The sequence below is a fragment of the Cornus florida genome, unplaced genomic scaffold (assembly GCF_030987335.1).
Source record: "Cornus florida cultivar Cherokee Brave unplaced genomic scaffold, ASM3098733v1 CherokeeBrave_3.0.0_Hap2_Chr05, whole genome shotgun sequence".
NCBI classification, from domain to species: domain Eukaryota; kingdom Viridiplantae; phylum Streptophyta; class Magnoliopsida; order Cornales; family Cornaceae; genus Cornus; species Cornus florida.
In genome coordinates, this window is record NW_026775575.1 from 77,993,834 (window position 1) to 78,065,922 (window position 72,089).

Consider the following 72,089-nt stretch of genomic DNA (forward strand, 5'->3'; position numbering starts at 1 on the left):
GGGAGCAGTAGAGGACTTGAGAACAGTCTCAGATTGCCGAAAAAATTAGGAAGACGACGTTAGGTTTCAAAACTGAAATCAGAGGGAAGTTCTATTTCTTGCTTTCTCTCTTTGACATGTGTTCTGTGTATACCTAGATAGTCTCCAGGAACTTAACGGACATTAAAAATTGATTATGTATGCATGTAATTCAGATGTTAAACTATATTTTATGTATTGATTAATTGAAATTTAATTCTTAAACAAATTGTTTCATATTCTGCTTTAAATCTTGTAACGATGCATACTTTGATTTTAAAGTTTCTGGGAGAGTTTTGGGACATAGAAGGACTTTCGGAAACCTAAATAAGACATTACAGAGTGTTTTTAGCATTGTCGGAGGCGAAGACGACGACATGAAGCAGGGACAGAGCCGGCTCCTAAGAGAATGAAACCGGTTCCCTAAGTTTTTTCGCCACGGCTCTTTGTGAGAGAGAGAGCCGGCTCCATGGGTTGAGGGAGTCAGCTCCCTAAGTCACAGAGCCAGCTCCCAAGGTAGGGGAGCCGGTTCCCATGGGTTGAGAGCTGGCTCTCAACTTTTGAAAGCAAGCTCTCATGCTTAAAGGTGTACTGGACGTGATTTTGGGTACGATTTTGATATTTTTGGAGTTTCTGGACTGTTTTGGGTTATTATTAAGGATTCTAAACTTCATTTTATGATATATTAAAACTCATATAGCATAATTAACATCTGTATGCTAGTGGATTTAACAATACGGAAGTTTAAACAATTTTACATGCTGTTAACGGATGTAAATGATTTAATTGTCTAGTCTCCTTTTAGTAGTTTAAATGATTGGAACATGATTTTTAAATTTGTATTGGATGCATAATAGGATCATATACTTAATAGATTTTATTATGTTTACGCTGGATTTTAATTGACGAACCATTAAATTATGTTCTATCAATTGCATGGATGTTATTTTGGATTTAAATTGATGAACCATTAAATTTTGTTCTGTTAATTACGTGGATGTTATTCTGTATTTTAATTGATGAACTATTTTATCAATTGTTGGATGTGTGGATTATATGCACCGGTATGGGATGGTGGCATATTATGTATGGATTAGATCACAACGCTAACTCCTACTTATTCTGGAATAAGGGAATGGATTATAAAATTAAATCCTACGTATATTTAAGTCAGATCAGCTGAACAAGTTGAATGACTAACTGAATTACTTGTTACTTATATTTAAATCAGATCAACTGAACAAGTTGAATGACCATCTGGATTACTTATGGATGGATAGGATAGAATTTACATATTTTTTATTATGGTACCACGATATGAGCTTGAGTCTCTGGATCGATGGTTAGGGAGCATATATGCATTGGGATGCATAACTGGTTATGATAGGTAGCGGTGTACCCTGTTAGGTCTAGGTACTCATGCCCACCTCTGTTGCATTTTGCATGTTGCCTTCTATTCAGGTTGAGACCCCATTTGTAGTCCAGTGAGAGTCTCTTAGTGTGGATATATATATATGCATGGACTATTTAGCTATTGTTGAGTTATATAGGATGTATCTGCGTATCATGTCTCTGCTTGGACTATAGTAGAGTAGAACTTGTTTGTGAGCCTGACTCACCTTCATTTTTTAGGTATTCGTCAGGAGTAAGGATCGTCCGTGCTAAGCAGGGATCGTCTACATCATTATTCTGGATTGTCTACATAGGAGTTCTTTTGTGATTTCTGTACCTAATTGTAGATTGTTGATCGTTTTGGTTAGTTTAGTTTTCTAGGAGTCCACATAGTATAGATTCTCGAGTTGTATAAGTTGGAGGATTATTTGTATCAGCAGAATTTATTAATGAAAATTGGTTCGAAGGTTTTATTAATGGATTATTGTTTTAGTTTCTTTTAGTCGTTTATTTTTTCCTGTTATCCATTTTGTACTCTGTGTTCGTTTATTACTATTTGTTTTGATATTCTCGGGTATTCGGGCGTGGGCCTGGCCAACCCGCATTCAGAAATCCGGGGGTATCACATTAATTGTCTATATGTCGGTGTTACTGTTATGCGTTAGAGTATTTGGTAAGATGAGAGTAAGACGTGTATTGCTTACATGTGTGCAAATATGTTGCAGTGAAAAAAAAAAAAAAATGTATGTTAGGTGGGATAATAAAGTGTATACTATATATGTAAGATGATAGGAGTTCCTCTTTGGAGTTAAAAAAAAACTAAAGGTTGTGATAGTAAATATGTCAATAGATCGAACTTTGGCCCAAAGTTGTCCCGAGTATGGTCCGATATAGATTAGAACACTCAATTTGTTAACGATTCGAATTCAATGATTCGTTAGCTATTCAAACCCGATAAGAATTATGACCAATCATGTCGGACCAGCTATAACTCTTATTGTATTCGGATTTGACACACATTTTAGGACTAATCCGACTCGGATTTGATTAATTTTACAAGCCTATGTGGTAGTAGTGGTGAAATTATCTCGAAAAAATGAGGAAAAAGGAAAAGAGTGTAAAGAAAATTAAGATGGTCATGGTGTTGGATGCCTCCCGAGACAAAGCCAGGAATTTGGTCCGGGAGCATATTAAATCTTTTTTAAAAATATTAACCCAACAAACACTAATAGTGCAACATGACAAAATTAGAGGGGAAAAAATAAGATTTGATGGTATAAAGAGAATATAAATTTATTTAAAGAGAATTAAAAAGAAAAATTAAAGAAGAATAAGAGGAGTAAGAAGGAAGGAAGGAAGAAAAGAAAAATATTATAAAGTTTTTTTTTTATTTTTAAAAAAATAAAATAAAATTAGGGGCCATTACTCTATAAATATATTCATAATATATAAAAGCAATGTGATGGCCCAGAGTGGGCCAGCGGGCAGGTGCCCGGTGGGCCTACGTAGGCTCAATCCTTTGAGCCCTCAATTGAAGTTTTGAGGTTTTCATTTTTTGCTTTCAAAAATTATGTAACAAAATTTACGTTATCAAATGTGCTTCCGATCACAATTGAGTATTTAAAATACTTTACAACAACATTATTCCTAGAAAATAGTTTTCAGATGGGTCTTTAGTTGAGCACTTTATGTTTTTATTACGTGAGTGCGCGTATATTATGACTTCAAAAAAAATGAAGGGTCTATTTGGTTTAAATTTCTAAAAATAATTCTTATGAACTCGAAAACATAAAAGTGTTTTTTGTGATGAATATATATGTATATCTATTGAGTAATCTGTAATATAGAAATGTAAATTAGCTTGCGCAGGGAGAGAGAGAAATAGAGAGATAGAACGAAAGAGAGAGATAAATAATTTCTTATTGCACCTTCAGTTCATACACATGATGCCTATTTATAGGCATTCAATTTATGGGTTAGCTTCCAGTATAAGCCAATGCAATAAACTCGTTCATTACTCCAAGAGATGATGTAAGCAATGATGCAATGTGTGGATCCCACATCCACAACACTCCCCCTTGGGATCCACTATACTACACTAAGAATTTGCCTCGTTAAAACCTTACTAAAGAAAACCCAGTGGAATAAAACCTTAGTGAAGGAAAAAAAGTACAGTATTCTTGTGTATCTGAAAATGGTATTGCACAGGTTAAAACTGCCTCATTAAAACCTTGTCAGGAAAACCCAGTGGGATAAAACCTGGACGAAAGAAAAAGAGTACAGTATGCCAACACCTCTGCGATCAATTGCTCCCCCTCATTAGTTCAACACTGAAAATCCTTTAGTTGACGCATTCCAATGTTGTCCACTAACTTCTTCAATGTTGTAGTTGGAAGCGCTTCAGTGAATAAATCTGCTAGATTATTACTAGAGCGTATCTGCTGAACATCGATATCACGGCTCTTCTGGAGCTCATGTGTGGAAAAGAATTTTGGTGAAATGTGCTTGGTTCTGTCACTTTTTATGTATCCTCCTCTTACCTGTGCAATACATGCTATATTATCTTCATATAATTTTGTTGGACTATATTTGATTGGGGAAAGTCCACATGATTCTCGAATATGTTGTATAACAGATCTCAACCAAACACACTCTCTACCTGCTTCATGAATTGCGAGTATCTCAGAATGATTTGAGAAAGTTACAGTCATGGTCTATTTCATAGATCGCCATGATATAGCAGTACTACCACAAGTAAACAAGTACCTTGTTTGTGATCAGGCTGTGTGAGGGTCAGAAAGATAACTTGCATCTGCATATCCGATCAAGTGGGGCTTTGATTGTCTTGAATAAAACAATCCCATATCAATCGTTCCCCGAAGGTAACACATAATGTGTTTGACCCCATTCCAATGTCTTCGAGTTGGTGCAGAACTATACCGTGCTAGTAAGTTGACTGCAAATGCTATATCAGGTCTGGTACAATTTGCAAGGTACATTAAAGCACCGATTGCACTAAGATATGGTACTTCAGGATCAAGAACTTCTTCGCCTTCTTCTAGAGGACGAAAAGGATCTTTCTTCACATCGAGTGATCGGACAATCATTAGAGAACTCAAGGGGTGAGCATTATCCATATAAAAGCGCTTCAGGACTTTTTTGGTGTATGTTGACTGATAGATAAGAATTCCACTTGGTAAATGTTCGATCTGCAGGGCGAGACAAAATTTTGTTCTAGCAAGATTTTTCATTTCAAATTATTTCTTTAAATAATTAGCAGTCGTGGTGAGCTCTTCAGGAGTTCCCACAAGATTTAGATCATCAATATATACAGCTATAATGGCAAATCCAGATTTTGATTTCTTGATGAAAATGCATAAACAAACTTGATCATTCACATATCTTTCTTTGAGTAAATACTTGCTGAGTCGATTGTACCACATGCGTCCGGATTGTTTCAATCCGTACAAGGATCGTTGTAACTTGATGGAATACATGGTACGTGGTTTCAAGCTACTTGCTTCAGGCATTTTAAATCCTTTAGGGATTTTCATATATATATATCACTATCTAGCGATCTATATAAATAAGTTGTAACCACGTCCATCAGACGCATATCCAGTGCTTCTGAAACTGTCAAACTGATCAAGAAGCGAAATGTGATTGCATCCATCACAGGAGAGTATGTCTCCTCATAATCAATACCAGGTCTCTGTGAGAAACCTTGGGTTACAAGTCGGGCTTTGTGTTATACCCCCGGATTTTCGGATGCGGGTTGGCCAGGCCCACGCCCGATTACCCCGAGGATATCAAATCAATTAGTAATAAACGAACACAGAATACAATTAAGAAAATAAGAATAAATAAATTGCTGAAACGAAACTAGAATGATAATACAAAAATACCCTCAGAATAAAATTTAATTAACAAAGAATTATTCTGATACATCCAAATTCTCCATTTCTAATACAACTCGGGAATCTATCTGGTGGACCCCTAAAAACTCCAACACCGAAGTCATCAACTGAAGAACTCCACTGCTAAATCATGAAAAAGCTCCTACTTCGTTGGAAGAATGAGAAGCCGTCTCTGCTCAGCATGAACAAGATCTAAGACCTGGAATCGTCCGTTACCTGAAAAAATAATAGTGGGCCAGGTCCACGAACAAGTTCTATCATAACTACAATCCAAGCAGATACTCGATACGCATATACATCCTAAGCAGTTCAACAATAGCTAATAGTCCTTACATAAGTATATTCACACTACAAGACTTTCACTAACTATGCTGAGGGTCTCAACCTGAATAGAAGGTAACATGCAATACGCACCTGAGTGGGCATGACTACCTAAGCCTAACAGGGTATACCTCAACCAACATAGCTAGCTACGCATCCTACTGCATATATGCACTCTAACCGTCGACTGTGAGACTCAAACTCAGATCGCGGTACCATAATTTATATATATATATATATATAAATTCTCATCCAAACCAATATAGTGCCGCTCAACTGTTCGTTGCTCAAGACACCACATTTAATCAGGATTTTAAACGTTTTAGTTAAAACCCTATCCTTCCTAATACAGAAATATAAATAACCATCCAATATGTCGTTCAACAATTTTAGTTGACAGGACATGAAACCATGTAGGATTTAACTGTTTTATTTAATCCATTCCATATGTATGAATGGGTAGGGATTAGCATTTTGATCTAATCCGTCCCTCCGTATCCCACCGTCCCATACCGGTGTATACCATGCAAATGATCCGTAATGATGCAACATTTTGAGCAGTTCATCAAAGAAAGTCCACATAATCCATATAGTTGATAATACAGAATTTAAACAGTTTATCAACTAACAATCCAGAATCCATTCATCTACCAATGAGACAAAGTTTACTAAATCATCAAGTTCAAATCCAGCATTCATCCCGTTAATTGACAGAAAATATATATGTATAATCCTTCAATTAATTCTAGTCTGACATCCAATTAAATTGACAACACAGGTAATAGATGCAATTATCAGCTATATAATCTATCCTGCAGTAATCCAACATTCACAGTTGACCATACAAATAATAAATGTAATTATCCACTCTATAGTATATCCAACAAGTCCACGGCCACTCAATAAATTGTAAAAATGAATTGCTTCACCTTATGCAAGACAAAAGCTTGTTAATTAACAAACTTATTTAGCCCTACCTCAACCAGTACCACAGTTTTTAATACATATCAAATATATATAGTCCTTAAATGAATCCAAATAAACATGATAGATTTGTTTTACAAACTTGCATACATATCCTATACTACTCCACCATTGTCCAAGTGTGAACAATACACTCAATGTAAATGCACACATTCCATCCCTTACAGGTATGTAATTCATTCTGTAGTCCTACATGCCTATAATCAATCACAGAAATATGAACAGAGCCTAACTCCATTCCCAAATAAACTGCTACAACTAAGGCTGTGTGGTTTAGATATCAAGTCCCAAAACAGTTTACTAGTTTGCTTAGAATTTCTATATTGTTCCAAACAACATTACTAGTTGGTTGAATATGAATTAATGAGCCCTCTAAAGACCTAAATTAATCCCACTCATCAACCCCAAATCCTATTTACAGCTCCCAAACACCTCTGCCATAACAAAACCAGCCCCAGAACTCTCAAAAACTCACAAAACTGGAAACACACGAGGAGAGTAGGCTCCCACAAGGTGGAGCCACCTCCACCAATGCTTGAGCCGGCTCCAGACCATGGTAGAGCCGGCTCCACACCATGTAGAGCCGGCTCCATGGTCTTTTAGAGCCGCCTCCAGTTCTCCCTCTCCTCTATTCGTTTGTTTCTTTTCCGTTTGCCTACACTACTTCCGTCCCTCTGTGTTACAGCTTTTAACACCCTTGTTTGTGTTCAAAACCACCCAGAGGAAACCCATCCAACCCCTTCTACCATTAATTAACAGTAATTTAAAAGAACAATTGCACAGTTAAATACAAAACAAAAAGTTCGTAACAAGTTCCAGCACATACTGTTATAAGGAGTTCTAAACATGCAGAGTCAGTTAATTTCATTTAATGATTTCCTGGAACTACTTAGGCATGCAAAAAACACGAGTAAAAGGGAAAAAGATGAGGTTATAACTTGCTTTTAGCCTTTCCCCATCTCAATTCTCCGGCGACACCTTTGTTTATCTCTCTGTTTCCTCCCAACTGCTCCAAAACTTCTCACCACCTTACTGTGTCGTAATGGTATTCTAAAACCCTAGGCAAACCCCTTAGATGAGTATTTATAGGCAAACTAACCCTAGGCTCAAATAAAACCCTAATATAACTCACTCGGCCTATAAACAATCCTAGGTTATAATCCACTGTCGGCAGAACTAAAAACTGTAAATCTAAACCTAATTAACTCTTTTAAATAAAATAACGCAGGATTTAATCAATTTTAAAACGAATTTAATTCAATTACAACAAAATAAAATACAATTAAATGAAATAGAATAATTAATCAAATATGGCAAATTCTTATACACAATTAACAATTAAATCAAATAGAAACAAAACAATTTAACACCTACACAAATAGGCACAAAATCAATTAAGCAAATAGACACAAAATCAATTTAAAATGCACAAAAATAAACTTTAAATTTCAATTTTATCCTCTTGGAAAGTAGGTGTATTACACTTTTTATCTTACAATTTCATTCTTCTCATTATATTTCCTTACAAATAACCATTTGTATCCTACAAGCATGACATCTTCAGATGTCTGGATTACAGGTCCAAATACTTCACGTTTTGCGAATGAGTTTAGCTCTGCCTGTATTGCTTCTTTCCATTTTGGCCAATCATTTCTATATCGATACTCTTCGATGTTTTGAGGTTCAGGGTCCTCATTAGCACCTGCAATATCAAGAGCAACTGCAAAGGAGAATATATCGTTAATAATAACTGTATTTCTATCCCACAATTCTCTATAGTTTATTGAGATCTCATTATTTTTAGGTACCAGTGTCTCTTTAGGGGCTTGTGCCACTTCCGGGGCATGCATATCTTATGGGGCTACTTGCTTATAAAATTTAGATTGATCAATCATTTTTGTTGTTCCTTTTGCAAGTGTGACCTCTTCAGGAGCGTCAATTCCTTTTGCAAGTGTGACCTCTCCATGAGCGCCAATTTCTTTATTTGATTTCTCTTGTACTTTCCTCTTCCGGGGAACAGTGTCTTTTGCACCGACTGGTCTACCACGCTTCTGGCGTGTCTCAAATGCATTTGCAACAACACTGACAGACTGTCCTACAAGGACATCAATTCTTGCTGGAATGTTTATAGCCGGTATATGTGATTTCATCACTTTCTTTGTGTCAGTGAATGCATCGGGTAATTGATTTGCAATACTTTGCAAATGAATGATCCTTTGAACTTCTAGTTCACATTGGTTTGTGCGAGAATCGAAATGAGATAAAGTCGAGACATTCCAAGTAATAAATCGATGTTCTTCTGGCTTTTTCTTTTGTCCCCCTAATGGAAGGAAAACAGCTTCATCGAAATGACAGTTAGCAAACCGTGCATTAAACACATCACCTGTCATAGGTTCAAGATATCTAATAATAGATGGAGAATCAAAACCTACATAAATACCAAGTCATCGTTGATGACCCATTTTGGTGCGTTGTAGGGGTGCAATGGGAACATATACAGCGCAACCAAAAACTCGTAAGTGAGAGATACTTGGTTGTTGACCCATCACAAGTTTTAGTGGTGAAAAACTATGATATGCAGTTGGTCTAATGCGAACAAGTGATGCTGCATGTAATATCACATGTCCTTAAGCAGAAACAGGTAGTTTAGTTCTCATGAGTAATGGTCTAGCTATTAACTGAAGACGTTTGATAAAAGGTTCTGCAAGACCATTTTGAGTGTGAGTGTTTGCAATAGGATGTTCAATAAGGATGCCAATTGACATGCAATAGTCATCAAATGATTAAGATGTGAATTCTCCGGCATTACGAATAGTCTTGATTGGATAATCCGGAAATTGTGCTCGTAATCGGATTATTTGAGCAAGGAGTCGAGCAAATGCAACATTACGATTAGAAAGTAAACTTACGTGTGACCACCGTGTTGATGCATCAATTAAGACCATATCTTGGAGTATAGTGTGTGTTGTTGCACTGTCTGCCAGACATATATCTTCACCATTTATTTTGGGTACAGTTAATGCCTTAGTCAGATCCATGTTTTTTCATACACACAAAATATATATTTCATTACTTCAAACTTGAAATACAAACTAGATTTATATGCAAGATAGCAAAAAAAAAAACATACTAGTACAACCTAGATAGAGACATATTGATACAGATAAGCTAAAACACACAAGGGACAACATGCTAGAGAAGGACACATTAATTGGTATGGACATTTCCATCACCAATCAAATGATCACTACTACCACTAGTATCAGCAAAGAAGTCAGAAACATCAAAGTGAGTAATATCAGTTGTTAAGTCGTCATCCACAAAATTCATTTCAATTTCTTTTCTTTTTCCCTTATCATTCATTGAGGCACGGTAAAGATCAACTAGATATTTGGGCGTACGACAGGTACGCGACCAATGACCTTTCATTCCACATCTATAGTAAGGCTTGTCATCATATATCTCAAGAGCTTTGTTCTGCAAAGCTTTTTCTTTTGCCTGCTTGGTCGCATTTGAATTCCACTTCTGGTGGGACGGTGTGGAGTTCCTTCTGGAAACCAATGAGGAATTATGATCACCACGATTATTATAATTATTTCTATTGTAACCACCACGACGTCCGCGTCCACGTCTACGTCTATGACCATGAAATGATGACACATTCGCTTCTGGGAATGGTACAGATCCAGTGGGACGAGACTGGTGGTTTTGCATCAAAAACTCATTATTCTGTTCAGCCACCAACAAACAAGAAATCAGCTCAGAATATTTGGTAAATTTGCGCTCTCTATATTGCTGCTGCAGGAGCACATTAGAGGCATGAAATGTGGAGTATGTTTTTTTCAACATATCATCATCAGTAATTTTTTCTCCACATAATTTCAATTGTGAGCTGATTTTAAACAAGGCTGAATTGTACTCACTTACATTTTTAAAATCCTGCAATCGCAGGTGGATCCAGTCATAGCGAGCTTTCGGAAGGATCACAGTTTTCTGATGCTCATATCATTCTTTCAGATTTTTCCACGGTGTAAGTGGATCCTTAACCGTGAGGTACTCTGTTTTTAGTTCGTCATGGAGGTGATGGCGAAGAAAGATCATAGATTTTGCGCGGTCCTGCAGGGACGCATTATTGTTTTCCTAATTGTTTCTCCGAGATTCATGGCCTCCAAGTGAATCTCGACATCAAGGGTCCATGACAAGTAGTTTTTGCCCGAGATGTCAAGTGCCACAAATTCAAGCTTGGTAAGATTTGACATTGTGAACTATAAATGATAAAATAACATAGTTAGAATTATTTCACAAAAAGAATAATCAATTTGAGATTATAAAAATACTGCAGTCACTATAGTATGATTTGTCAGTATATTATATAATGTCAACAAGTTAATTATGTGCTTTCAGTAAACAAAACAATAGCAAAAAGACAAAATATGTTTACACTAAAAGGCACGTAAAATTTATATTTCTACGTTATATAAAACTTCAGGTTTGTAAGGGTACTCCATGTAAATGACTTCAGGTCAAAGAATTTCAGATTCATTTGGACTTCAGGCCAACAAATTTTGCAAAACTTCAGGTTTGCAAAGAGTACCAAATATTTGTGAAACTTCAGGCTCACAAATTTTGCGGAACTTCGGGTTCGCAAAGACTATTTGTGAAACTTTAGGCTCACAAACAGTAGATTAATATATGCAAAACTTCGAGTTTGCAAATTAAATAATTTAGTATTTGCGAGACTTCGGGCTTAGCAATTTAATTTTCTATAAGGAATAGACAAAAATACTCTAACATAAATAAATAAATAACATAAATAATTGCGAGACTGCAGGCTCAACAATGTAAATTATATGTGAGACTTGAATAATAATAGTTTAATATAAATAATTATTTTTCTTACCCTTTGAAGTGAGAAAGAAAAATAGAATTTTCTTCTCAGTGGATAGAGCCTCGTGCTGATAACGTGTGATAAATATATATGTATATCTATTGAGTAATCTGTAATATAGAAATGTAAATTAGCTTGCGCAGGGAGAGATAGAGAGACAGAACGAAAGAGAGAGATAGATAATTTCTTATTGCACCTTCAGTGCATACACATGATGCCTATTTATAGGCATTCAATTTGTGGGTTAGCTTCCAGTATAAGCCAATGCAATAAACTTGCTCACTACTCCAAGAGATGATGTAAGCAATGATGCAAGGTGTGGATCCCACATCCACAACATTTTTGAAAATAAGTTATTTTAAACTAAGTTTTTAAAAATTGCCAACTAAACATATATATATTTTTTTGGTATAATTTTATATTTTTAATTATTAGAAAATAGAAAATTGTTATAAGAAAACGGAATAAAATATGCCCGTAACACATTTGGAATGATATTTGAGAAAAATAATATATTTGACATAATTACATGGACCTTCGCTATGATTTCAAATATTATCCTGACCTCCCTGAATAAATCTTGTAACACAAATCTCCCTTTTTAGCTATGGATGGTCAAGTAGACAAACAAAAAGTAGTTATTTTACTTAAATAACCTCAACTAAAGAGTTATAATGACTTTATTGCTCATTCAACTCACATTTGTTCGCATTTAGTTAGGGTTTTGCAAGTTTTCTACTCTCTATTTGTATATGTATTAGATATCTATATGTATGTGTGTGTATATATATATACACAGTAGTGTTCAATTGCTCCCTGGTAAAAAGGGAGTAGCATACTCACTTTTAATGATACTCGTACAATCTAATCCAACGGACATTATTTAATTAGATTTCTTATAATTATTTTTGGAAAGAAACTTATGTTTCCTATTAAAATTCAAAACAATTAAAATGAAATAACAAAATTAGACATTTAACAAAAATTTAACAATTGTATTACTCTTTTCATTGATTGAATTAGAATTTAAATTAGGGAAGTAAATACAAAATTCCTCTTCTTCTCACAAAGACAGACTAGATATTTTCTTGGGAGCGAATAACAAATTACAAGTCTCTTCTTCCAATAAGTAAAACTAGAGATTTAATGGTGTGTTATTTTATATCCAATGAGAAGAAAATAAATTTTTATCATAAAAAATTAGACGATTTCTCGATTCTCATATTTGAGAATCTCTGCAATTACCTTATCTCCTTTTCCTATTGCTTCGTAGAACTTGCATCAATTTGAATTGTTATTAATAAATTTATTGAAATAGTTTAGTAAATTACTATTTAAAAATCAGTATACTCTAAACCAAATTTGTGTCAACAATCAATAGCCTATTGCATCTTCTAGTTGCAAGTCTTAGCTTCCAATTGCCCATATCTCCATCTCTTCTTCGCAACAATCATTAACTATCATGAATCAATCATGAACTATCGCAACAATCATGAACTATCATAAATCAATAGCGTATTGGGAAGTAACGAAATTGTTAATTTTTATTTTTTGGAAAGTATATTGTTAAGTTTTTATTAAATATCTACTTTTGTCATTTCATTTTAATAGTATCGAATGGTAATAGAAAAATAAGTAAATTTTCTAAAATAATTAAATGAAAGTTAATTAAATAATATCTCTCAGATTAGATTATGCGATAAGGATTAAAAGTGAGTATGTTATTCCCTACTCACCACGAAGCAATTGAACACCACTATATAAAAGAGGAATTGAGCTTCCATATTTGTTAGTTCGTCATTTAACCCAGCCCTTATGTCCTTGTTTGGGATTTAATTTTAAAACAAACTATGAACCCATATCATAACTTCAGAAAATTTGCACCACAGTATCCTCAATTTTGAAATTGGGGTTTCTTCATGATTGTCCTGCATCCACAAAAATCCTTGTAGACTGGGATTTATCCCCCTCTTACTGTTGTTCCCCTCCAAGGCCACCGAATTAACTCTCATTGACGGCGATGCTGCCTGTTGGGTATTCACCGGAGTAGTACACTTACACCCTCCCATTAACGGTCTCCCATAATCGTTAATGTAGGTTGTTAGTTTTGTTCGGGCTTTTCTCTTGTAGGCTCTCTTTTGGGTTTGTTTGTTCATTCCAATGGACTGTTTTGGCCCAAGGGCCCTTCTTGTAATTAGTTTCATTTTTCGTGTATATATATATATAGTGGCTTTAAAAAAAAAAAAAAAAAAATGTATCTATCCTATGTGCTGAAGATTAGAAAGTGGGTCATGTGCTTTATCTCATTAAAGTTTCTTTTACTTGGAAAAAACGTGATTTTTTTTTTTTTTTTTTAAGTAAAGTAATCAATCTCCTTATTACTTGCAAAGGTAAAGTTCCTTTTACAGCATACTTTCAAGCCTTTAAAAGCCCTTTTTAGCAGACCCAAACACATCGCCTATGACGTTTGGGGGCATCAATGGGTTAATAAATACTCTATTTGTTTAAAAAAGAACACACATGACATGTTTTTTGGGGATGAAAGGAGTATCAAAATTGGCCGGAGAACAATCACCAACAACCCATGTGGGTTTTCACAGGCTTGAAAGTATGCTGGAACGAGCTTAAGTTCAGTACGTTCCTTTCAACAATTGTCCTTTCAATTTGTCACTTTCAACTCCTACACTTTTGGGGGCTAACCAATATCAAGGTTGGCCAGAGAACAATTACCAACAACTCATGGGTGTGACAACTTGTGGATTTTTTTTTCCACCGAGAGTTTGGCCTAATGAAGTAAGCACACCGAGTGAGCGGGTGTGGCAAACTTCCATTAAACTCGTCACGTGTCGTTTTTTCAATGGTTGAACATGGTTAAAATTGAGAGTGTAAATATGTACCAAATTGTTTGTAAATCAAAAAAAGAAAAAACAAATAAAATGAAAACTGAACCAATCCCCACTTGGTTAGGGGCTCTGATCAATGCCTACAACATAATGTAAATTATGTAATACAAATTTTTTTCCTGATTTTTTCCAAAATTTTTCTAGTTTCGTAATTTTTTTTTTTTTTTTTCTAACTCGATTAACTATTTGTTTGTTTTGTTTTCTCTTTACATTACAAGATACACACATGCCATAACAATGTAACTATTATGTAACATATTTATATTTTAAAAGTATTGTAAATGTTATGACACAACCGGAGAATTTAACATATTTACATATTTGTTGCGTTGTCTATTTAAAATTATTACATTAATGATTTAACATAAAAAAATAAAAATATTACATTTTAATGATTTAACATAATGAGAAAAAACTATTAATGGTCCCAAGACTCAAACTCGAGTCTGCCAACCAAAGTACCTGTGGTCAAAACAAGCACTACTAAGCAGAACCTATCATCAGTTTTCGAAAAGGAGGCAGTGATGCAAAGTTTGACACGCTTCTTTTTGTTTTTCACTTTCTCTGGACTTGTGGACTAGTTAAATCACTCATTGAACGGGAGAGTACCACTAGTATAGGCATTAGCAGGGTTGGCTAAGCGTGGGTCTCAGCTGCAATGGCCGTCGGAGTTCTTGCTTTACAGGGGTCTTTCAACGAACACATAGCAGGTTCCCCTCTATCTCTCTCCACACACACCCCCACATATATGTCTGGGTGTATCTATATATGTTGCGTTTTTTCGAATGTTATGCCCAAGGTTTTGAATCATATCTCTGTGTGTGGTCTGTTGGCAGCGCTTAGGAGACTGGGTGTGAAGGGCGTAGAGATTAGGAAGCCTGAACAACTGGACAGCGTGACCTCCCTTATCATCCCTGGAGGAGAGAGTACCACCATGGCTAAGCTCGCCGAGTACCACAACCTGGTTTGTTCTATCTCCCTCTATTTATAATGGTGTCTTCGTGTAATTTCTTAGTTGGATTAGACGTTTCAATGTGAAAGGTTATTTTCTTTGTCTTTTTCCCTCTACTATTATGTTAAAATTTGGCGTAACTGGTTGAATGTAAAGGGTTCTTTTTGGGTTGTTAAAATTTTGCAAAAATGGTGAAGCGACTTACCAAACCCGTTAATCTCTGTTGGGTCACTGAGAAAATGGAAGAGAAATGAATAGGACTTTAAGGGTCTTGGTTCAGTTTTCTGAGAAATGTTTTTTTTTTTGAGAATTGAAAACCAGAAAACTGTAGAAAAATCTGCTTGGTGGACAGTTTCTGATAACAGATTTCTGAAAACACAGTTAAAAATTTCTTGAGAAGTGTATTCTGAGTGACAAACCAAATAAGCCCTAAAGTCTTGATTTTTTTGTGAACTTCTATTTGATTTGGAAAAGATGAATAATTCAAATGAGCTTTAGCAAGTCTTTGTGTTAGTACCAGATGAGTGAATGGTTTGTTTTGTCAGGTCCCAAATAGTTTGAGACTTAAAATTTTAGTACCTTTTCTTTCATGCAGATTATCAGCAACCATACAGGGCATTTTTGATATTGTTTCTTTTTTTCTTTTTAATCATTTTTTTGTAGTTTCCTGCTTTGCGTGAATTTGTTAAAATGGGGAAGCCTGTTTGGGGGACCTGTGCAGGGCTTATCTTCTTGGCAGACAAAGCTATTGGTGGGTTTTCTCTCTGTTTTCTTCCTTCTCTTATAGTGTCTTGCAGGGGCTAGGATGTTAATAGCTTTTGCAAGCATGAGTTTTGCAGTCTTTAGACAGACGGCAAACAGTCGCGTCTTATGTTGGTTTGGTTTTGAAAGAAGTGTGCCTTATTTTCAGGACAGAAAACAGGAGGGCAGGAGCTTGTTGGGGGCTTAGATTGTACTGTTCATAGGAACTTTTTTGGCGGTCAGGTGATTCTGAGCACTCTTCATTTATGAAATCATTATATTGAGTGAGCTGGTTACTGGTTAGTTGGTGAAAACACCCAATAAATAGATTATGTAGAATTCTGCATTATGTTAATGAGCATATCTGTCTCTGAAGCTGGCTGGCATGAGTATAGAGTTTATGATGCGGCAAATTCAGAAACATTTTATTTTTCTCTGTTTTTTTTTTTTTAATCCAATTTCATTCAAAAACTTGCAAATAGACTTATTAAAAAAAAAAAAAAAAAAAAAAAAAACATATGCAAAGATAGTTTTATCTTAATCATTTCTTTTTTTAGTGGGAGTGTTATCTGAATTGTCTTGAAGTTATCAATAACAGATCCAAAATTATACATGCCCAAGAGGAATTTGTTGATATGCCCATTATGGTGATGATATGTAAAGTAACTTTTTTTCTTTTTCTTTTCTATTACATATAGTAAAATTTTAAACTGACAAACATTAATGCGTGGCTTCGATCATGAGAGCAGCCGCCCTGTGAAAACTAATGCTAAAGGCTAGGTCTATTTTCAACTTTTCCCCTCCTAGCACCTTGTGTAGGCGGACCGACACTTGTTAATGACTCATTTCATATTTTAGTCTCTAAATTGTGGCATTCATATGCAGATTCAGAGCTTTGAGGCAGAGATTTCAGTACCTAACATTGCAGCTACGGAAGGTGGTCCTCCGAGTTTTCGTGCAGTTTTTATCCGTGCTCCTGCAATCCTTGAAGTGGGACCAGAAGTTGAAGTGCTGGCCGATCTTCCTGTTCCATCTGACAAAACAGTTGATTCAAGTTTTGCTTTAGAAAGCCAAGAGGTTTGCTAATATATATATATATATATATATATATATATATATGTATATATATATATTTTCCTGTGAATTGTTCACCATCAATATTTAAATGTGAAATTCATTCCGAGAAGATTGCTTAGTTGCATGTTGAAATTGTAGCAAGGGGGTAGTTTTCCAAAAGAAGTTGTGGTTTTGTGGAGTCTGATTAGGTAATTATTTTTTAGGAAGATTTAATTATTTGGAAACTTCAAGAGTATTGAATTTTAGGAAAAATTCAGTTTCCTGATCTGGTTCAACTTATTGGTTTAGGGAAAATTCAGTTTTCTGATCTGATTTTACTTATTGGTTTAAGGAAAATTCAGTTTCCTGATCTGATTTAACTTCCTTATTGGTTTTGGATTCTACAAAGGGCAAGTTCTTGTAGGACAAGTTTGGGGACTCTATAAATATCAACTCTAATAAGATTTTAGAGGGGGTGAAAATTAGAAAGAAATTTGTGCCAATACAAGATAGAACAATTGAGAGAGATTGAGAGAGAATTCTCCTTGTAATTCTTCATCTTTTTCATAGTAAATTTGTTCGGTGTGCTCCATGGACGTAGCCCTAAGATTTGGGTGAACCATGTATATCTTGTGTTCTCGTGTGAATTTTTTTTCCTTTGTGATTGCTTGATTATTCCTCGAACAGCGTATGTTGTTATTTTGCGTTTCCGCCACAACAACTAGAATTAAATTCGGTTGATTGTGCAGTGCAACTCTAGCAACTGGTATTAGAGCCTTTGGTTGAGAACCTAGGCCACAGAAGGTGTTTGACGAAATTCCGAAAGTCTTTCGATCAGATCTGTTCGTTCGAGTGGGAGTAATGGCATTAGAAGATAAGACATCCACATCCATGATCGAGAAGTTCGATGGCATAAATTTCGGTTTCTGGTAGATGCAAATTGAAGACCTCTTATTTCAGAAAAATCTGTATCAACCTTTGGGAGAGAAGCCAGAGGATACAAAGGATGCAGAATGGGAATTACTTGATAGGAAGGCTCTTGGCACCGTCAGATTGACATTGTCAAAGTTAGTTGCCTTCAACATCAAGAATGAGAAGACGACAAAGTCTCTTATGGCAGCCCTTTCTAGTATGTATGAACAGCCTTCTACAGCGAACAAGTTGCACTTGATCAAGAAGTTGTTCAACATGAAGATGGTCAAAGGTCGTAAGTTCAACGAACATCTAAATGCGTTCAACGAGATAGTTGGGCAATTAGATTCTGTTGATATCGACTTCAAAGAAGAGGTCCGAGTACTGCTAATTCTAGGGCAGTTACCCGAGAGTTGGAGTGGCACAGTTACAGCGATCAGTAGCTCTGTAGGGAAGACCAAGTTGAAGTTTGATGAAGTTGTGAGCATGATTCTGACTGAAGAAATCAGAAAGTAAACATCAGGGGTTTCTACCAGTGGTTCGGCATTGAATGTTGAAAGCAGAGGTAACGGTTCAAACAAGAAGAAGGGTAACGGTAATAGAAAAAGAGGTAGATCCAAGTCAAGGAATGAAAGGACACAGTCTCAAAATTTCAGGAATTCCATAGATCTCGGTAATGTTGAGTGTTGGAATTGTGGAAAGAATGGACATTACCGTGTTGATTGCAGACTTCCAAAGAAGGGAACCGAAAGAAAAATTGAAGCAAATGTCGTCTCAGAAGAATCAGATGATGCATTGATATGCTATTTGGAGAGCAAGGCGGAGTCCTGAGTTTTAGATTCCGGCGCATCGTTTCATGGCACCTCAAGCAAAGAGCTATTTAATAGCTATAAACCGGGTAACCTTGGCAAGGTGTATCTTGGTGATGATCAGCCTTGCATCGTCGTTGGCAAAGGTGAAGTGCAAAACAAGTTGAATGGGTCAGCTTGGAAGTTAAAGGATGTGAGACACATCCCTGACTTGGGGAAGAATCTGATTTTGGTGGGGCAATTGTCAGATGAAGGTTTCGTTGCAACTTTCAATGGAGACTTGTGGAAAGTTTCCAGAGGCGCTATGACTATTGCACGTGGTAAGAAATCTGGCACCCTTTACACAACTACCAGTGCTTGTGGGTCTATATCAGTTACAGAAAACAGAGAAGATCACAACGTTTGGCACCAGAGACTAGGTCACATAAGTGAGAGGGGGATCAAGATTATGCACTCAAAGGTGAAACTACCAGGCGTACGGGTAATTGATATTGACTTCTGTGAGAGTTGCGTGATGGGCAAGCAGAAGAGGGTCAGTTTCAAGAAGAGTGGCAGAGATCTCAGAAAGGAGAAACTTGAGCTAGTTCACATAGACGTTGGGGCCAGCCACTGTCTCATCCATTAGCTGAAAATCCTACTTCGTGACTTTCATTGATGATCACACGAGGAAGGTATGGGTTTATTTTTTGAAGCACAAATCTGAGGTATTTGATGTGTTCAATAAGTGGAAGGCCATGGTGGAGAATGAGACAGGTTTGAAGATCAAGAGGTTGAGGTCAGACGATGGTGGTGAGTATGAAGACACTAGGTTCAAGAATTTCTGTTTTGATAATGTGATCAGACTAGAGAGGACTGTGCAAGGAACCCCACAGCAGAATGGGGTGGCAGAACGGATGAACCGAACATTGACAGAAAGAGCCAGAAGCATGCGCATACATTCGGGTCTACCCAAACAGTTTTGGGCAGAAGCGGTTATATACAGCATCCTACCTAATAAATCGTGGACCATCGGTACCTTTGGAGCATCAAATACCAAAAGAGGTATGGAGTGGCAAAGAGGTAAATCTTTTATGGTTGAAAGTTTTTGGTTGTATTGCATATGCTCATATTAGTGACCATGCTAGGGGAAAGTTCGACCCCAAGTCACTAAAATGCATCTTCGTTGGGTATGGCGGAGATGAGTTTGGTTATCGACTCTGGGATAATTAGAACAAGAAAATCATTAGAAGTAGAGATGTGATTTTCAACGAGAAGGTGATGTACAAGGATAGAGATGCAGCACAGTTAACTAGTCCTGTACAAAGTAAGCCTGAGTTTGTTGAGTTGGATGATGATCCAGAGAGCATTGACGCTGAACAGACAGATGAGGGTTCTTGGCCAGAACTCATAGAGCATAGTTCACCGCAGATTCCAACTCCTATGCCTGCACCTAAAAGGTCTACGCGACCTCATATACCGAATCGGAAATATTTGGATTATATGTTGCTTACAGATGATGGTGAGCCTGAATGCTATGATGAAGCATGTCAAGTTGAAGATGCTAGCAAGTGGGAGCTTGCAATGGAAGATGAGATGAAGTCCCTTATCTCTAACAAAACATGGGAACTATCCAAGTTGCCCATGCGGAAGAAAGCGCTTCACAACAAATGGGTGTACAGGGTGAAAGAAGAACATGATGGTTTCAAGAGATACAAGGCGAGAATAGTGGTCAAAGGCTTTCAGCAAAAGTAAGGCATTGACTACACATACATTTTTTCCCCGGTTGTGAAACTAAGTACCATTCACTCAGTTCTTAGCATTGTTGCAGCAGAGGGGTTGCACCTTGAGCAGTTAGATGTCAAATCTGCTTTCTACCATGGTGACCTTGAGGAGGAGATTTACATGCAACAACCGGAGGGTTTCTCAGTTAAAGGGAAAGAGAAACTAGTGTGCAAGTTAAAGAAAAGTTTATATGGTTTGAAACAAGCCCCAAGGCAGTGGTACAAGAAGTTTGATGGTTTTATGAAGCGACATGGCTACAACAAGTGCAATGCTGACCATTGCTGCTACTTTAAGAGGTTCAAGTCAAGTTTCATTATCCTTCTACTTTATGTTGATGACATGTTAGTGGCAAGTTCTGATTTTGAAGAAATCAGCAAATTGAAGAAGCAGTTGTCTAGTGAATTCGAGATGAAGGATCTTCTTGGTGCAGCGAAGCAGATTCTTGGGATGAGGATTAGCAGAGACAAACAGAAAGGTACTTTGCAGTTGTCTCAGGCTGAGTACGTTGAACGGGTTCTGAAGAGGTTCAACATGAATAATGCTAAGGCGGTGAGTACTCCCTTAGCTAATCAATTCCGCTTATGTCAAGATCAGTGTCCGAAGGCAGAAGATGAGAAAAACTTTATGGCTAAAATTCCATATGCCTCCGCCATTGGAAGTTTGATGTATGCCATAGTGTACACAAGACTAGACATTGCATATGCAGTGGGAGCAGTAAGCAGGTTCATGAAGGATCCGGGCAAGCTACACTAGGAATCAGTAAATGGATATTGAGATATCTACGGGGTACCACAGACAGATGCTTATATTTCAGAAGGGGTGAAGTGAAGCTACATGGTTATGTAGATTCAGACTTTGGTGGTGAGGTGGACCACAGAAGAAGTGCTACCGGGTATGTGTTCGTGGTGGGTACAACTGCAGTTACTTGGGTTTCGCAAATACAGAGGATTGTAGAGTTATCTACTATAGAGGCAGAATATGTGGCGGCGATGATATAGGCCACCAAGGAGATGATTTGGTTACAAGGTTTGTTAATAGAGTTGGGATTTGAACAGGTGAAGAATGTTTTGCACAGTGATAGTCAAAGTGCGATACATCTGGCAAAGAATTCAACATTTCATTCAAGGACCAAGCATATAGGACTTCGATATCACTTTATCAGATCTTTGTTAGAAAATGGGGTGTTGACACTTGATAAAATACTTGGCACCAACAATCCGGCTGATATGTTGACCAAGACAGTGACCATGGAGAAACTGAAGTTGTGCGCAACTTCAGTCAGTCTTCTAGCTTGAAGACAGAGAGAAGCGCACCGACATGCATGGGACATGCATGAGAAGAAGATGGAATTGGTTTACAAGTGCTCCAGCCTCCAAGTGGGAGATTGTTGTGGTTTTGTGGAGTTTGATTAGGTAATTATTTTTTAGGAAAATTTAATTATTTGGAAACTTCAAGAGTATTGAATTTTAGGGAAAATTCAGTTTTCTGATTTGGTTCAACTTCCTTATTGGTTTAGGGAAAATTCAGTTTCCTGATTTGATTTAACTTCCTTATTGGTTTTGGATTCTACAAAAGGTAAGTTCTTGTAGGACAAGTTTTGGGACACTATAAATATCAACTCTAATAAGATTTTAGAGGGGGTGAAACTTGGAGAGAAATTTGTGCCAATACAAGAGAGAAGGGGGTGAAAATTGGAGAGAAATTTGTGCCAATACAAGAGAGAACAATTGAGAGAGATTGAAAGAGAATTCTCCTTGTAATTCTTCATCTTTTTCATAGTAAATTTGTTCGGTGTGCTCCATGGACGTAGCCCTGAGATTTGGGTGAACCATGTATATCTTGTGTTCTCGTGTGTGATTTTTTGTTTTCTTTTGTGATTGCTTGATTATTCCTTGAACAGCGTGCGTTGTTATTTTGCGTTTCCGCCACAACAACTGGAATCAAATTCGGTTGATTGTGCAGTGCAACTCTAAAAAAAGTTATCTACATTATCTCTCTCTGACTTCTCTTTGCACCTCTTTTATGTTTTCGGTATTCTAAAATTCATAAACATTCAGTTTTGGCTTCTTTAATCGCCTATTGTTCTTTTACTTCTTTCCAACAGACATGTAGAAACTTCAAAACAGTATCATGTGGTATTTACATTTGTGAAATCTTTAAAAATGAAATTAAATCATGCGAAAACCGGGTGAGTTGTTTCCTCCCGATATTTGACCATTTGGTGAAGCCTCATGTTTCCCCCAAAACTTTTTTCATATTAGGTTTTGATTAATTATTTGATACTTCAGTGTGATGAAAAAGGAAATAGGGGTGACCAAAGGTGCACGCTTACCCAAGCACCTGCCTCAGAATAGAGAGAGTTTGTAATAAGGTAGGTTTTGAGTCCCCTTGAACATTATTGGAATAAAGGTGGAGCTGTTGATGACCTGTAACAGTGGATAATAACACTTACTTTTACCAGAATTTTCTTCTGTATTTAAGAATAGTCTTTGGTAAGTATGACACACTTGGGATCGAAGTTGATGTTAAATTTGTTTGTCTTTTAAGGCTCAAGGCGCACCAAGGCGCCAAAGATCTTCTAGAGCCTAAGAGCAAGGCACGACATAAGGTGTGAGCCTGATCAAAGTAAGGCACGTGGGTGATTATCATACATATTAGTTATGAATATAAAGAATACTTAAACTACGCAACATTGTCATTATCAAAATAATGAATTTTTTCAACGTATCAATTCAATAAATTAGTTCAATCAACATACACGTATCTTTTCTATTTGCATATTGTTCAGATTCATGAGAGATAGAGAGAGAGAGAGAGAGAGAGAGAGAGAGAGAAATGTATATTCTGTGTATTGTATTCAGCCTTCTCTTTTGAGGCTTATATAAAGAACAAGGGTTATACATCCTAATTACACAATATTGCTTAATTACACAATAAGCCTAACTACTATGGGTAATTACATAAGGACCCAATATTATGGAGGATATAAACATTCTAACACTCCCCCTCAAGCTGGAGAATATATATCAAATAATCCCAGCTTGGAATAGATAGTCCTTAACCGGTTATGACCCAGTGCTTTGGTAAACATATCAGCTAGTTGATCTTCAGACTTCACAAATGGAGTAGAGATGCTCTCACTTAATAGTTTTTCCCGAACAAAGTGACAATCAAATTCAATATGTTTGGTCCTCTCATGAAACACAGGATTCGATGCAATGTGATCAGCTGCTTGGTTATCATAGAACAATGGAGTAGGAGCTTCAACCGCCAACCCAAGTTCTTTTAGAAAATGTTGTATCCATGTCGACTCACTAGTGGTATGAGCCATTGCCCTGTACTCAGCTTCAGCACTAGATTGAGCTACCATCGTTTGCTTTTTACTTTTCCACGTAACAAGATTTCCTCCTACAAATGTACAGTAGTCTGTAGTAGATCTCCTATCTGAAGGAGAACCAGCCCAGTCAGCATCTGTAAAACCTTCCACCCTGAGATGACCATTTGATTTGTCTAGTAACCCAAAACCTGGAGCTTGCTTGAGATATCGGATAATCCGAAGAATAGCAATCCAATGTGGCATTCTAGGAGCTCCCATGAATTGACTTACAACACTAACTGCATATGAAATATCAGGTCGAGCGATAGTGAGATAAATTAATTTCCTAACAAGGCGACGAAATCTGCCCGGGTCATTAAATAGATCACCCTCATCAGATACAAGTTTTGTATTTGAATCCATAGGAGCATCAACTGGACGATCACCTAACATACCCGTTTCTTCTAGCAAGTCTAACACATATTTTCGTTGAGATAAACTTATACCTTCCTTGGATCTAGCAACTTCAATACCTAAGAAGTACCTAAGTTTACTCAAGTCTTTAGTGTGGAATCGATTTTGCAGAAACAATTTCAACTTAGCAATGCTTGCAGAATCATCACCTGTGATCACAATATCATCTACATACACCACAAGAAAAATGAAGCCAGCTTTAGTGCGTAGGTGAAATACCGATTGATCTGTCTGGCATCTGTTAAGACCAAATTATAATGCCGCCTCAGAGAATTATCCAAACCAAGCCTGTGGAGATTGTTTCAATCTATACAGGGCCTTTTTAAGGCGACAAACAGTGTGACGATACTCCCCTTGAGCAACAAACCCAGGTGGTTGCTCCATATAAACCTCTTCAACCAGGTCACCATGTAAGAAGACATTTTTGACATTTAATTGAAACAACGGCCAGTTACAATTGGCAGCAATGGAAATAAGAACCTGAATAGAAGAAATCTTAGCAACAGGGAAAAAAGTCTCATCATAATCAACACCATTAGTCTGAGTGTACCCCTTTGCCACTAGACGAGTCTTCAACCGCTCAATAGACCCATCGTGAAGGTATTTAACTATGTAGACCCACTTACAACCAACCGTTTTGGAGTCCGGAGGTAAGGGAACAAGATTCCATGTTCCATTACGGTGAAGGGTATCCATTTCATCCACCATGGCTTGTCGCCAACCTAAATCAGAGAGAGCATCCTGCAAAGTCTTGGGAACAAAAGTAGCAGATACTTTGGATAAAAAACAAGATAAAGATGATGAAATATGACGGTAGGAGACAAAGTTAGAAATGGGATGTTCAGTAACACATAACCAAATACCTTTACGGAGAGCAACAGGCAAATCATCAGGTAAAGGCGTCGGATCCGAAGGAGATGGAGGGAGCGAAGTAGGCGGTCGAGGTCATCGAGTATAAACCTGCAAAGGGACAACAGAGCAAGGAGGTGCGGAAGTAGGAAATTGAGATGGAACCGTTTGCATAGGTGGCTCAGAAGTAATATCGAGAGGAGTAGTAGAATCAGAAAAATATCGGAGAGACTCAGAAAATGTTACATCAGCACTAGTGAAATAGCGTTGAAAATGAGGACTGTAACAGCGATAGCCCTTTTGAGTGTGAGAATACCCAAGAAAAACACACTTAGTAGCACGAGGGTCGAGTTTATCAAGACCGAGTCCAAGGTTATGGACATAACACACACAGCCAAAGACTCGCAGAGTCAAATTAAACGATACGGAGTTGGGAAATAGAACAGATTGAGGAGATTTACCGTTTAACACGGATGAGAGCATTCGATTAATAAGATGACATGCCGTAAGAACGGTATCACTCCAAAATCGTTTGGGAACATGCATATGAAATAAAAGGGCACGACAAACTTCCAGAAGATGACGATTTTTACGTTTAGCTACTCCATTTTGTTGCGGAGTATAAGTACAAGAGGATTGATGAATGATGCCTTTAGCATGAAAATAAGTCTCGAATGGGTCCGAGAAATATTCTTTGGCATTGTCAGAACGTAAAACTTTAATGAAACACCCAAATTGAGTTTTTGCTTCTTTGCGAAATATTTTGAAAATAGAACAACTCAAAACGATTTTTCATTAAAAACAACCAAGTCATCCGAGAATGATCATCTACAAAGGTCACAAAATAACGAAATCCATTGATAGAAATATGTTTTATTGGTCCCCATACATCTGAATGAACTAATTGAAAAGGACTAGCAACATGATTATTAGCCCTTGGTTTGAAAGATACACGACAATGCTAACTAAGCTAACATGTTTCACAAGACATGGACTCAACACGACTACGACCGGGGACTTGACGCTGCAGAACTGATAGTGATGGGTGGCTGAGACGACAGTGCCACTGGAAAGAAGACAAGGATGATTGAAGAGCCGTGGGAGATGGTGCAAGATCGAAGTAATACAAGCCACCTACTTCATGTCCCATACCAATCCTCTTCTTCGTCTTGAGATCCTGAAAAGGACTACATGTGGGATAAAATGTAACAGAACAGTGAAGAGATTTAGTAATTTTGCTAATGGACAACAAATTAAAAGGGAATTGAGGAACATATAACACAGTGGAAAGGGACATAGAAGAGGTAAGATGAATAGTTCCCAAACCCAAAACTTTAGTTGATGATCCATTAGCAAGAGTAACATTTTGAGAGGAAGGAACAGATTGAAAATCAGTTAAAAGATGAGAACTACCAGTCATGTGATCGGATGCGCCAGAGTCAAGAATCCAGGGACTCTGACTAGTCGACAAAAGACATGCAGGGGCATTACCTGATTGGGCCAAGGACCCCATGGAAGATGAGGTGGAAGGCCGTTGTTGAGACAGAAACTGAGCATACTCATCGCGGGGAATCGTGACCATAGCAGTCTCAATAGCCACATGTGGAGCAGTGGGTGTGGCATAGAGAGAAGAATCCCCATCATTAGAAGTCACTTGATGTGCATAGGAAGAAGGTGGTGGTTTCCCATGAAGATCCCAACAGTAATTGACAGTGTGATTAGTAAGACCACAGTGAGTGCAAAGTTTTGAGTCTCGGCCTCTACCTCGACCACGAGTAAAACGACCACCACCACCACGAGAAGACCGAAAGCCACCCTGGTTCACAACTAAGGCAGAACGTTCACTGCTAGGAGGAGCAGTGACACCACTGGAAGCACCTCCTGAAGCGCCACTAGATAAAGTGGCACGCTGGAGTCTAGATAACATATCAGGTAGAGAGGGAAGTGCAGGGCTCCCCAAAATTTGTGCACGAACAGGTTCATACTCTTGTGACAATCCTGGGAGAACCCGAACAACATTAAAATCCTCACGTTGCTACTGCATGCTTTTCACATCAGAGGTGATGGGTTGATACAAATTCATTTCTTCACAAAGTCCCATTGCCCGTGAGAGGTATTCCTCTAAACTGTGAGTCCCTTGCTAGAGATCAAAAAATTGTCTACACACCTCATAAATTCTGGTTATATTACTAGCACCGGAATATAACTGTTGGAGTCGAGTCCATATCTCCTTGGCAGTGTCCAGATATAACAAGTTGTAGCTAATATGAGCATCCCTTTGTTCCCATGAACTGAAATCAGCATCACTGCTTTTGGGTTTATCCTGAACCAAATGAGGACCAAAGCCTTTGGCTTTCAGGAAAATGGCCACCGACTTGGCCCATAAGATGTAATTTTTTCCATTAAGCTTGATTGAAGTCATGGGAGGACTGAAGGAACTAGAATATAACAGGTCTGAACTTGAAGCCATGGAGAAGGTAAAAAAACAGATGAACCTGGGAAAAAAAAATGCGGATTCGGCAACCGGGTCGGATCTGGCAGTCGGGGGTCGGATATGGAAATTGGGTCGGATATGGAAGCCGGGTCGGATTTGGAAACCGGGTTGGATCTGAACCAGGTCTCTGCTATCCCGGTTTTAGTAAACCAGGGTTGGAATAGCATAGCCGCGTAGCCAAACAAGGCTGTTCTTCTTCACAACCACCAACAGACTCCGGCAAGCACACAGCGGCGACACCACACCGAATCAGAACCTCCGCAACTTCCGACCAAGAAAAAAGGACGAATCGATGAAGCCTCACCTCTGCAAACACCGACGGTGGATGTCGGCGAGCTTGTTGACGATCAACACGGCAACAACACAAGCGGCCAAGGGGCTTCAGATTTGACGGCGTTGAAGGAGGCTGCAGATCTGACGACGACGACTACGGGCTTCAGATCTGACGGCGACGAAGGACGATGTCGACTACGAGTGATCTTCTCAGCGTACTGGTGACAAGAACTTCCGGCAAAGACACCAACAACACACTCGCGATTCCAATCGCGAGTCCAATCTCATACAAGGGCAAGACACTTGTCGTTTCCCACACCCATGAATCTATATTGCTCTGATACCATGTTCAGATTCATGAGAGATAGAGAGAGAGAGAGAAATGCATGTTCTGTGTATTGTATTTAGCCTTCTCTTGTGAGGCTTATATAAAGAACAAGGGTTATACGCCCTAATTACACAATAAGCCTAACTACTATGGGTAATTACATAAGGACCCAATATTATGGAGGATATAAACATTCTAACACATATTAATGCAATAAAATCAATGTACAATAAGAAGAATTTGAAATAGGCAACACGAATAATACAAAATTCTTTAAAATGAGATTTTTGACATATCAAGTAAGAAAATCAGGTTAATTAATGCTCATAAATCATTTCATATGTATAATTATTAACCAAATTAAATGTGATTATAAACTGGAACAATTATAGTTTTTAATTATGCAAAACTTTAAACACATATCATAAATATTCACAATCAAGCACTAAATGCCATTAATGCAAGTAGTGAACCATAAATTTATGGATTTTGTCAAATATTTAACAACGTTGAAAAATATATGATCATTATATGATACAGAACATTCTAATTTAGTAGTCATTTGATAAAAAAGAAAAAGATATGAATAAATCATTGAAAAATAAAAGGCGTGCATTTTTGAGCCTGAAACCTACTATGAAGCGTGAACTTGACAGAAGGGGACTAGCCTGAGCTAGGTTGAGGCACTCTAATTGAGCCTTGATGAGCCTGGGGTTTTTCTGGAGCCTAGGCACGCCTTTAACAATGTGAGAATTTTATTGTAGCTATCCTACCATCTGAAACAGTCAATATGCTTCTTGGAGGAATTGGTTTTTTAGCATACCAATTAGTAATGGATGTATGAAACTACACATATAATTGGTATCTGTTTGGAGCTTTAGAGCTCCATGGCCATGGGTGACATGATTCCACACGAGAACATAAATCTTCCCCACTCTTAAACTCAAACATCATATGGCTGAAATATGAATCCCCACACTTGATCTTGAGGTCCTTAAAGAGTTCTATGCAAACTTGTATCCATAAATGCAAGTTCTGGTAGCAAGTACATCAACCTCTTTCCTTTAGGGTTGCAAGTGAACCAAGCTGAGCCGAGCTTTGGGTTGTTCGGCTCGCCAGGGTAGCAAGTGTGTTCGGGCTCGGGCGAGCTTGGCCTAGCCAAGTTCAAGGTCGGCTCGTTAGTATTTTGGCAAGATCGAACTCGGCTTGGCTCAAGTTCGTATACGTACACAACAAATCAAATCAGACCGTTTCCGCTGACACTTGCATGGTTGTCTCCATCGTTGGTGTAACGGTGTTGGTGTTTAGGTTTTTTCTCATCCTTTGAGAAACCCAACGGCTAACACGAAAGTTATGGCTGATGGGCTGATTGCTACTAAGTCCTTGCACTATTTGGGCCTTAGACATGAAATACTTGTGTTTGGGCTACCTTAAATCATGTGGGCTTAATGTTTTGAATATAAGATTTTGAAATGTAACTAGTCCTTATATAAATGAGCTTGTTCATGAGCCTAATGAGCTTAGCTCAACATTGTTCAAGCTCGGCTCGTTTATTAAACGAGCTCGAAAAATGAGCTTGAGCTTGGCTTGCTTACTTAATGAACGAGCTCTAGCCTAGCCCAATCTGTTTATGAACATCATATGCAGCCCTGCTTTCCTTTAGCCGTGAAAGATTTCATAACAGATGAATGGTGAACTTATGATTGACATTCCTTGGCTGATCATGAAGTTATGCAGAAGAGTTGACATGAGCTGCCAATGATGTTTTGGGCTTTGATAATGTTCCATGTAATGTGAGGGGTCTCTAGGTTTTATAGGAAGCTTTTCTTTTTCTTCTCAATTTGATGTTCGACATTTTAATTGTATGGATATTGGTTGATTAGATTGAGTTTTAGATTGTTCCTGGCTTTTACTGACATATTCTGATTCTTTGTTGTCAGAATTTTTCCAGTGAGGTCTGCTTCTGTCCTCTCATTTGATTTATCCAAATCTAATTATAGACCATTTTCTTCTCGTATGGCAATTTCACCAGAATATTCAGATTTCTGCGTCATTTCTTTCTTTTTTCACTTTATCCTATGACCCAAATGAGGAACTTGCTATACTTACGGTTCTTTTCCTTTTTCTTCTATATTTTCTTTTGTCTCCCTCACCTTTCTTGGAACCAAACTTAGTGTTAATAATATAGATAAATCCTCATTAAGCACATGCAGGTATGACTTCATTTTATTCACTTTATGGTTCATTATTAAGTTGATTTCCATTGAAGATTGGTCTGTGCCTTGATTGGAGGAGATGATGTAATGGAAGCGAAATTACTTATGAAAAAAAAAAAAAAAAAAAACTGTAGTGGAAGAGAAATTAACTTCTGAAGTTGCTCAAAATATACTTTTAGAGTGCTTTTGTTAACTGAATATACAGGAAGATAAACTCAATGCGGTAATAAGCCTCCAAAGTTAGTGATATAGATAATAGTCTAAAAGAACTTTTTGCTTAATGTGTTTCCTTAGATATTTGTTTTCCAAAATACAAGAAGAATTTTGAGTATATTTTTACACATAAGATTGGATTAATTGAAGAAGAATCTGCATATAGAATATTTGAGGTATGGATCAATTGCTGAGTGCCTTTGGATTCCATGTGATCTAGACTACATATTGATATCATTAATGCTGTATGCCTATCAAGTTTAAAGGTAATATTTTTTGAAACAACCTAAGGCTTGCTATGATTTATAATATAGAATGTTGGGTTACCATGTACCAAAGTTGAGTGCTACTGTGAGGATATTGAGATGATTGAATAGCAAGACAAGAAATGATTAATAAGTAAATGCATTTGAGAGAAATCAAAGATGGAACTATTTGAGGAGTATAAAATTGAGGACTCTAAGTTGGCATCGCTTGGTAAAGAGGAGTTTTATTTTAGATTGAAGGCCGTACGAGAACAAGAGAAAGACCACAAAGAACATGGGGCGAGGCATGAAAAATGATACTCCCTCCATCCCAAAATTGTTGTCCCTCTTTGAAATTCTAACTTTTTAAGGGGACAAGCATTTTATGCATTGTCCCCTTTTAAAATTTAAAAACTACCCATAGTAAGTGTTAGTCGGGGTAAGTTTTCAAAAAGTTTAAGGATATTCTGGGAAGTAAATGATCTTTTTATTTAACTATTCAATTTGGGACAAGAATTTTGGGACGGAGGCGGTATCATGATTCTCTTTAGGATATGGCCCTAGGTGAAGCTGAACGGCAGAAAATAGTACTCCTTCTGTCCCAAAAAGAAAGTCACTTTTTGGGAACTGTGACTTTCTTTTTGGGACAGAGGAAGTTCTATTTTCTGGCATTTAGCTCCACGGTCCACCTAGGGCTGAGTCACAGTTCCCAAAAAGAGACTTTCTTTTTGGGACAGAGGGAGTATTAATTAACTTTAAGAAGTTTGGATTCAAGGCTTTGTTGTCGAATAGGTGGCAAGAATAGGAGGAAGAACATTGTGCAGACTAAAATTTAGAATCCATTATATATGTTGATGTTTTGGCACTTGCAGAAGTTGAAATCTTGTTCTGATAATGAATCCAATTTATGAAAAATGATGTTGCTGATAGGACATGATTTGAACTTAAGTTACAGGGTTGGTTAGGGGTGCATTCTTTAAATCTGACCTGAACTTAACCCAATGAAAGTAATAGCTTTCATTCTTAGACTAAAAAGGCTAGCCCAGTGCACAAGGCTCCTGCCATTAGGTGTGCAAATGAACTGGGCTGTTCATAAACAGTTCGGGCTCGGCTTGTTGAAAGCTCAATTCGAGCTCATTCACTAAGATGTGATAGAGAGAGTTAGTGCAAGGTCCGTGATCTAGACCTAGAGGTTGTGAACAGGTCTTGCTAGTGGCTTTCACTAATTTTAACAACTTTTTGAATTTTTAGTTAGATAACTGAAATGTCAAATTATAAATATTTAACACCAATCAGCCCATCATGTCTTATATGGGAACTAGTTATGGAGTTTTGCAACTGAGAGGAGCCTTTTCATAAACTTAGAAAAGGCATAAGGTACCAACAACAACCAAGCCTTTTCCTAATTATCTGGGGTTGGCTACATTAATCCTATGTTTCCATTCCAATCTATTTAAGGCCATAGCCTCAGTTTAACCACATGCTATCATGTCTTTCCTTACTAACTACACCCACATTAACTTTGATCTTCCTCTTCCCCTAGATTACCCTCAATGTGGACTATGCCACTTTTCCTAACCAGTGTACTTAAAGGTCTTCTATGCACATGTCCAAACCATCTTAGTTGATTTTCTCACTAGTGGTGTTTTATTCTAAACGGATATCAAATAAGTTAAAAGAAATATTCTATAAGACGACGATAATACCAACTTTCTTATACATGGCAGTATGCTGGGCATTAAAAAAGAAACAAGAATCATGTAGCTGAAATGAGAATGTTGAGATGGATGATATGAGTAGGTAGAAAAGATAGAGTTAATGACAAATGTGTTAGAAAAATTATGAGTGATTCATATTAGTGATAAAATAAGAGAAAACGGGCTTAGGTGGTAAGGAATATACAACGCAGACCCATTGATGCACCAGTAACAAAAAGAAGATTAATTTGTATAGAAGGAAAGAGACAGATGCAGATCAAAACTAACATGAAATCCAGGTTTAAAAATGACTTAAAAAAATTAAATATTGTAGGGGACATGACTTATAATAGGAAAGAATGGGAAAAGAGAATTCACGTGGCCAGTCCCATTTGTATGGATGAAAGACAAGGATGATCATGATGATGGTGGTTTATGGAGAAGGGTGATTGCGGATGTATGGCGAGGCCTGAGGACGATGGATTTTAAAAGGGGCGAGAGGATATTATAGGGTCAGTTTATTGAAGGGCATATTGAAGTGCTGATAAGTTCTCCAAACATATTTTTCTTGGGAGTATAGAATGGTTAGATGGTTTGATTCTGGGATGATGTGTGGTGTGGAGACTCGGTGTTGAAAGGGAGGTTTGAGATTTGTATAGGATTGCAGTGGTAGAGGGGCTTCAGTGGCAGGTTGTGTGGGTGTGTGTGACTGATAGGTGAGTTGTGTGGACTCCCAGATTTCAAAGAGTTTTACAGGATTTGGGGGTGAAACCAGCAGTCTCTTTTGGAGGCTGCTTTATGCCATGGTTATTAGGACATGTTCGAAGGATGTGATGAGGGAAAAGTGGTTAAAGAGTGGGAATTTTTTGCTGAAATAGTTTTATTTGGTTTTATGTGGAAGCGGATTCATTCCTTCACTTAGAAGGGCATTTGGAAAACGAAGGCATCTGTGAAGTGGGATTTCTATGTTGGGCTGCAGTTTGAAAGCTGTCTTGACTATCAGTAATTTAAGGAATAGGGGTAAGATCTTTACCAGTTGGTGTTGCATGTGTAAAGCAGCAAGAGGGTGTTAATCATCTTAACCTTCATTGCTCAGTGGTTTAGGAGCTGTAGAGTCTTTTGTGTCCTTGTCTGGGGTTTATCGATTTATGCCAAGGGCGGTAGTGTGTTTTTAATGTTTTTCGAGTAGAAACTGCTTTGGATAATGGATAGGAAATCATGGTTAATAACTATCCCCTTTTTGATGTGTTTTTCTTGGAGGAAGAAAATTACATGACTTATGAAGGAGAGGAGCTTGCCTTTCTTAGGTCGAAAGGGGTGTAGCTGAGCACTTTGTTCTCTTGGCTGCCAGGTTTTTTTCCATTTTCCTCAGATTCTTTCACTTGGTTTGTGGGTGCATTACTTATAATTATTTATCAGCGCTGTTCTCTTGTATACCTCTACTGGGTTGCACCTTATAGTGCATTTTCTTTAATCATCTTAAACACATTTAAGACAAGACCAAATAACTTACAGAACTTTTAGTAAATTAATCTCAATAATATACTTCTTTGATATGTTTCTGTAATGTGTGTCCTACATGTGGCATAGGGATACCAAGATGTGCCATGATCAATATGTATATATTACACATTTTGAAGCGTTTGTGGAAATATGTTGACGGGCCTCTGGTGGATATCACTAAGTTATTATTGGGTATGATTGCCTAGAAGTGCTAAATTTCTAGTGGTGTAAGAATCAATAGGTCTGTAGGAATCTACCAGTGTCTTGCAACAAAGTTCAGTTAATCAGATCTTTGATTTAACCCTCTTCTGCCAGCAAAAATAAATTTGGTTCTGAATGAAGCAACTAAAGCATCTCTTGACAACCATAAAATAACCAAAGGGCCATTTACTAACGCTTTCACTTTCTTACTTTTACTTTCTTCAAAAGTAAGATCATAATTTTCATTTCTAAAGTTGAAATATGAAGTAGAATCATGTTCACTAATTTTTCATGCTTTCAATATTTTCAAAGCAAGAAGTTAGAAAGCAAGTTGATTAATTATAATTTTGATTTTGCATGTACAAAATTTCTTCAATCCTTCTCTCTCATTTCTGTGACTCACCAGAATTGAACCCAAATTCACTATCAGTATAGCCCCTGCCCACCACCACCCAAAACCTCCATTACCAACACCTAAACCAATTTGCACCAAACAGAACACAGAGACACTGCAACCCTAAAAAAAAAACAAAAAAATTCAGTAGCAAAGAGCTACCGTCGCTGACCGCCAAGTGCAAACACCACCACCTCTACCCAAAACCTCCATCACCACCACCCATCACCGCTTACTGCAAAACTCAAACCATCGACACCCTAGCTGCCACTGCAACCTAATCACAAAGAACCCAATTCCCAATCCAAGGAAAAAAAACCAAACCCACCACCGGAATTACATAGTCACAACATCTCCGTCCTCGAAATTGTTGGTTGTTGTCACCGGAATTGTGAATCTTTCGTTGCCGGAATCTGTATAACCGTGGTCATCGGAGCCTAAAATCACCATCTTCATAAATTAAACCAATGAAGAATAGGTCTTTGTGTTGATTTTAAACAGAGAGAAAAGAGGGGTGGGTGATGGGGTAGAGAGGGATAGGAGGAGGGGTGAAAATTGATGGTTGTGGCAGTGGTTGCAGTCGGCTAGGGCTTGAGGATGAGGAGCAGAATAGGGAAGGAGCAGAAGAGGGGTTTTGATGGGCTGCGACGAGTTTTTTTTTGGTGATAAATGATGCTATAGTAGAGAAAGTAATTTCAGCAAACAGTGTAGAAAATAGAGAAAGTAAGGATTTCTCACTCTCTTCTCTTCACAAAACTAGAAAATATTTTCTTAAAGTTAAAAAGTAAAAGTATTTTATTAAACATAATTTTTACTTTTGATTCTCAATTTTAGGAATTGACAGTAGAAATCAAGGATTATTCTTGTTACTAAACAGACCCCAAACGAGTGATTTCAATGACTAGTAGTAAATGTTGGTATATTTTTGATACCTTAACAGATTGATTTAATATTTTTGTACATATAATTTTTGCTTCAGGAGAGTTCCGGATCTGAGAAGAAAGTGATTGTGGCGGTAAAGCAAAATAATTTGTTAGGGACTGCCTTCCATCCTGAATTAACTGCAGACACCCGATGGTATTCTTTTTTCCATTGGTAAACTAAAATTTCATTTTTAAGGAAAGATTCTAAACGTTTTCTTGTGCAGGCACAGTTACTTCTTGAAGATGGTGAATGGGGTCGGAGAAGGGTCTTCAAATAGCATTTTGACAGCGGGGGAGGATCTAAGCCTCTACCAACTACCCAAGATTGATCTTCCTATATTTCAATAGCACCAATAAAATCACAAAAAGATTTTATGATAAAAGAATTGGTTATATTTTACCCTCCCTTATTTCTTTTCTTTTTCTTATTTTCTAGAAATCCTACGTGTTTTACTAGCCTTCAATCTTTGAAGATGTTCAACCTGTCCATATTTAACAGGAATTAAAAGTTTGCTTAAGGTGATTGAATCCCATTATAGGATTGTTTTTAAATGGCAATTTGATGCATGAATGAAAGAATTGTAATATGGCATTTGTCATGCCATCTGATATCTCTCACAGCGTGCTCTTTCAGAACAAGAGATTGTATCACTGGTACAATCATCCGATCTCTGGTTGAATGTAATGCTCAAATGCTAGTTTTCTCTCCTCGGAGAGCTGTGTTTTTTGCTCAAATGTGTGTTATGTCTGCGGGCGTGGCCCCTAAAGAATTGTTTATACTTGGAAAGAATCGATCCTGATTTGTTGTTGACTTGTCGGTTGTAAAAAAATCGAAGTCTTCGAACAGTGCATTGGTTGGTCTTGTGCAATACGGGTGTAAACGATAATGCAACACATTTATTTTGAGAATGGTACGCTCTGCTGCTTCTGTAACGATAATGCAACACAACGAGATGTTGTATTCTAGGTTTAATGGTGTTGCGTCATCCGTTTTATTGTACAACAAAGTAGAGTATACGAAATGTGTAATGGACAGAAGAAACGCAATGCAATCAACTGTAGTGGGTGGCGTTGCCAGCAGTACGGGCGGTGGTAACCGTGAGGTGGACGTAAATTTATTAAATCTTGATATGGGTGTGTGTGGTTTTTGTATATAAATGGTTTGGGAATCTAACTAGCCACAAAATTTGATCCAAGGACATGAAATCCAAGGCATAATAAAGTTCATAATCACTTAATTAGAGGCTGCGTAACACAAACGATTGCGAGTATTGATGGAGCTTATACACATATATTATAACATGGAATCAATGTATCGTCAATGGTTGCTAAAATCCATGATTGTAGGGCCCGTAAGCTTCATAGCCAATTGTCCATGTGGCTCCATTTCTGGCTTTTGTATTGCAAGTTGAGCCTACCACTTTTATTAAAATGCTGGTGACTTGCTTATCAAAACAATGCACTTTTATATTTGTCCATTTTGATACGTTAAACTTTGAGTCTATCTAGCTAAGTATAATCTTACTTAACAAAGAAGCAGTTTACTTAACTTTTTGATCAAACCCCATTTCAGTTACTAATTCAAAATAAAATTTCTATAATTTATTGGGTAAATTACACCGACCTCTCCTGAAGTTTGGACAAATTACAAATGGGTAGATCGTTTAATGTTTATTACCTTGACCATCCTTAAGATTTGGTGCTTGTGCTCAATGATAACCCTAGTGTTTTCTTTCCGACAGACTTATGGACCAAATTTTATAGAGTAGTGATTTAGGGACCGAATTCGACAGTTACCCCTTTTACCTTATTTTCTGGGTCTGTCCCTGCATGACGTTATGGTGATATCATATGGTGGGACCTACCACTACACTCACATAAATCAATTAAATTAGCTAACTACCAAATTCGCGGTCCTTAAATAATTATTCAATTTTATAAAGTGACAATTTTGCCATTCCCTTGTATAAAAATCTTGCTCCTCTTCTATGAAAAGAGGGGCATTTTACACTCATCAAGTCATTAAAATAATAAACGTTGAACGATCTATTTATGTGTAATTTATCCAAACTTTTAAAAAAGGTTAGTGTAATTAATTTAATTAGACATAATATACTCTATGCAAAGACCATGATCTACATAATTTGAAGAACCATTTTGCAATTGCAAGCTAGCTAGTAAAAAAAAAACACGTTGAGTATAACAAAAGAAATCAAATCAGTAAGAAGTAAAAAGAAAACTAGTCTGTTTCTCCATTCCATTTAAAATTCTAATGAAAAAAAAAAAAAAAAATCAACCCATTTAATATTCATGCTAGCTAGTCCTTTCCAGCTTTAAATTTTAAATAGTCACAAGTTGTATGATGAAAGACTTTGTTTGACACATTTCCACGAATTGTACATTATGGAATTCAAAACCTTATTTGCAAATTTAATCTCTATTCTCTAAGTTGCTTAAAGATCAGAAAAGCATATTAAAGAATTTATATATTTATAGACCTACTGTTAGTCAAACTCACTGCCCAAAGACACACACACACACACACACACGCAAAAACCTAGCCCTTAATACTCTTATATAAAGGCACTCTTTCAACCCCCATTGTATCCATATGTTTCCTTCATACTTCTACTAGCAAATCAAGAAAAGGAGAAAGAAATCATAGAGAGTTGCATAGAGATGGAGAGGATCAGAAAGTCATGCATTGTGCTGGCTTTCCTTCTTATATTCATCTCCATGGAAGTTGCCATTGTTCGAGGCCAAGGCAACAACAATGGCAACAACAACAACGGCAACAACAATGGCAACAACAACGGTGGCAACAACAATGGCAACAACAACCATGGAAACAACAATGGCAACAACAACAACCCCAACGGAAACAACAACAACAATGGAGGCAACAATAATGGCAACAACAACAACGGAAACAACAACGGCAACAACAATGGTAACGGCAGCAATGGCGGCGCTGTCAAACAGGAAGAAGCTCCCTGCAAAAACAAAGGGGTATGTGAGAAGACTCTCACTTGTCCGGCTGAATGCCCCCAAAGGAAGCCCAAGAAGAACAAGAAAAAGAAGGGATGTTTCGTTGATTGTAGTAGCAGATGTGAAACCACCTGCAAGTGTAAGTCCATATGCTAACCCACTACTATTTTTCTAAACAACAAATGATCTTCTAGAAGACACCATATATATATATATATATAATCCCACTGCAAGTGAAAGATGTCATGTTTATTTATCTCCAAACAATTTTTAAGAACTTTAAATTCATGTTTGCTTTGGAGAACAATTTCCTATTTTTTAAGAACTAAGATTTAGAAAACTGTTGTCTGCTTGATTTGTCATTTAAAAACCCCTTATAATAGAATTATAATGAAAAGACAATTTTCTGAGAACAGAAGAGTTTTAGAAAGCACTAATCAGAAACCATCAACCAACATATTTTTGAATAGTTTTCTATTTTTCAATTTTTAGAATAAAAAAAGGTTGTCCAAAAATTGAACCAAACATCAAAATTATGAATACTCAGTTAAAAAATCCGACTATTTTCATAAAACTGTCTTTTATAATTATTTGAAAACAGATTTTTACTGAATTCTTGAAAATTATTTTCTGAAAAACAGGTATAATATATTATCTAGATGTTCTCTCTATTCCCAACTCCAACTTCTAAGTGGATGTATGTAATTTATTTTACAGGGAGAAAACCCAACTGTAATGGCTATGGATCTCTATGTTACGATCCTCGGTTTGTTGGCGGTGACGGTGTAATGTTCTACTTCCATGGAGCAAAGGGAGCTGACTTTGCCATTGTCTCAGATGACAACCTTCAGATCAACGCCCACTTCATCGGAACCCGGCCAAACGGAAGGACTAGAGACTACACATGGGTGCAAGCCCTCTCAGTCATGTTTGAAACACACACCCTAGTCCTTGCAGCCAACAGAGTCTCTCATTGGGACAACAATGTCGATGCTCTCATCGTGAAGTGGGACGGCGAGGCCATCACCATACCCACCGAAGGAGAGGCTGAATGGAGGCTTAACAGTGGAGAGAGAGAGGTGGTTGTGGAGAGAACTGAAGATGCCAACAGTGTGAGGGTGACAGTGAGTGGTTTGGTGGAAATGTATGTGAAGGTGAGGCCAATAGGAGCAGAAGAGAATAGGGTTCACAACTATCAGTTGCCAAGCGATGATGCTTTTGCTCACTTGGAGACACAGTTTAAGTTCTCAAATCTGTCTGATCTTGTGGAGGGAGTTCTGGGGAAGACTTACAGGCCTGGCTATGTTAGCCCTGTCAAAGTCGGCGTGCCGATGCCGATGATGGGTGGGGAGGACAAGTACCAAACTCAATCACTCTATTCAACACTCTGCAACGTTTGCAGGTTCAAGAGACAATCAGGGTTTGATACGGTTCAAGGACTATCTGAATTTTAATACTTGTCCACCAAAAAACAAATAAATATTGTTTCTAAGTGTATTTTTAAGACAAATTGTTTTGGGTCTTTAGCTTTGTGTTTTAATCAATTATATGTATATTAATAAGGGCTCCAAAATTTGGCCACTAAAATTAATCTGTCATTATCTTTTATGGTTTCTTAGCATTGAATCCGAGCTTTGCAGCCCTTCCTTTCCTCCCACATTCCTCCCCTAAAAAAACAAAAATACGCATTGAGCAAAACAAATTACTTCATTACATGTATTAGGATGGTTTGGGCATCTGATGATGATTTAGACTTTAATCCATCCAAGAGAGAAGGGTAGCAACTTGCAAAAATGTTCATTTAAAGGAGAGTGCATCTCGCTCATTTGAGTCGAAGTTATAAAAACGTTTATTCAAAGGACAGTGCATCGGACTTATTTGAGTCGTATGTGTTATACACGTATATGCATATATTGTACACATATAACTCATTGTGCAACCGACACAACCGATATCTATTCCATTCAAAGGGTGATCACATGATGATATTATTGTGTTCTATCTTTCTTTTAATTTGTTATATTGGGCTTTTGGCCCTTTCTCTACCTTTCTTTTAGGCTTTTGGCCATTTTGCATTTACATTATTGTACACAAATTTTTTTTTTTTTTCTTCCTTCATTTGGAAGTTAAGCTATCTCCACAGGCGCAAAGTGAAAACTATACCTATTAATTTACAATGGAAACTGCTAATAACCTATTAAAGTATTTGCTTATGGAAACTGCTTAAGAAGTTAGCTTTACCCAATTTTAACTCAAAGACAAAAGCAAAAAGCAATTACGTACAGAAATTTCATTGCTTTAATTTACGTACTCACAACCACTTCAATAAGATCTCTTCTGATTTTCCTTCCTTCCAAAGCAAAACTATTAGTTATAAATCTCTCTCATTCTTTCTAATTGATTCTATTTTTAATAAGTCTCTCTCAAATAAATCAAAAAGAAAAGATGCTAATTAGTTCTCATTACAAAAAACCAAACCTTTGCACCAACCTTCATTTGAAATTAGATGCTAATTGAATTTCTAAGTAAAATGACTACTCATGACCTAACAAGGCTAACATCATTTTCACCTCCATAAAACTCCTCTCTCACTCCCCTCAAACACAACATACACACACACACACACACACACACACACACACTTCACAAGCCCCTCCATTTTCTCTCTTTCCAAACACCCCAATTTCCACCACCACCATACTCAAATTTTAAAAATACTAGAAATTAACCAAAATGAATAACCACCTTCTCTTCACTCTCTCTCTCGTGCTCCTCCTCTACTTCCACTCCACCACAACCCTAGCTCAGCTTCCGGCCTCCCCGGCTTTGCCCCCCACACCACCTGGTCCTACCAATATCACCAAAGTACTCGAAAAAGCGGGGCGGTTTTCCATCCTGATCAGGCTTCTAAAAACTACCCAATTGGGTGATCGAATCAATAACCAGATTAGGAAGTCAGACCAAGGCCTAACTATCCTTGCACCCACCGATAACGCGTTTTCTAGCCTAAAATCCGGTACCATAAATTCCCTGACTGATCAACAGCAAGTCCAGTTGGTGCAGTTTCATATCATACCTTCATTTTTCAACACTACATTGGAATTCCAAACTGCGAGCAACCCAATGAGGACAGAAGCTGGAAACAGTAGCTTCAGTGAGTTCCCGCTTAACGTGACGAGCTCCGGCACCCAAGTCAACGTGTCTACCGGCATTGTGAATGCCACTCTGGGCAAAAGAGTCTTTACAGACAACATGCAGCTTGCTGTTTATCAGGTGGACAAGGTGCTTCTTCCCATGAGCATATTTGCTACTGCGGCTACAGCTCCGGCACCGGCATTGGCACCTGGAGCTTCAAAGAATAAGGAGTCATCGGCCGGTAACACTCCGGGATCGGACGATGATTCACCGGCGGCTGACTCTGGTGCAGTCGGTCTCACCATGCATGGAATGTTGGTGTCTATTGGAGTTGGAGTTGCTGTGTTTTTTTAGTGGGAGAAAATAGAGGGTGGAGATTGCACTATCTAGTGGGGTCTGGTGTCTATCTGATTTTGTTGAGTCAGATTGGACGGTGGTGATTGATAACAAAAGTGGGCTTTGAATAATTTGACCGAGTACAAGTGTCGGTTATATATATATATATATATCTGGAAGAGCATTTTGAGTAAATTTGGGCCAAGTAATGTCAAGATTGAATTTCAAGGCCCATTATGTTTTTTCTTTTCCATTTATTAATATGATTGTTTTATATTCCAGCTTCGTGTAATTTGAGATTTTTTAGTATTCTGCCAACTGCCAAGAATGCTATGCATCAGTGAAATTCAATGAATTTTTATGAGATTCCTGATGTTCTAAATCATAGGGCTCAACATTTAGAAATTTATGAATGACATTTTTGAGGAAATATACACTGATTAGAAAGAGTAAGGCCGATTTTACTTGGCTTGTAATACTAAAAATAGTTGTAAAGAATTCAAAAAATAGAAAACTATTTTTAGATCAGAAATATAAGAAAATATGTCTTTTTATAATTGAGTTTTTCTGAAAATTGACCTAAGCAGAGTATTTGTATAATTTTTTAATTTTCAAATTTATTCAAAATAAAAAATGATTAATAAATATATTTATGAGAATCTTACATGATATTCGCACCCAAATTTGGTTATTAATTAATGCGAAATATTTAAGGGATCCGACCTCTCAATATTTAACGTCTGAGGTGAAAGCTTTGCTATTAGACTATTATTCTCTGAGAGTTCTTGATTGATAGGAAGTTCTAAGCTCACAAAATCAAAACCTATCATTGAAAAATATTAAATTGAAGAGAAAACGCCAATCTTGAATCAAAATATTTATAGCTTCTTGTGGTTATGTCTATGAATTACATGCAAAGTATTGGATTGAAGTCGTGGACATATTTATAACATTGAGTTTGTCAAAAATTATTTGACGAATCATGAAATCAAAATGTAAATATATAAATAAATTTTATTTTTTGGAAATAATAGGCCTTAGTTCTCTAAGTCACATAAAACGGGAGTAAGAACGAATTTGACAGTAGGAGCTCAAAATTAATAAAATTAAATTACAAAGAGTGAGATTTGGGGCAAGAACGCGTACCTAGTGTGAGAGTTAAACACGTGAAAGCGAGAATGCTCGAAACATGAGAGCAGTTGTTGAAAAGAATTGTGTGACTTAACAATTACTTTATGATGAAAAATAATATATGTGAAAGAATTTTGACTATTTTACCAACCACAAGAGTTTCTTTATTTTCCTGGAAAGATAAACACATCATTGTAAGAAGGACCAAGACACATTATTGTAAGGAGAACCACAAGAGTGATGTACCGAAAATAAAACCACAAGAGTAGTAGTAGTTAAAATGATAAAAATTGCGGTTCTAGAGTCGGATAATCCGACAACTATGCCAAAATTAAATATTTCTTGCATCCCAACTCCCACACAAATGACAAGAATCATAGGTTGATTGACTGCAGTCATGTAAATCCGAGAATCAAATTTGATTGACAGATTTACTGACGCAAACAGTATGTGTTTTTGTGTGTGTGTATATGTATATATATCGGAAAATGAGACTTTATTCAGCAAAAGAAAGGATACAGTCTATACAGGACCTTATCCCCCCAAAACAAAACCTTATCAGGAGCAGTAATGGAAAAAAAACTCAGTGGAATATTTTCACTCAAGGCTGTAACGGTGCACCTTCCATTAATGAATCAAGTTCAGATAAGAGTAGCCTGTAATTATAATATATTTCGGATCCCACTGCCTCAAATATTTCACAAATTTGTAAGCTACCCAATCCAGTACAACGCACCGCATTCCTATAAACTTAGAGAATAATATCGTAAAGGACCACATACGTTTAGAGTGCTCTTGATAGTATTTTTTTGAACTTAATATACTTTTGGAATCCAATCAGTGCAATGAAAGCAAAGAGTTGATCTAATACAACACATCATTCTTGTCTCCAAAAGATATTTTATGTGCTTGATACACCGAGCACATCACAGTCATGGGCATCGTGCATGTGCGAATTCGTGCACAACACCTGTGAATATAAATGATCAGTACAAGCTCCTTGCCACACATTGTAACGATGCGTTACAGCATGTCTGTGATTAAGACTTGGAGAGGGAAAATAATAATATTAATAATAATAAAAGAAAAAAAATTAAATAAAAGAAGAAGAAGACTGGCAGAGGTTGAAGTCCACATCACACCATACCTTATTCAAAATCCAATGAGCTCATGCCTTTTAGCTTCAGAAATTTGTCACATGCAGTGGTCCTGTTACAGTACGGTTATCAGTCAACTCTTTTCTTTCCTCAAATTTTTAATCCAGCTGCCGGGGTGGTACTATTGTGTTTCACATAATTAAAAGTGATTGGTCGAACAAATTATTTTAATTGATCGGACTAAAAATAATTTTCCTTAATTATTCTTAACCTGAAAATATAGGATAAGCAAAAGAGAGTACCTTAACACGGACATAATGGATGCATATTACTAAAGGAACGCGTACCAAGTCGCTTTTTACTATGTCTCTTACAACATGCAGCTCTCCTCTCCTCCCATTGAACCATCTATTATAAGCTAATGTTCAAGGGATTAACAAACTAAAACTCTAAACCATCTCCGAGAATATCATTTATTAATTTTACCAACAGGTCACTGACCTAGTGGTACCGAGCTTCTACTTTTCAAGGAGAAGTAAGGAGTTCGAGTTTCGATGGAAGCATGTGTATGAGTATCAACTAAAAAAAATATCATTGATTAATTTCCATTGTAGTATTGGCTTAAGTCCATGGTGGAACCCATCGACGCAAACTTGGCTAACTCTTGCTGCAACAAGGGCCTTCCTGGTTGACCGCCACCACCTCCCACGCCAAGAAAATCTCTGGTCATGCTTGTTTCAGCTTCATCACGACTCGGTTCGATTCGCTGTCCATTGCTTCTCATCATCATCACCATATGGTCCAAATTCCTCGCATTGTCACCCACTAATGATGTTGAGTACTTCATGTGATCACCCAACACAAGCCCATTTTCATTAATACTAGCGTCTGGTATTGAAGCAGACATAGAATTCATTAATTCATTCAAGTTCTCGGGCTGGCTCGAGAGAGACGAGCTCATGAGACCAAACTTGGTGCCCAAGAGTGCTGAATTGCTCCTTGTACATCCAATTTGGGATGCTTTCTGTAACAATGCAGTCGCGGACATGTGAGCCAGGGCTTCTTGCTGATTCTGGTTATTGTAATACAACGTATCCATGGTCTCTGAAAAATTACTTCTGTCCTCTTCTTCCAGTTTCAAACCCCCAGACAACGCCGATAAGGAGAGATTGTTGGCATTGTTGTATGATGCTACTTCTTGGCCTCTATTTAGCCGTTGTGACGATAATCCAAACATGTTTGTAGTTGCCATTTGCACCAATTCAGGCAAACTAGATGTTTGGTAATTATTCGGATTACTTGCCATCCCAATATTGTCGAGATGAGAATTGGTGTGGTCCAACCACAGTGGTAACCTAGGCTTGTGCCCATCCACATTCTGCTGCCCAAACACTGCTGAAAATTGGGGATTTCTTGCTGCAGCTTGAGGATCAGTGTTAGTACTAATTGTACTCCCACTAATCAAGTGATCATTTCTGAAGTTCAAGCTTGTTGGAAATGAAGTGAACCTTGCATTTTCTTCAGCTAAAGCATCACAAAAGGCCCTGTGGGTGATGAAGCTATCCTTCCTGTTTGATTTACAGTAATCCCAACTCAACTATATTAATTTAAAAATGAGAAAATGATTCTGAAAAATGAAAAATTATACCCCACATATATATATATATATATATATATATATATATATTAAAAAAAAAAATTCGAATACCATCCGGTAGATATTGATAAGATGAAATCACATGTGAAATCTACATTGAGTAATGTGAAAGAAAAATGATATTTTATGAGACATTTTTAGGTGATTAAGACAAAATTGGAAATGTGACATCATGTGTATCCTACATGAATTCATCCGATAAATGTGTTCTACTATACTCCTCTATATATAGTGGGCCTCTATTACTTATATATACTGTAATTTTTTTTTTCCTACCATTAATTTTACTTTTATTGCAATAGCATTAAATTCAAATGCAAACACTTGAAGCTTATACATGGGTATATATTCCTTCAACAAACTAATCATATAAACCAAAGAATGTCAAACAAAACAGACCAAAATTGAGAGATATATGGATAGTGTTTAAGGTTTAAGGTACAGAGATCGAACCTGGAGAAGATTGTTCCACATTCACATTTGTACTCTCTAGTCCCACAAATCTTGCTATGGGCCTTCCAGTCTGACTGAACTGCATAGAGTTTCGAACATTTCTCGCACTTCCACTTCTTCTCACCGTGTTTTCTGCTGAAATGCTTCTTTATTCCGGTGAGGTCACCGAGGGCTCTGGAAGGGTCGTGGTGCACGCAGCTCTTCTCCGGGCAGATGTACACCTTCTTTCTCACCTCTTTGTTGGTTCTTTGCTTCAGCTTCCATGGCAGATTGTGACCTCGTCGATGTAGCTGCAAGTTCTGGTCTCTCTGGAAACCCTTGTTGCAAATTTCGCACAGGAATCGATTCGTCGCCATGAGAGACTTTGGTGAAAGAGCTATCACTTCTGCATCTGGATCTGTTCAAAACAAAAAAACCCATTACTAAAAAATGTAAATAATAGTGAAAACTTAAAATTAAAATGGTATGAAGTATACTTGCCTGGTGTTCCTGGTAGGTTTCTCTTCCTCTTTATTGGATTAGGGTTAGGGTTAGGGTTAGGGTTTGGATTGGGTTGCTGAATGAACCCTCTGATTGTGGAGGGGATTGAAGAAAGGCCATCATCAGACATCATTAAGAAAGTGATTGAATTGGAAGTAACTTGGCCGGTGTGTTTGTGTGTGTGTGTCCTGAACTAGCTAGCTTAGCTCAACCAAAAGAATAAAAACTGAGAAGACGAGACAGTACCAACCAAAACAAAGTAAAAAACAAAAGCTTAAATGGATGATAACATACAAAACTCCTAGATTACCCTACACTTCCCCAGAAAACAAAGAAACCCCAGAAATTAAAGCTTGTTTCCAAGTCCCTAAAATCTCACCCTTCTTCCTGCTTTGTTTGAATCTTGAAGGAAAACACCAAGAAACTACAAAAGAATATTTCCTCTCTCTCTCTCTCTCTCTCTTTCTCTCTCTCTCTCTCTCTCTCTCTCTCTCTTCCTATGCTCATCTGTTTGTAAGTCATGTAGATATTCTACTCCTTATCTTACACGGCTTCTCTCAAAAAGTCTGCCAGCCATAAGACTCAGGTGGACCACTCTCTCTCTCTCTTGCTGGCTAGCTATGTAATATGTATGTATATCTATTCTTTCTCTCTCTAATTAATAGTAAAACTGTAACTTACCATAATTAAGCTGCTATATGCTCAGAATGCAGTGGGTGAGTAATCCGTGGTTAATGCAACATTCTCTCCGCGTGAAAAGGTTATTTCCGATTTTAAATCCGTAACCTCCAATTAGAAGTCACAGTAAAACAATTTTACCGTAAACTGTGAAGTCATATGCATGGTGTATATATATAATTTATATATATATGAATAAATTAATTTAAGAAAAGTCAAATAATTAAAAACAGTGAAAATGAAAAGTTGAAAGATAGGATCTAAATCTAATCAAAAAAGGGTGAGAGAGATAAAAGTGCATGGCCTTTACAGCCATTCATCAGGTAAAAATGATTGTGCTATAATTATATAATTATATAGATATATATATTTGGAGCGTGCATGTAGAGAGAGAAAGAGTGAGAGAGGGACATAGAAAGAGAAAGGTATACGGACTCGGTCCGTGAAGTCCTGACTGGGGATTAGGTGAGTGTGGTGGGACTCATCTCATCAGACTGATCTGACTATCTATGTGTGTTTTGCAGTGCGATGAAATTTGATAGAATACAAATTTAACGAAGACAAGAGATGACTGGTACCGCTTGATATGTCGCAACCATGCACCTCACGAGACACATATATACACACACATATTATATTATTTTCTCCCTCTCTCTATATATGTATACATGTATAGATAGATGTTTTCTCTCTCTAACTCGTTTATCTAGAAATTCCCTACACAGATGGTGGTGGGTGAGAGTTCGGAGAATCTATTCCGAGTTCATGACTCAGTATCTTATGTCAATCTGGAGTGGAGTACTCAGCACAGCACAGTGAGCTGGTAATTGTTGCCATTTTAAATGACAGTGCAGTACTGTAACGTCACATTCTTCATTTCTTTCTGTTCCTTTACCTAGTAGAGTAAGTTGTCTTTTTACTCCAAAATAGGTATACATGTATCCACTATCTCTCTCACGGGTTCATGGACGGTTGAATCCTCAGCTGTTACAGCATGCGTAATGTAATAATCTGACGGTCTGGTTCATTCATAAGTGCAAGTGATTCGAGCCATCTACCATAACTACATCAAAAAATTCAGACTGCGTGGTAAAAAAATTAAGGTCATTGGTAATGATCGAGCATATATTTATTTAATGACAAAGACAACAATGAGTCTCAACGAGGAAAATATTGACAAAGAAAAACATTAATTAAACAGAATTTTATCAAGACTTACTCTTTTTGTGCCAGATTAGGTCGAATTTAATGTGTTTTGATAATTTGCATTTCACCAAAAATATCTTCAAACCATCATTTTATTTTTTATTTTAGAGTAATGATACTCTTGCTAAAGGGTTGCTACCGACTGAACCATTCATTTTTTTAACACGGCCGGAATTGGTTATTCACCATGAATCTCTCTCTTCCTACAAGGAATGTTTTTTTTTTTTTTTCCTCTATAAGAGAGAGCCTTTGACTCTTTGAGTTTCTCCAAATTTACCATTGATACAATCAATCTTACAAAGGAATGTTAAGTTTGCACTTCAACTTTGTTAATTAATTGGATTTAATACTTTCAAAATTAATAAAATAAAATTTTAAATTTTAAAAAGATTACAAATAATAAAATTTTCTAAAAGAAAATAATAATTAAATAATAAACTAAAACATGAAGGAAAAGGAAAATAAAGGATTAACGTACTAATGAGATCTATCAATATCTTTGAAATTTTTTCTACCAATATAAAATGAAATGGCAGGATACAAGTTATAATTTAAGCAAAAACTTATAAATAAGACAATTATAATAATAAAAAAATTAATTTTTTTTTTTTTAAAAAAATGGGGAGATGACACGATTATATCACAATAGCTTTTCAAAATTTAAGTACTTTAAAATTATATATTGTGATTAATTTTTGAAAATTGGTAGTTAAATAATAAAATAAAAATGAAGAATATGAACTACTAAAGAATTAGCTAATGAGATTTACCAATATCAAACGATATGGCTTGATACAAATTATAATTGAAGCAAAAGCTTATATTATGAGACATCTATAATAAATATTTTTTGAAAAAATAAAAATATATGTGTCAAAAGTGTGGAGTTTAAAAGTTTTACTAGAGACAATCATTATTTTATAAATTTGTAATTTTTATAAGATTTATAAACTATCATTATATTTTATAAATTTTGAAAGTAATTAAATCCAATCAACAAAGTTCATGTGCAAACAAAAAATAAAATAAAAATCCAACACTCATTTGTATGGTTGATGGTATCAATGGTAAATTTGGGAAAACTCGAAGGCTTCCTTCTTTTTAACAGCAAAAGTTGTGCATTTATTGTGAAATGAGGGATCTTTTTGAGTAACTAATCCGCACAAGCTTTCCTCAATAGTATTATTATTCCTTATATATATATATATATATATATATATATTTGTGAGGTTTAAAAAACTAAGGTAAATTGCAATGATACCCTCTGAAATTTTGATTAACACCACGGTCAATATCTTTTTTTACATTAACACCTTCCGAGATTTCAAAAATATACATTAACACTCCCTCCAGACCTTTGAAATCATATGAAATTACCTTTTAACCTTTTGACTCATCAACAACTACATTTAAATCATAAAATTACAAATTTAACCTCCTAACTAATTTTAATGGACCAAACTAACCTCTTCATCTCTTATATACATATAAATATAGTTTATATATAACAATAATTATACCACCATAAGCACCACCACACCAAGAAGCCACCATCACCACCAACACAACATAAAAATAAAAATAAAAAATAAATTTGTTTGAAATAGCCCACTATACACTACCATAACCACACCCAAACATTACCACATGCAACCACCACCACCACAGTAAAAAAATTATTAAAAATAGTCGTGGTCAACCCATACTTATACGTCTCAAGCGTCACCAGAACCACCACCACGCCATGACAACACTACCATTGCCATTATACCAAGACAACACCACCAACACACCAGACGTTACCAGAACTACCACCACCACAATAGAAAAAATAAAAATAAAAATTTTGAAACACCCCTGATAATTGATCTAGACACCACAACAACCACTACTAGAGTAGGAAAAAAAAAATAATAATAACCACGACTAGCCCAGACCAACCACAACGGGAAGAAAAAAAAAAAAAAATAGTAATGTCCAACTCAGACACCACCACCAGGCACCACCACAATAGAACGAAAAAAAAAGTTAAAAAGAGCGATAGCTGTTTTTATCTCACCATTCCCACCAATTCTCTTCTGTCTTCTCACACCCACTTTCCTACCCATACTCGTCTCAATCACAAATCCAACACTACCATAACCACCACATCGCAACATTTTCCTCCCAAATTATGGCAATTAACTTGCTTTAGTCGCCATCTCCTCCACCGCCAATTACATTTCTTTATCGGCCTCCACCGCCACTGGTGAGAAGAATAACGAGGGGTGTAATTTACCTCCCCCCCCAAAAAAAAGTAAGAAAGAGCAGAATGAGAGAGATCGGGAAGAGAGAGGGAATGTCGGCGGCTATGTGCTAAAATGAAAAGATTAAAAAAAAATAAAAAAATAAAAATTAAAGATTAGGGCAGAGAAAGAGATTTAATGATGAAGGCAGTTTTGTCAATTAAAAAGGTTGATATTTTGTAAATTAATTGAATTAAATAATCAGGGACAAATGTGACATTTGAAACCATATGTGTGTCATTGTTAAAAGCATCTAAGTGACATTGACTGAAATCTCAAGAGGTGTCAATGCAATTTACCCAAAAATTAAAGTAGAAATCTATTGTTTTTGGTAGGTTTGCAATAAAAAATATTTAAATTCTCCTCACCCAAATTTATCAAATTTAGCATTTTTCAACCCTACACTCCAAAATCTTAACCCCTCATCCTATTTTAATTTATTAATTTTTTTATTTTATTTTTTATAATCCTGTATCATAGCAATTTTCAACTTACCTATCAAAAATTTGTATGAAAAATTTTAATTCTTAAACTCAAATGGCCCCGGTTTAATTGAAGGTATGGATTTAAAAATATGGGTAGTGTTGTTTGATAACTCAATTCAGTGCTTAATTCTGAACGAATTAGGCGCTTATTCAATTAAGTGTGTTTGATAACATAATTTGAATATAGACAATAAGCGTCATTTAGAATGGAGTAAAATTTCAAATACATGGATATCACTTGTCACTCAATGCTAAAAATTCAAAAAGATATAAAAAAAAATATTTATTTTTTAACTACAACTTAAAGTTTTCAACATTATCAGCGGGCCAATGGTCTAGCGGTATCAGCCTCTTACCTCTCAAAGGGGGTCAGGGATTGAAATCTCAGAAAAGACGTGTGTGTAATTACCAACTAGGAAGGAAAAAAAAAAAAATCAACATTTAAAATTCAGTTTTTAAAAATTCTAATACTTAATTTCCAATTTTATCAAATAACACTAATAAACAATATGAATATAAGTGCAAATAATGGGAATTTAAGATGCAAATAACTTGTCCAAATAATTTATTAGCATAAAACCCATGCATTTAATGATGTTTAACAGCAGGAATAAAAGTGCAAAAATGGAATTTATGATGTCTATATATATATATATATGTATAATCTGTCAAACAAATTCGTACAATTATGTTTATATTAAGAAAAATAATTCTTATATCGAATAATTGCGTGACCTGCCGATCAAAACTAATACCAGTGGGACTAGTCTAGTATTATATCAAGTACCTCAAAATATAAAAGGTCAGTGGACCTCCGTGGATCCTCAATTTAGATTTTTTTGTTTTTTTTCCTTATTTTGGAAGCTCCCATTTGAAGAAGAACTCAATATATATAATACACACATAATTAGTACTTATATTTTCTAAGAAGTGCTGAAATATTACAGTTTTTATATATTATTTTTTATATTTATTTTTTATTATACAATTTCAAATTTTATTTTCACATTACTAAATGGGCCCCTCCAAATTAATGTTTCTTGGTCCACCTGATTAAATTGCATGCATATAAAAAGCCAACAAAGTTTCAAGACTCCACCACCCCATTACCGCGAACACAAGTCTGCAGTTGTGACACAATCAAAATGGGCAAACTCTTTTTACCTGAAAAAAAAAAAATGGGCAAACTCTCTCTTTCATTGCTTCTGGTTTTGCTTGTTTGTATCTCAGGTATGTTTCATGTATATATCTCTTGAGCTTGAGCACCTGTCAAATGTAGATTTTGTAGTCATCTTTTGTTAAATTAAAATTAAAATTTAGAAATTTAGAATTATTAATTAATTAATTAGTTATTCAATGCATTATATAATTGTTCTCAGCAAGTATAGTCTTATACTTTAGAGTTCTGAATAATAATGCTATTAAATATATCTTTCTCAACATGCATAAGTAAAAAAATCATTCATTCATTGTTCTAAATCATTCATTCATTGTTCTAAATCATTCATTCAGTTGTGCAACTATGAGCATTTTTTTTTTTTTTTAAGAACTAATTGGAATTAGGCTCCGTTTTTTAGAAAATATTTTTTTATTTTTTCGAATTTGGTTATCGTAAAATATTTACAAAGAAAAAAATATTAAAATTTAACAAAAATAACTTATACATTAATTTTCGACAAGTTATTTTATATGTCCCGTCTGATGAACTCGACTTTAACATCGACTAGAATTTTGCCAAGCACTAATAAAATAAAAATAGAAAATATTTTACCTAAAAACTAAAAATATTTAAAAATATTTTACGTCAAAAACAAGTGGAACCCAAATGAAAGAAGAGCTTTTACAATTTTGAATGAAAAATTGTGAATCTTTTAAAATTGGAATTCTTAAACCACGATGAGTACAAAAAAGTGTGAATAATTACTAAAATGCCCACAATGAAGTACACGTGACTTCACCACCATGAGTATAGATTAATCTTTTATCTACCTATTGTTTGCCACAACTGTACATGTCACATTGATTGAGATAGGGGAGTACGTTGGGTCCAGCACTCTAGACCCTCCCTCCTATAGTACTGCAGTTGAAGTCGCAATGTTGTCGATTATATTAATTTTTTTAGAAGATGATCCTTTGACAGATTTTTCTATATGTTATATACTTAGTGTTGCATATCTGAGTCCTTTATATTCATCAACATGTATGAGTTGAGGCGCCGACCTTTTTAAGGACTACCGAGGGCAGATACTCCCAAAGATTTTTTTTCTATTTGTATTATTATTTATAATTTTTGTTAAAATTTTGAAAATTTCCTCTTTTAATTTGTAATTTTTAAAAAAATACTCTTTATTAATTGATAAAAATATCACACTTCACATCCTTGCCGCCACTGATGTTTTAAATCTAAAAGATAATCATTTCTTTTTCACTCTTTACCACGCGTCCGTTGCATTCATGATTCAATTTTTTATTTTTCAACATCACTCCTAAAAAAATTCCTGGATTTGTAAATGCATAAGATATATATATATATATATATATATATATATATATATGTACACACTACAATTTCTTACATGAAAATGATGAATTAATTAATTGTCCTTGTGCAGTGACAAACATGGCAGATGGTTGTGGTTACGTGGAGGTGATCGGCGGTGGCTGTCCTGATCAAAATGCATGCCACGAAACTTGCCGGACGTGTTACGTAGGCATTGGGCTTGTAGAAACATACTGCGTGAAACCTGGTGGAGGAATTAACTGGGAGAGATGTCGATGCGTCTTTAGAAATGGTGCACCTTGTCCACCACCCGCATCAGGGTGTCCTAAACCACCACCTGCTGCCGCTGCCATCGGCCGTCGTCTGTTGCCTATTGATGGAAATTAATATATAGAACTCATCCATGTGTACTCTCTCATTTATCATGAAATAATTTAAGTATTAGTAAATTCATATCAGTGCGTTGAGGCATGAAATAAATTTTCACCATAGCTGGTTAGTTACTTCTTAGAGTCTTACAATTTTTGTTTTCTAGGATATGATTTATGGAAATCTTTTCTTTGGTTGGCTAACGTATGTATTATGTACCTTTGCCCGCAAGAGTTGCGATACTGAGTCCAAAAAACTATAGGAATCTTGTCCAATCATATCAAAACACGTAATGCAAAAATTTGAATATCTAAATTTTCGAATGCTATATCATTTTTCAACAGGGGCAAAGGTAAATGGGGAGCTTGCATGATAGGCTACATATTTAATTAAAAGTAATAAGTAATTGATTAATATTTTTGGAATTTGAGAGGTTTTCGAATATATTTGCATAATGGGCCAGGCCTGTTATTAACGGCCAAATTGAGCTAACATTTAGGGCTTAACTTGGGCTTCAGACACACCGGTGACTGGATATCGTAACTGGGTAAATTTTGTAACCAAGCAAAAAATTCAGTCCACACAAGCTTTGAGCTTGGACCCATGTTATTAATTTGGATTGGGCCCAAAAGATGGCTCAACCTTAGGGCTTGTTTTGGATGGGCTGACATATCTACCGGAGGAGGGTAGCCTGCCCATTTACATGGTGCATAATCGTGTGACGACAACATAGGCTGTGCACGAATCCCATTTGTGTGAGGGGTGATGAGCCCACCGCATGATGTGTCATAGACCCACCACTCCGCTGAAAGAAATAGAATTGGAACAGTATAAATTATTATTATTATTATTATTATTATTGTGTTTGTATGGATTAAAATTTAAATGTTTTATATATAATGAAAACTATTGGTGGAGAAAAGCAAATTATATATAAATATATTCTTCACTCTTTCAATTTCTGTATATTTTTGTTGGGTATAATTATAAAAGGTTGTAAGTAAATTATGTACACGAAAATATATAGGCAGAATTGAATTCAAATTATTGAGTAAATTTAAGGGTTTTGTGATAAGTCTTATTATTATTATTTTATCTCTTTCTTATGTTAAGATATTTCCTATATTAAAAAATTTGTTTTAAAAATACGCAAAACAACTAAATAAGTAGTTACCTAATTTGATATAAAATCAAAAATTTGATACTCACGGGTAAGTAGCTTCACCCTATTCATCCCTTGTATATTCCAATAACAATTTAGCACATCAATTTTAATAATAAAATAATTCACATTCTCCTGTATTTTCTCAGATCAATCATTGAATAAAGGTGGATTATTTTTTATTAATGCTGATGTGGTAAATTATTATTAGAACACATAAGTAGTGAGTAGTTAAGCATTATCCTTTAAAAAAATGCCTTAGTTTGGTAAAGAACACGAATTTAAGTGCAAATAATGCGTTTTTTTATTTTTATTTTTTTAGAGCAAATAATGGGAATTTAAGATGTATATAAGTTATCAAAATAATTTCGTGGTATGAAACCTGTTGATGAAGGATTCTGCGCAACCTGGATCTGATCTGACTTCCTGAATAAAGAGAAGAAAAAGTGATCCTACGAACACCGGTGTGTTGCCGGTGGAGTAGGCTCCGACGAACAAGTCAGTGTGAATGATAATCTCCCTGGAGAAATCGAGAAATTGAGTTAGGGTTTATTGCGTACCTCAAAACGTTGATTCCCCCGCCTTTTTTATAGGGCTTAGGTTAAGATGTCACGTAGAATTACCTTATTGTAATATGTAGACTTAATCCTCATCGTAATCTTTAATCCTTATCACAATCTGTAATCCTTATCGTAATCTGTAAAACCTATCTCAATCTGTAATCCTTATCGTAATCTGCAGAGCCTATCTCAATAGTGCGTTAATTTAGTAATCTTCCCTTAATTATGGATATTTAAATTATACATCCATCAGTTGCCCCCCGTTTCGGAGGATTGCTTGTCAAACCACCGGAACGTTAATTCCAAAATATCACACAATAATATATAGTTAGAATTGTGGAGCCTTGTCCATTAGCCTGACTTATATTGTCATTTCGCGAATACAGTCGGGGGTCATAGTATCATATTGGCAGCTCGTATATGTGGCAAGCTCGTATATTTGTCGTATATTGGCAAGCTTATATATTTGTTGTAGTGCCACATTGGCAGCTCGTATATGTGGCAAGCTGCTATGCTGGTAGTCTACCGTTATGTGGCAAGCTGCCATGCCATGCTGCCGTGGCAAGCTGTCCTGCTGGCATGCTGCCTTTATTTGTCAAGTTGCCCTGGCAGGCATGCTACTTTTATTTGGCAAGCTGCCCTGCTGGCATGCTGCCTTTATTTGGCAAGCTGTTATGCTAGCATACTGCCGTTATTTGGCAAGCTGCCCTGCTGACATACTGCCTTTATTTGGCAAGCTGCCCTGCTGGCATACTGCCTTTATTTGGTAAGCTGTCCTACTGGCATGCTGCCGTTATTTGGCAAGCTGTTCTGCTGGCATGCTGCCTTTATTTGTCAAGCTGCCCTGCTGGCATACTACCTTTATTTGGTAAGCTGTCCTACTGGCATGCTGCCGTTATTTGGCAAGCTGCTCTGCTGGCATACTGCCTTTATTTGGCAAGCTGCCCTGCTGGCATACTGCTTTTATTTGGCAAGCTGCCCTGCTGGCATGCTACCGTTATTTTATACTTGATTTTATTGACATCTTTAGTCGGCTCGTCCCTTTAATAAGGAAAGTAGATTAAGACGAGTTTCACGTAACTCGTAATAAGGTAAGTAGATGAATACGAGCTTCATTCAGCTCACCCTTTAACAGGGGAAGTAGATTACTATGAGCTTCACCCAGCTCACCTTTTAACGAGGGAAGTAGATTACTATGAGCTTCACTCATCTCACCCTTTAACAAGGGAAGTAGATTAATACGAGCTTCACCCAGGTCACCCTTTAACAGGGGAAGTAGATTAATACGAGTTTCACCCAGGTCACCCTTTAACAGGGGAAGTAGATTACTATGAGCTTCACTCAGCTCACCCTTTAACAAGGGAAGTAGTTAACCCCTCATCTTTTTACGAGGGAAGTAGATGAAGCTGACCCTTCATTCTTTTAAAGGGGAAAGAGGTATGGTCTAGATATGGGAGTCATCTCCTCTAACGGTTGTCTCGGGATGTTGGCAAATCGTTGACACTTGTCGCACTTTTGAACGAAGTCAAGTGCATCTTTCTGCATGGTGGGCCAATAGTATCCTAGTCGGATGGCCTTGTTAGCAAGTGACCTACCCCCAGCATGGTTTCCACAAACTCCTAGGTGGATCTCCCTTAAAATGCAATCAGCTTCCTCGCTAGAAACGCATCTTAAATACGGCATGGAGAAGCTTCTCTTGTTGAGCACCCGTTTGATAAGCGTATACCTAGCTGCCCGCATCTTGACCTTTCGAGCTTCTGCTCGGTCTGTTGGTAGCACCCCATCCTTGATATATCTGATGATAGAATCTGCCCATTCCACACTCAATATCGCTTGTTGCACTTTAATTTGTCTCTCCTGAGATATAGATGGTTCGTCCAAATATTTCAGTGATATATTCTTATTGATCTCAGGTTCAATGCAGTAGCTAGCCGGGCTAAAGCGTCTGTTTTCCCATTCTTTTCTCGTGGTATTTGATGAATTGAGAATCTTTGGAAGTGATTCTTTAATTCCTTCACCTTTTATAGGTAACTCTTCATCTTCTCGTCTCGTGCCTCATATTCCGCTTGAACTTGTCTAGCGACCAGCTCGGAGTCGGTGTAATTGCTCAACCCCTAGGGCATTTGCCACTTTTAATCCTGCTATCAAGGCTTCGTACTCTGCTTTGTTGTTGGTTGCGTTGAAACCATACCGAAGTGCGTACTGTATACTTTCTCCCTCTGGGGAAACAAGAACAAGCCCGGCTCCGCTAACCTGAACATTAGATGACCCATCCATGAACAAGTCCCAGACTACTTCTGGGCCCATCTACTCACTTAAACCTGGTTCTGTCGAAAATTGGGGTTGTTTCTCCTCTTCTGGAGGGGTAAACTCAGTTAAGAAATCAGCCAACACCTGAGCCTTTACTGCTGATCTTGGCTTATACTGAATGTCGAACTCTTCTAACTCTACTGACCACTTCATCAGTCGACCAGAGCTTTCTGGCTTGTGTAGGACCTGTCGAAGGGGTTGATCTGTTAGGACCACGATCGTATGCGCTTGAAAGTATGGTCTCAGTTTCCTGGCGGACACAATTAAAGCAAAGGCCAACTGTTCCATCCTTGGATATCTTTCCTCCTCACCCCTAAGTGCTCTGCTCACGAAGTATACTGGCCTTTGGACCCCTTCTTCTTCTCGTATCAGAGCTGAACTGACAGCTGTCGTGGAGACTGCAAGGTATATGTATAGTTCCTCTCCCGGTATGGTTCGAGACAGTAGTGGGGGAGAACTAAGGTATTGCTTTAGTTCTTTGAACACCTGCTCACACTCTGGGGTCCATTCAAACGCATTCCTTAGCACACGAAAGAAAGGTAGACACCTGTCAGTTGACTGAGAGATTAGCCTACTCAAGGAAGCAATCTTCCCTGTTAGTCATTGTAGATCCTTGGTTGATCTTGTCGATCTCATGTCAATGACTGCTCGGATCTTCTCTGGATTGGCCTCAATTCCTCTTCTGCTTACCATATATCCCAAGAACTTTCCTGAGGAAACCCCAAAGGCACACTTGCTGGGGTTGAGTTTCATCTTATGCCTCCTAAGTACCTCGAAGGTCTCCTACAGGTCAGTCAAATGGTCTTCAGCTTTTAAGCTTTTCACCAACATGTCATCAACATATACCTCCATGTTTCTACCAATTTGATGCTTAAACATTGCATTCACTAGCCTTTGGTATGTTGCACCAGCGTTCTTGAGCCCAAACGGCATTACTTTGTAATAGTACAAACCTCTATCAGTGATGAAGGCCATTTTTTCTCTATCTGAGGTGTACATAGATATCTGGTTGTATCCAGAATATGCATCCATGAAGCTTAATAGTTCGTGTCTAGCCGTTCCCTCAACGAGCATATCGATTCTTGGGAGAGGAAAGCTGTCATTCGGGCAAGCTTTGTTAAGGTCGGTGAAATCCACACATAGCCTCCACTTTCCATTTGCCTTCTTCACTAAAACCACATTTTCCAGCCAGTCGGGGTAGTACACCTCTTGAATAAAGTCAACTTTTAAAAGCTTTTCCACCTCTTCTGATATAGCCTGATTCCTTTTTGGAACGAAAGTCCTCCTCTTTTGTCTGACAAGTTTAAAGTCAGGATTTACATATAAGCGGTGCTCCATGATAGTGGGGTTTATACTCGGCATGTCTTCATGGACCCATGTAAATACGTCTCGATTCTTCCTGAGGAATTGAGTAAGTTTATCTTTGATACCTGGGGGGAGTAAAGACCCTATACTCACTTTTTTCTCGGGCTCACCGTCACCAAGGATGACCTCTTCTAGCTCCTCTGTAGGTTCCGCTCTATGAAAGTCTGGTCTATCTTTCCCTTCCAGCCCTTCAATTGTAAATGCCTCTTACGATTTTGTTTTTCTAAGAGAGGCGACATAACATTCGCGAGCCATTGTTTGGTCCCCTCTTAGCTCTCCCATACCATATTCAGTTGGGAAGCGCATCAGGAGATGGTAAGTGGACGTGATTGCTTTCATGGCATTCAATGTTATCCTCCCCATGATAATATTGTATGATGATGGGCAGTCCACCACTACAAAGTCCACCATTACAGTGACCTGCTTTGGATTGGCTCCTGCAGTAACTGGAAGGGTAACTGCCCCCAGTGGATGTACTTTATCGCCTGAAAATCCCACCAGTGGTGATTTCATGGGTCGGAGCTTCTCTCGGCCAATTTTCAATTTCTCGTATGCCCAGGAGGTCATCATGGGGCTGGTGAATTCCCTTGTCATCTTCTTCAGAAAAGGTTATGACCGGCTCCTCAACTCGAGGTAATTTTGTTGGAGGACTTGTCATTCCAACTTCATTCACCTCTGAAAAACTCCGAATACTCCTAGCATGAGCCCTCTGAGCCGAACTCGTCTCACCACCACCAGCGAAGCCACCCGATATAACTTTGATCTCACCCATTGGTTGGTGTTGAGGAGGGCGATCATCTCGGCCCTCCCGGGCTGGGTTGGAGCCTTCTTTTCCATTTCCAGTTGTGAATTTGCGTAAATGACCTTTACGAACAAGGTTCTCGATCTGGTTTTTGAGGTCGAAACAATCTTCTGTGTTATGTCTATGGTCCCGGTGAAACCTACAGTATTTACCTAGAGACCTCTTTGTTGGATCAGCTTTTAGCTTTGGCGGCCATTTCAATGATGCGTCATCTTGAATCTGCAGAAATACTTGATCTACAGATGTATTTAGGGGGTATAGTTATTATACCTGCCTGGGCTCACTGGGCGGCGAGACGATCTGTCAGCCTGGTTGTTTGAGAATTTCTTGTACTTCGATTCCTTTTCCTCCCTAGTGTTAGGTGCTGGCCTCTTCTTCTTCGACCTCTTATCTTCACCATCTTTGTTTTTTCGTGCATTCATAGCATCCTCAGCGTTCATGTGCTTCCATGCTCTAACCATCAACTCTGTCATGCTTGTAGGGGCTTCTTTTGATAAGGAAAATAGGAACTTAGAAGTCTGTAGTCCTCCCATAAAGGCTGTGAGGGCAACCTTGTCGTCCACCTCTTCTACCTGCAGCATATCAGCGTTAAAACGACTTATGTAACCACGGAGAGGCTTTCCCTTCTGCTGTTTCACATTCAATAAGTGTGCTGCTGTCTCCTATGCCTCTGCCCAGCGATGAAGTGTCCAATGAATTGTTTGCTCAACTCATTAAAGATTTCAATGGAGCCTGGCTTTAATTTATTGAACCAAGGACGAGCCCAACCCTTTAGTGTGGTAGGGAAAGCCCTGCACATAATCTCATCCGGTACGACTTGCAAATATATAAAAGCTTTGTAGGTCTCCAAATGATCGAGAGGGTCCCGCATCCCATCGAAGCTTTCAAGAGTTGGCTGTAGGTCTCCAAATAATCGAGAGGGTCCCGCGTCCCATCGAAGCTCTCAAGAGTTGGCATATTAAATTTGCTACGTAGAGGACAACTCATAACATAACAGCGAGGCTAAATGCTAGGTTGGTCTTCTGTACCAGATCGTTCACTGTGGCCTGGCCCTTCCCTTTCATTGCTTGCATGACGTCTTTGACCCTAGTTCTCAGATCTTGCATCTACAGATTGAAATAAGTGACGTCTTCAGTCTTGTCACCAACACAACCAGAGGTACCTGCACGGAGCCTGGTATTATTCCGTTCAAGAGACCGATGGTGATGGCTTTTCTGTTGACCCCCTATTTGACTAAGCTCAGCATCGTTGTCAATCCTACGGGAGTCATTCTTGGGTACTTCATTATTCTCCACCTCATTAAGGGCGGCTAAGCGTTGTAGAATCATTGAATTTTTCTGGATTAATTGGTTCATTCCCTTATTTAGGGTTTAAACCTGTTGTTCCAACGCTGTGACGCGTTCCTGATCGTTTGGGACGGTGGGGGGTTGCCTCGTCGAGTCCCCTTGATCAGAAGTTTGCAACGCTTCGTATTCGCCAGCAACCAGACCAGATCGTAATCGAACCATACTTTATTTAGAGAACTAAAATCGTTCCCACAGACGGCGCCAACTATTGATGATGGATTCTGCGCAACCTGGATCTGATCTGACTTCCTGAATAAAGAGAAGAAAAAGTGATCCTACGAACACCGGTGTGTTACCGGTGGAGTAGGCTCCGACAAACAAGTCAGTGTGAATGATAATCTCTCTGGAGAAATCGAGAAATTGAGTTAGGGTTTATTGCGTACCTCAAAACGTTGATTCCCCGCCTTTTTTATAGGGCTTAGGTTAAGATGTCACGTAAAATTACCTTATTGTAATCTGTAGACTTAATCCTCATCGTAATCTTTAATCCTTATCACAATCTTTAATCCTTATCGTAATCTGTAAAGCCTATCTCAATCTGTAATCCTTATCGTAATCTGCAGAGCCTATCTCAATAGTGCGTTAATTTAGTAATCTTCCCTTAATTATGGATATTTAAATTATACATCCATCAAAACCCAAGCGCGCATTCAACGATGTTTAAACGTTAGGAATAAAAATGCATAAATCCATGCATTTAATTAATGTTGATATAAATTTCAAAATGCATGGGTTTAGAGAAACTAATGATATTTATTACGAATCTTCCAAAGATGGTTTATATTAATTTCTCCAAATGAATGCATTTTGAAGTATTAATATTTTTGGGTTTGTCTTGCATATAAAAGGCCACCAAAGTTTATAGGACTTCACCATTCCATTTCATTCCCGAACACAAATCCACAGTTGTGACAGAATCAAAATGGGTAAACTCTCTCTTCCATTGCTTATGCTCTTGCTTGTTTGTATCTCAGGTATGTTTCATGCAAAGTTATATATATATATATATATATATATATATATATTTCAATCTCTTGAGCTTGAGCACCTGTCTAATGTGAATATTATAGTGATCTTTTGTTAAATTAAAATTTAGATCCTCCATTTTCTCTAACGAGGTACAATTACATATACATGGATTTTTGAAGCACTATTATGATTTTTTTGGAGTAAAAATCATCAAGTTTTGAAAAAATGAATTTGACTAAAATATTAACGCCTATGTGAAAAAATATATATATACTTATTTTAAATTAATGTCCAAACTACCCTTTTATTGTTTTGAAAAATAATCATACTCACCCGTATAACATAAAAAATAGTACTTAAGTGCACATACATCAATTGTTACTTAACAAAAACAACTTTTAAATCATTTGTACGAATGACCTTAGAGTGTCCACCATGTTCCATAAATCACTTTGTTTAATTATATTTCTAGTTCCACATTAATATAATATGACGTATAATTGTAACGTAAACAAAGGTGTAAAAAGTTACACGTAGATATTAGATCATTTTCAAAATAGTGAAAAAAGTAGCTTGGATATCAACTTAAAATGAACCATAATAAATAGCGCTTCAAAAGTCCGTGTATATATAATTACGTCCGCAAATTATGAGCACCAGAGGGATGCATGAGTCGGTGGCTTTCATGCATGATATATATATATACATAGTAACAATTTCTTACATGTAAATGAATTGTCCTTGCTTGCACGTACAGTGATGAGCAACATGGTAGCTACGGCAGATGGTTGTGAGCTGGAGATGATACGCGGTGGATGTCCGGATAGAAATGCATGCCGCCAGAGTTGCGTGTCGTGTTACGGAGGCACTGGCCTTATACAAGTAGACTGCGTGAAACCCGGTGGAGCAATTTTGTGGCAAGTATGTAGTTGCGTCTATGCCAATGGTGTACCTTGTCCGCAACCCGGACCATCCGGATGTGCCAAATCACCACCTGCTGCCATCGCTCCTGCCGCCACCAGTCGTAAAATTAATATAAACTCACCGGCATAAAGTTCGCACTCATGTTCACACCATGAACGTTCCAACAATTCGGCATTCTTTTCACAAGAATGTTGGTTGGTTGAGTTTTCCTTTGTATTGTTGCGATCTCATCAAATAAATAATAAATAATTTTAATTATGAGGCGTTTTAAGAGTCCAGATATGACTATATTGTTGCCTCTAAAAAATCATCCCAATCACATAAATCTAACATATATATATATATATATATATATATATATATATATATATATATTGTACTCAATTTCCTTGGTGGTCTCTTCGGCTTTGATAACCATAAATTTTTAAAGAATATGGTGAGTTCACAATTTAACCAAAAAAATCTATTAGGCTATATCTTGAGGAACATAGCAGCATTGGTATGGATTCAAAAAGTAAGTTTTTGATCTCTCACTTTTGAATGACACTCTTGATTTGAAGGATACATGTGTTGTGAGGCAGGCTTTCAAACGACACTCGTGACTTGAATGGTGTATTATAGAGCCGAAAAAATGTATGCACACATCGAACATTAATTGAAATATTTTATTGGGTAATTAAAAAGACAGACAGTTTATGCCTGTATATGCAAGAGTATTATAAACATGTCAACAACTCTATTCGTTATTACTGTATAACAATTTTGTTTAGACTTAGTCACTAAAATTTATTTTTTTTTTCCTAATTATTATACTTGTAACTTACTATTAATTTATTAAATAATATATTTAATTAAAAGTAATAGTAGTACCATAGTATATATTGCACTTATAAGTAATTGAATGTTATTTTTGAAATTTCACACGCTTTTAGTTTTAGCAGACTACTCCAATCGGGCCGTTTTTGAATAAAAGGCCAGTCACGGGACAAATTGAGCTAACATTCTGGGCTTAATAAAAGGCTGGGTTCAAAGGCCATGATAAGGACCTAAGATCATTAGACAGCGTCCAAGCCAGACCTATAATTTCAAATGAACCAAATAACAATCTTTTAAATATTTCGGGTCGGTAATCTGACCCCCTTAAGCAACTATTTATCATTATAATATATATATATATATATATATATATATATATTTTTTTTTTTTCTTTCTTACGTAGTCATATCAAGTCTCTTAAAAATATTTGAACACGACGTAATGGTAAAAGTTTGGACGGACAAACATGAGATCACAATTTCAAGTTTGAGAACAATTTTAAAGGGGAGAGTTTGTACTAATTGGGCTTGTCGATTTATATTTAATCTACAACCTCCCTTTTTAGAGGTTAGGATTTGTACCAACTGGACTATTGTCCATTTAGATTTGGTATCCTGAATTAATTGTTCCATTTGATAATCAATGCAAAACAAATGTTGTACTTTTCATAATTATCGCATAAACTTTCAAAATATTCAAAACTTAAAATTATGTAACTTAGAATTTTTACAAGTCTAAACGTCACTAAGACAGTTTAGCTTGAACGAGTTTTTTTGAATGGAACAATGCAACATGTCCCCTCTGTAATCCTAATAAGAAAGTAGACAACTAATATGCAACGGATGGTGTAAGATTTAAAAATCCAACGTTGAAATCTTCTCTTACCTTTGTTAGGTATTTTTTTGGCAGGTTTACATTTAAATAATATTTAAATTCTCTTCACACCCAAATTTATCACTATAAGCATTTTGAAACCCTTCACCCCAAAATCTTAACCCCTAATCCTAATTTTTTTTTTCTTTCTTATTTTTTTATAATCCTCTATCAAATTAAGCAATTTTCAACTTACTTACCAAAATGAAACCACTTTTTTTAAGCTGAAATTTTGTATGAAAATTCCTAAATTCTTTAACTAAAATGACTCTTGTTTATTTGAATGTGTGAATTTTAAAATATGCATTAGTTTGATAAATAATTTTGTAATATAAAACTCATGCATTTGGCTCTATTTGTTTGGATATAAAATATTTTTCAAAAAATATATATTTTTTATTTTCTGGTATAACTTATCAATTAATTTTTGACAAGTTATTTTACATGTCATGTCCGTCTCAACCTCGACGTAAACCTCGAAACAAACGAATTCATGTTTAAGCATAAATAAAAGTGCAAATATTGAATTTAAGATGTATATATATAAGTTGTCAGAAATAAATTCCTAATATAAATCCATGCGTTTAATGATAGTCATGACTACACCAACCAAAGCTAATCCTATTTAAATCCCCATTGTCTTGCATATAAAAAACCACCAAAGTTTTCAAGACTCCACCACCTACAAATCTGCAGTTGTGACAGAATCAAAATGGGCAAACTCTCTCTTCCTTTGCTTCTGGTTTTTCTTGTTTGTATCTCAGGTATGTTTCATGTCGATTTTATAGTAAGCTTTTGTTAAATGAAAATTTAGATTGTGGCTCCATGGGTTCGTGTCCGGATATGGACAAATAAGTGTGTGAGTTCTTTTCTGATTGAAAAAAAAAAAAAACCGTGCTAGTTCTCTAATTAGGGATAATTACATATACATAGACTTTCCGAGTGCTTATTATTATTTTGTGGAGTCAAATTTCTTACATGTAAATTAATGTCCTTGCACAGTGATGAGAAACATGGTACCTAAGGCAGATGGTTGTTACGTGGAGGTGGTCGGCGGCGGTTGTCCTGATCAAAATGCATGCCACGAAACTTGCCGGACATGTTACTTAGGCATTGGGCTTGTAGAAACATACTGCGTGAAACCTGGTGGAGGAATTTCCTGGGAGAGATGTCGATGCGCCTTTGAAAAAGGTGCACCTTGTCCACCAACCGGACCATCAAGGTGTCCTAAACCACCTGCCATTGGTCGTCTGCACCTCATTGATGGAAATTAATACATATTTATTGCTAAATAATTTCTTTAGAATTGATGTCGACGCGTTGTTATGTAAGTGAGATCGTGAATTTCACCGAACATAATGTGACGGAGTCGAGGCCTCTCCACTAATATGGACTATTATTGTTTTTTTATTTTGTTCCTACCTAAATGATAAGGGGATTTGAAGCCGACTTCTAAAATGGTTGTAGCAACTTTGAAGTAACCAAAAGTACAATAGAAATTGATTTTTAAATCTTGTTTAATTTTTCCAAACCAATATAACTCTAAAGCCACCACAATCGATCAATCTCAACTTGTCTAATTAATGTTGTCGCTCTAAAATCAAAATATAAGTCATGATTGGAAAAGATATTCAATATGCTTGGTGCACTAGAAACATCACAATCGTTCATGTCTTGCGGCGCATGTTGTATTAAAATTCCGATTATCATGCTTTTGCCCTGTTAAAAAATAAAAAAAAATACAATGAGTTGAATCTAATCACACTTAACACTAGTTTATTTTTCATTGAAAAAAAGTGTGGGGGCTTGGAAAGTGTTTTACTTATTTCTTCCACGCGGTAAGATCACACCACAAATCTTAGGGCTGGTGTTCGATGGGCTTACAACCCCACCGGAATGGGGTAGCCTGCCCAATTTGAATGGCAGCCCTTCCCCAATTACAGGGTTCCCTAGCTTAATTAACAGCATTAATCATATGATCTAAATGTTATCATTGTCGTATATTGATTTAAGGGAAAAGTGAGAAAAAAATTCGGGTAAATATCAGCCCCTAAGATTTTTTTTTTTTTTTTTTTAATATATATAAGCTAAATGATTAAAAAAAAAAACTTCAAACCACTATTTAATTACAATTTTAGTTACAAGAACATTTTTAAGATATATAATTTCAAAAATACCATTTATCTTCCAATAATATCCTTATATATAAGAAGAAAAAAAACAAGGAACACTTTAATCATTTCAAATTTAATTATTTTTTTACTCTTTTTTCTTAAGGTTAATTTCAGTGACATCCCTTTAAGTTTGGCCAAATATTACATTAAAACACCTTTCAAAAATAATTATCACTCACAACCCAAATTACTTTTCCATCTCTAACACCGTTAAAAATATGTGAATGGTCATTTTTACCCTCATTTCTTTATTGTATTTTAATCCTAACATATTAGAAGCTTGAAAGGACTAAATTGTCCCTCTCTCTCTCTCCCGCTCTCACACACGGCTTTACCCATGAAAAGCAAATGATAACTAATTTGCAGCATCTCTCTCTATCATACATATACATGTATACACACACATATACATAGAAATGAAAAAGGCTAATAAGCATACTAATTGAAAATCTCTTCTATTCCTATATACAACACCATAGCACTCAATCATATCATATATTTATATATAATATAGATTGTAAAGGAAACAGTAGTGTAGAAACTTGAGTGAGAAGATGATTATCATTTCAGGAGTTTTGGGTATGATCTCCGCCATTAAAGGGGTGACATGTACTAAACGTGTGAGGGGTGGAGAGGAAAATATAGTGAGGCGGTGGTGGCCGTGGCAGCGAAGGGACCTGGCAAGAAAGCTTGAAACGGAGGCAACTTTTCTGGACAATGCCATTGGGTGTTTTCTCTCACTAGTCTTGGTTAGAGAGACATTTTTAGTTGGATGCACTTGAAGTGGGTTTTCAATCAGGTTTTGAATAAAAATTGACACAGTATTCGCCGGTACTCTTAACTATGAGGTGGCCACATAATTGGACCTTGGAGTACACAGAAACTGTATGCAACCTTCATTTAGTTTAATTCAATAAATTACTTATTTTCATTTTATTTTTTAATTACTATGGTAAGTAATTTTCATATAAAGTCTCACATAGTTCTGCCACCATTTTCCATATATATGTGTATAATTGAAGGGAAAATGCATGGGTATTTTTGTCTTTTAATTAATTCTTTATGTTAAAGAGAATTTTGACAAAGTCAATGGGTAACAATGTCTTTTTATATGTAAAAAATAATGTCACAATTAAAAAGTAACTTTTGGGGTGTGAATAAAAAATGAACCAAACGTTTATAATGTGAGTGATAACTATTTTCGAAAGTTGTTTCAATGTAATATTTAGTCAAATCTGAGAGGATATCGCTAAAATTAACCCTTTTTTAATTCAAATATAGAGACACTTTAATCTTTTCGGCATTCAAACCATTGTTTGCTCAAAAATTGAATGTTATGAATTTTTTACAATGTAAAAGGGGTTATACATTTTATATTAGGGGTGCACGTGGTTCAATTTGGTCCGATTTTGAGGATTTTTGGAACCAAACCGCTCTCTACAATTCCAAAAAATCTGAAACCGAACCTAACCATTTGAGCCATAGAACCAAATTAGCCCAAACTGTGAAAAAAAGGTTTGGTTCGGTTTCACAATTCTAGTTAAATTTTATTTCCCTTTTTTTCCCCCTTGAATAGTATATACAACAAAAATATTAATAAAAGTATTCACATTCCTGAATCCAAGACTTGAATAGAGAGAAAAAGAGGGGAGAGTTGGTGAAATAGACCCAAATGCTAACCCCTAGAATCTTATTGAAACTGAGAATGATGACAAATCCATGGTTGAAAACTAAGAAACTTGATTCGTTGTGGTTGTTGGTTATGCTTTGAGGCGCAAACACGCCGTGAGACTTAGAGATCTGTGAACTGAAAGTGAGAGAGAATGGGGAGAATGTGAGAAAGAGGATGTCATCGATGGCAGCGATAATAAAAGATCAACGGCAATGACCGAACTTCGAAGGTTGCTTGAGACTTGAGAGAGATTGATCAACAACTGGATCCCGTGGCGATGAGAACTTCGAAGTGAATGAGGCAACGTGAACAAAAAGAAACAAACAATGAGATAGTAGATGAATGTTGGCACGCACCCATAAATCAAAACATTGGGAGAAGCAAAAACAAATTAAAAAATCAAATAATGATGAATGCTAGCTCCCGTTTGATCGTTGTGTCGAAATTCTTTCCAAAGTTAATGGTATATAGATATAGTATATATATGTGTATATAACATATATTTGTATGCATATTATAACGATTCGATCTGGCCGGTCCTACAAGACCCTAATCTGGGACCAAACCAAAAATCCATAATTCCATTATTTCAAAACCGTGATCAAACCGTCCCATTCAGTCCGGCCCAGTTTTATTTTTCGAGTTGATTTTTTTGCACACCCCTACTCTAGATACATACCATAGGAGTGTTTTTCACTCTGGACCCTTTGCTTAATTCATTATTATCATTAAGTGAAAAAAAAATTCCACTATTCACCCTTGTAGTTGCTGCATTACAATATGTGCTCGAAATAAGAAAAAAGATAAGATTGTGTATATCCAAACTTTTTAAAATTTTGCAAGCACAGAAGTCTCCATACACTTAATTAGTTATTTTTTATACGAATTAGTCATCTTTTTATACATGAAGGAGATCAATTGGATAATTTAGGATATATACTCCAAACAACCGGAATGACCAAATGTAGGAGGCCATGCGGAAGCAAAGAGACTCAATTCAAAAGGTCTAACCCTCTTGGGTTGATGGATTTACTAATCGAATCATATATTAATTGAGGACAACTTTTCAACAAGGAATGAGGAAATGTTTTTGGTTCTCCAAAATGAAGAAATGAAATAGACATTTAATATACATTAGACCAAATATTATTTAATTTTAAAGTTGAATAATGAAATGTAACTTATATATATATATATATATATATACTCCGTAGGAATATAATGAAGAATTGAAAGTCAAGATATGCTAAAAAGTAAAAAGTGAACATTTTTGTTAGAGAAAAATGCCAAAACATGATACAATAGTTGAAAAATGGCTTTCATTGATTTGAGTTTTTTCCAAATCTACTAAAAGTGCCCTCCCTCTCTCTCCCTATAGAAAATTAAGAATACCGTGAAATGCATCTTCAAAACAAAAGTTCCATGGTCTTTGTTTATAAAATATTTATGAAAAATCACAAACTAAAAAACCTTTAAAATCACACAGCCCCTCAATAAACAGAGGATATAGAATGGAGAATACATCACAAGAAGATAGATACCACAATTTCAAGCAGTTTACCACAATCAACTATATATATGACTAAATTACATCTAATAGATCAAATGTGATACTTTCCCAATGAGTTTGCATTCATATGCCATATGGATAATAAAGTTATGGGCACCAAATAAAAAAAGCACATAAAAAGAATGAAAGCATTGGGAGACAAACAAACTAACCTTTTATCACATGATCTCATACTCCAATATGCCTCCTCAAGCTTGTCAGACCTGGTTTTTACCATTACACTAAACAATAACATTTTTTAGAAATAATATATAACACACACACACACACCATAGATATAGCTGCAAGAGGTTGCATAAGGTGGGTTCTTTAGGGTTTCATTAGTCATGTTATCTTTCACACACTTTGCTTTTATAGGCCTAGGACTTGACAATTTATTCCCACTTTTGTCACCATCCATGCCCTTTGTACTCCAACTTTCTTCTTTTACCCCTCTCAATTCATTTGGGGTAAATTTCATGGGAAATTCCTTGATTTTGTCACCTGACACCCCATTCCTATACCAGATCTACATAGCCTAATTTAATAAAGTAAAATATAAAAAAACAATAAATAAATAAATAACAATCAATGACAAATAATAAGCGAGAGAGCCATTTTCCTCTTGGAATTGAAGTTATTCTCCAGCATGATTTATTGTCCTGTATACATTATTCATTCCAAGTCTCATTCACGGTACATTACAAATAAGATAAGTTACTGAACAAAAACATTGAAAAAGTAAAAACATTGAAACAAATCCTCCCTAGGATTCGTAATCTATGTCCTGTACACAAAATGACATGGTCTTTTCGATGCCAACTAAGTTCCTTTGACATGCTTATTAAGTTCATGCAGAAAAGATAAAACTCAAATCTCAACCTGCAGGCCATTAGCAAACAAAGTAAGGCCTGGGGATCATCGGCTTGTACTGTTCGACGAAGCTTCACTATCCAGCTATACCTTTTTTTACTGACTTCTCTGTCC

At 36.6% G+C, this 72,089-nt stretch overlaps 4 protein-coding genes across 5 annotated transcripts; 3 read left to right on the forward strand and 1 right to left on the reverse strand.

Annotated features, from left to right (window-relative positions):
- Nucleotides 1–14,912: 14,912 nt before the first annotated feature.
- On the forward strand, nt 14,913–36,332 carry LOC132306979 (probable pyridoxal 5'-phosphate synthase subunit PDX2). The gene is made up of 7 exons (XM_059804607.1): nt 14,913–15,133; nt 15,260–15,387; nt 16,039–16,126; nt 16,286–16,359; nt 17,002–17,193; nt 35,837–35,934; nt 36,005–36,332. Exons 1-7 carry the CDS (start codon nt 15,082–15,084, stop codon nt 36,126–36,128), a joined length of 756 nt encoding a protein of 251 aa, XP_059660590.1. The 5' UTR covers nt 14,913–15,081; the 3' UTR covers nt 36,129–36,332.
- Nucleotides 36,333–38,459: 2,127 nt separating this feature from the next.
- Nucleotides 38,460–40,222, forward strand: LOC132309519 (uncharacterized). The gene is made up of 2 exons (XM_059807822.1): nt 38,460–38,907; nt 39,486–40,222. Exons 1-2 carry the CDS (start codon nt 38,460–38,462, stop codon nt 40,220–40,222), a joined length of 1,185 nt encoding a protein of 394 aa, XP_059663805.1.
- Nucleotides 40,223–41,391: 1,169 nt separating this feature from the next.
- LOC132310238 (fasciclin-like arabinogalactan protein 11) lies at nt 41,392–42,492 on the forward strand. Its single transcript, XM_059808436.1, has one exon. The coding sequence runs from the start codon at nt 41,502–41,504 to the stop codon at nt 42,255–42,257; it is 756 nt and encodes a 251-aa protein (XP_059664419.1). The 5' UTR covers nt 41,392–41,501; the 3' UTR covers nt 42,258–42,492.
- A 1,693-nt stretch (nt 42,493–44,185) lies between these two features.
- LOC132306980 (zinc finger protein BALDIBIS-like) lies at nt 44,186–47,583 on the reverse strand. 2 transcript variants are annotated; one of them, XM_059804609.1, is made up of 5 exons: nt 47,058–47,583; nt 46,578–46,974; nt 44,770–46,035; nt 44,518–44,579; nt 44,186–44,340 (listed from the first exon to the last, which is right to left on the reverse strand). In XM_059804609.1, the coding sequence occupies exons 1-3, from the start codon at nt 47,188–47,190 to the stop codon at nt 45,066–45,068; spliced, it is 1,500 nt and encodes a 499-aa protein (XP_059660592.1). In that variant the 5' UTR covers nt 47,191–47,583; the 3' UTR covers nt 44,186–44,340; nt 44,518–44,579; nt 44,770–45,065. The 2 variants fall into 2 exon arrangements, with proteins under 2 accessions (XP_059660592.1, XP_059660591.1); XM_059804608.1 differs by having other exon boundaries at nt 44,518–46,035.
- Nucleotides 47,584–72,089: the final 24,506 nt, after the last annotated feature.

What these genes read in the sequence shown, in the direction of transcription:
- LOC132310238 (XM_059808436.1), top strand. Translation starts at nt 41,502, where the DNA reads ATGAATAACCACCTTCTCTTCACTCTCTCTCTCGTGCTCCTCCTCTAC.
- LOC132309519 (XM_059807822.1), top strand. Translation starts at nt 38,460, where the DNA reads ATGGAGAGGATCAGAAAGTCATGCATTGTGCTGGCTTTCCTTCTTATA. An exon ending in ATGTGAAACCACCTGCAAGT is followed by an intron (nt 38,908 to 39,485) that starts GTAAGTCCATAT and finishes TTTATTTTACAG; the next exon opens with GGAGAAAACCCAACTGTAAT.
- LOC132306980 (XM_059804609.1), bottom strand. Translation starts at nt 47,190, where the DNA reads ATGATGTCTGATGATGGCCTTTCTTCAATCCCCTCCACAATCAGAGGG. An exon ending in AAACCTACCAGGAACACCAG is followed by an intron (nt 46,975 to 47,057) that starts GCAAGTATACTT and finishes TGTTTTGAACAG; the next exon opens with ATCCAGATGCAGAAGTGATA. An exon ending in TGTGGAACAATCTTCTCCAG is followed by an intron (nt 46,036 to 46,577) that starts GTTCGATCTCTG and finishes TAAATCAAACAG; the next exon opens with GAAGGATAGCTTCATCACCC.
- LOC132306979 (XM_059804607.1), top strand. Translation starts at nt 15,082, where the DNA reads ATGGCCGTCGGAGTTCTTGCTTTACAGGGGTCTTTCAACGAACACATA. An exon ending in TCGCCGAGTACCACAACCTG is followed by an intron (nt 15,388 to 16,038) that starts GTTTGTTCTATC and finishes ATTTTTTTGTAG; the next exon opens with TTTCCTGCTTTGCGTGAATT. An exon ending in TTGCTTTAGAAAGCCAAGAG is followed by an intron (nt 17,194 to 35,836) that starts GTTTGCTAATAT and finishes TTTTTGCTTCAG; the next exon opens with GAGAGTTCCGGATCTGAGAA.